The sequence below is a fragment of the Eleutherodactylus coqui genome, chromosome 3 (assembly GCF_035609145.1).
Source record: "Eleutherodactylus coqui strain aEleCoq1 chromosome 3, aEleCoq1.hap1, whole genome shotgun sequence".
NCBI classification, from domain to species: domain Eukaryota; kingdom Metazoa; phylum Chordata; class Amphibia; order Anura; family Eleutherodactylidae; genus Eleutherodactylus; species Eleutherodactylus coqui.
The window spans coordinates 32,575,065-32,647,153 of NC_089839.1; the positions used below are offsets into that span (position 1 = coordinate 32,575,065).

Consider the following 72,089-nt stretch of genomic DNA (forward strand, 5'->3'; position numbering starts at 1 on the left):
GGTAGCCAGTGTAATTAGCGATCTGGGTCCAAGCAAAGGGAATGGGGGACGAGCAGGGGGTGGGGTTAGTACAGTTAGAACTGATAGATCAGCCATAAGTACGAATAGCAACAAAACAAATTTAAAAAACAAAAAAAATGATATAAATTGTATGATCACGAATGCACGAAGTCTGATCGGTAAAGTGGGCGAGCTTGAAGCAAGAATGACTGATGAAAGTTATGATATAGTCGGAATTACTGAAACATGGCTTGATGATAAGTGCGATTGGGCGGTGAATTTGCAGGGGTACAATCTCTTCAGAAGAGACCGAAGGAACCAGAAAGGGGGAGGGGTATGTCTGTACGTCAAATCGAACTTGAAGCCGAGGCTACGGGAGGATATAGGGGTAGGAGACGAACAGGGGGAATCTCTGTGGGTAGAAATACAGGGAGGAAAAAATAACAAAATCCTGATAGGGGTCTTCTATCGACCACCAAAAGCAACAGAAGAAACTGAAGACTTACTACTAAGGCAGATAGAAGAGGTGTCAAAACGAAACGAAGTAATTATCATGGGGGACTTTAATTACCCAGATATAACATGGGAGAACGAAACCTGCAAATCTCACAGGGGTGATAAGTTCTTGAGAGTAATTAAAGACAATTACCTGAACCAACTTGTGCAGGAACCAACAAGAGGGAGGGCCATTCTGGACCTAGTACTAACTAACAAACCGAAACGTATAAGGGGGGTGCAGGTTGAGGGGCACTTGGGGAACAGCGACCACAATATAATCAACTTCCAGCTGTCATTCAATAGGAAGCCTTATCAGGGAGAGACAAAGAAACTAAACTTTAGTAAAGCAAAATTTGATGAGCTTAGAACTACTATCGGTAACATTAATTGGGACAACATCCTCAAAAATATCAGTACGGAGGAAAAATGGGAAAAGTTCAAAAGGATCCTAATCACCTCATGTGAGCAGTTCATTCCCTTTAAAAATAAAAGAAACTCAGCTAAAAGGAAACCAATGTGGCTCGACAAGATGGTACGAGGGGCAATAAACGAAAAGAAGAAAGCGTTCAAACTACTAAAGCAAGAAGGCAGCGAAGAAGCGCTAACATCATACAGGGAAAAAAACAAAATATGCAAAGATACGATCAAAACTGCCAAGGAGGAAGCAGAAAGACGGATCGCAAAAGAGAGCAGAAACAACCCGAAGCTATTTTTCAACTACATAAACAGCAAAAGGATTTGCAGGGAGAGCGCTGGCCCTTTAAAAAACAATGCAGGAGAAATCATTGATGATGACGAAGGGAAAGCAAATCTACTAAACAGCTTCTTCTCAAGTGTGTTCACCAAAGAAAAGGAAATGCCACACGAGATGCAGGGGAATAAAACGAACCCCTCACAAAATATCTCATACCTAACGCAGGAGGAGGTGCGGAAGCGTCTAAAGAAAACTAAAATTGATAAATCACCGGGCCCAGATGGATTACACCCAAGGATACTAAAGGAACTAAGTGACGAGATAGCTAGGCCGCTATACCTAATATTTCTAGACACTATCAAGACCGGAGTAGTACCATTGGACTGGCGCATTGCCAACGTGGTTCCAATTTACAAAAAAGGGAGCAAAAGTGAGCCTGGTAACTACAGGCCAGTAAGTCTCACTTCAGTAACGGGAAAAATTTTCGAGGGGATTCTGAGAGACGCCATCGATGAGTACCTCAAGGAGATTAAGGGAATAACTCCTCACCAGCATGGATTCATGAAGGGTCGCTCATGTCAGACAAATCTGATCAGTTTCTACGATGAAGTAAGCTCTAAGCTGGACCAGGGAGAATCTATTGATCTTGTATATCTGGACTTCTCTAAAGCCTTTGACACCATGCCACATAATAGGCTAATATACAAAATGAGGCAGCTCGGACTGGGCGAAAACGTGTGTAAGTGGGTAAAAAATTGGCTCAACGATAGAAAGCAGAGGGTGGTAATAAATGGTTCGTACTCTGATTGGACCACAGTCGCTAGCGGGGTGCCACAGGGTTCAGTATTAGGCCCCACTCTGTTCAACATATTTATTAATGACCTGATAGAGGGGCTGCACAGCAAAATATCAATATTTGCAGATGACACAAAATTATACAATATAATTAATGCAACGGAGGACAATGTGCGGCTACAAACGGACCTGGATAAGATGGGGGCTTGGGCAGAAAAATGGCAAATGAAGTTCAATGTTGAAAAATGTAAGACTATGCACATGGGCAGGAGGAACGGATGTCACAAATATTCACTTAATGGGGTACCGCTAGGGAAAAGTGATATGGAAAAGGATCTAGGGGTATTAGTGGATAATAGACTAAACTGGAGTAACCAATGCCAGTCAGCTGCTGCAAAGGCAAATAAAGTCTTGGGGTGCATTAAAAGAGGTATAGGGGCGAAGGACGAGAACATTATCCTTCCACTATATAAGGCACTTGTCAGGCCTCACATGGAATACTGCGTACAATTCTGGACACCGGTGCTCAGGAAAGATGTCACAGTGCTTGAGGGGTTCAAAGAAGGGCAACTAAACTAATACATGGAATGACGGGACTGGAATACCCAGAGAGGCTATCCAAATTGGGACTATTTACTCTAGAAAAAAGAAGGTTAAGAGGCGACCAAATAACCATGTATAAGTACATGAGGGGACAACACATGGATCTCTCCCGTGATCTGTTTACACCCAGGACCACAAAGGTAACAAGAGGACATCCGCTACGATTAGAGGAAAGTAGGTTTCATCACCAACATAGAAAGGGGTTCTTTACTGTAAGAGCAGTTAGACTGTGGAACTCTCTACCGGAGGAAGTGGTGATGGCAAAATCGATAGAGGAGTTTAAAAGGGGACTTGATGTCTTTCTGGAGAAGAAGTATATTACAGGATATAAATATTAGGTTAAGTGTCAATCCTGGTATACAGGCAGGTAGGAACTATTAGGGGTTGATCCAGGGAACAGTCTGATTGCCATTAGGGAGTCGGGAAGGAATTTTTCCCCCAAAAGGGCTAATTGGCTTCTGGCCTTGGGGTTTTTTTGCCTTCCTCTGGATCAACACAGTAGGATAGACAGGCTGGACTAGATGGACAATGTCTTCATTCGGCCTTACATACTATGTTACTATGTTACTATGTTACCATGCCATCAGGTCCAATTTGTCCAGAATTGAGTTGAGGAGCATTCCGGTGAGTTCCTATGAATGGTTTGGCCTACACAATCCCAAACATGAACCCAAAAGAGCATTTATGGGATGTGCCAGAGTCACAACTTCTACGGACCCTTAGCTGATCTCGCTTCATCAAATGCTATAGAGTTCTATGTCAAGAATACTCTATGACAATACGGAACTTTAAAGAAAAAAAAATTAAACTGTAAGTGAGGCCGGCATCACCCAAGACTTTAGGTGTGCACAGGGTTAGGATTATGAATAGTTAGCCAGCAGGTCTGCTGCAGGGAACAGAGATTGGACTGAGGAAATTGGACTGTTAGTGAGTTTCTGTCACCCTCGCCCTCGATTAATGTTCTGAGAAAAAGTAAAAGACGACTCAGGAGGTATGTGAACCTTGGAAAAAAGAGACACTGTGAATTATGTTTTGTAATTTGTATTTCTTTAAGACGGTATTGATATTCGTAAAGCGTCAAAGATATTGCTCAGAGGGTACTATTACAGTATGTTAGATTTCATAGATCATTGTGCCTAAAGTTTAATTGCTTACTCATTCTCTACTGTCATTTCTGGGCTCTTAACTAAATATTCTATATTTTGGTTACTCCATCAGCTGCATTGTATCCTGAAACTTGTGTCCCCCTACCTTGACCCATGAGAATCACAAGCAAAAAATAAAACACAAGAAAAATGTAGCTAACCCAAAAGGAACGATGAAAATGCTCAACATATGAATCTGGATCTCCTTCTCTTCTCTACAGGCCCCAGAACAGCCATATGTCAGCTTGGGAATGTATGTCCTGGCTGGAGACATAGATAGTATGAGCGGAACCTAAAATACCTACAAGGATATTCTGTTCCCATACAATACTCAATACTAAGAAAACAATGTCATTTCCAGGAACAACCATTTCCATGGATTAATCCTTACAAGCCAGCAATGTTTCTTGGTGTAGGTAATCATTCTGTACAGCTTAGCGGCTAATGCCAGCTATTACTCTCTGAAATTGGTTGTTTTCTTAGCTGGTCTCGCTTCATCAAATGCTATAGATTTCTATGTCAAGAATACTGATTTTTCACATTACAGAAGTGGTTTTTTTCATTTTAGAAAGTCCATTTTTTATATACCCTATTAGGGAATTCTGAGTTACTGTATAAGAGGGAGTCCTCTGTTCAGGGTCCTTGTTTCTTGGCCGGGTTGGAGAGTGCCCATTGATTTAAATAGTGGTATGTAATGCACATTTTCTCCTGTGGTGGCGCTGCAGGGAATTTGAACACTTATTACCAGGTTTCTTCACAGATTATAGCTGATCAATATGGGTCCCTCAGGGGAGGAACTTTATTCGGGTCAGTTCACATCAGCATTGGAGGTCCCGTTTGGAACCATTGTCACTGATGTCTGCTAAAAGACAGCACGGCATACCTCATACTGTAAAATGCTGGATAGCTGGACAGAAACCGAATGGACCTGATTATAGTCAATGGGGTCCATTTGGTGCCATTTGGTTTTGTCATAAAATGGAGCAGGAAAGAGCAGGACAATGGAACCCATTAGTACTGATGTGAACAAACCCTTATTTGCTTATTGTAAAGATCTTTCTAGCAAGTAGGGTTTGTCCAATGAGAACTCTTTAGTGGGGCCTAATAGAATGTCTGCAGAAATAGAATATAATGCAATACTTAAGTATTGCAGTATGCTGTATAATTGATCAAACTATTGCTAGTTCAAATCCAGTATGGGAACATTAAAAAAAAGGTTAAAATTAGATTAATAAAGCTAATTGGTCAATTTAAAAAAAATATTGAGTTAAAAAAAACCTCTTCCCAGTCAGACCATAAAAAAAAATTGCTATCACCACGTCCGTAAGCTTCCAATTTAATAAAATACCACATTACTTATCCCGTACAATGAATACCATCAGAAAAAAAACGCGATGCCAGCATTGCACTTTTTTTGTTTACCCTATTTCCAAGAAAAACTGAATCAAGCATTCAAAAAGTCATATCCTACCTCAAAATGGTACCAATAAAAACTATAGATCGCCCCACGAAAAATTAACTCTCACACAGCTGCATTGATAGAAAATGTAAAAAGATTTTGGGGTCAAAAATATCAATGGAAAGGTATTATTTTGTAGGCCTCGGTCAGACGAGCGTGTTTTGTGCACTCGCATGCGCTGAAAACACGTAAATGGGCAATCTTTCATATGTGCATCGTATGAATCGTTGCCTGTTCACTGGAGCTACTGCGCTTGGATAAGTGCAGCTGCTCCAGTCGGAGAGAGAAAAAGCCCCACAGGGCTTCTGGATTTCCCCAAAGCAGGAAGAGTGAGCGGAGCTATGGGGGTTTCCCCATAGCACGGAGAGACGGAGCGGGACGAAGTGTTAATCCCTCATTGCTCCGCTCTCTGTCCCTTGCTATCGGGAAATCCCCCATAGGTTTGCTCCCTCTCTCTGCTCTGGGGAGATCCCCATAGCTCCGCTAAATCTTGCTGCTATGGGGAAATCCCGAGGGGTATCTCCATAGCGGAAAGTGAGTGGGCAGGGCTTGAAAGAGTTGGCGGAGCTATAAGGAGTCTCACAGAGAATCCCTATAGCAAACCACAGAGGCATGGCTAGAGGGGTGGAGCTAGAGGGTGATCCATCTAGCCCCGCCTCCTCCCATGTTTTCGGGGTAAGCCCTGTAACCCCGCCCCTTCTCTTGCCCCCAATAGGGAAATCCCTTCCAGAGAGAGATGGGGGAGTCCCCTACTGCCCTCCACTGCTAGGGAATTGCCCAGCAGGGGGGCAGAAGGAATACCCCGCTGCTTACAGTGGGACATTTAAAAGGTGCTTCTGGCCAGAAGCACCTTTTAAATGCCCTGCTGTAAGCAGCGATGAAGCTATTCCGTGTGCAGGAGTTGCCATTAACTCCTGCTTCCATAGGAAGCATTGGAAACCCCTGCCGTCGCGCACCGAAGATAGTGCAGGTTCTATCTCTCTTAGGTGTGCGGTGTTTTGCGCCCCTAATTCCGCACATATAAACGCTTCTATAGGAACCCATTGGTTCTTTTAGAAGCATTCATTTTGCATGCTCGTCTGACCGAGGCCTTAAGGTGTTCTACTTTTTGAGTATAACAACATAAAAAACTAAACAAACTAAAAAACTAAGTAAAAAATGAAATCCATTTGGTATTTCCATAATTGTAATGACCCACAGAATAAAAATATGTCATTTTAGCCACATCATGAATGCTGTAAAAACAAGATACACCCAAAAGTTGTGTAATTGCATTTTTTTGCCTTTTCACCCCACTTAAATTTTTCAATACATTTTTTGGTACAAAAAATGGTATCAATGAAAACTACAACTTGTTCTGCAAAAAAAGAAGCCCTCATGTAGCTATTTGGCCTGGACAAAAAAAAAGTTATGTGTTTTTAGAGAGTGGAGAGGAAAAAGTGTATAAAAAAAGAGGGCTACAGTGCGAAAGGGGAACATTTAAATAATGGCCCACAGTAGAAAATATATACCAAAGTGTAGCTGATTAACCCCTTCAGTGGCAGGTTTAGGTAGTCTTCAGCACATTTCAGTAGAACAAGCCCCGGAGATTTTCCTGGTGCGCCACTAAAGGGGTTAAATGACATACAAAAAGTTACCGATTTCCACGTGTGGATGTTCCTTGTTGGAAGTTGTGTGTATGACAACAAATCATACATCAAATGGGCAAAGTGTTAACTTTTTGTTAGTCATTTAACCCCTTGAGTGGCACGCCCGGAATTTTTCCGGGACGACCTCCACTGCCGATAGTGATATAGCCCGGAAGATTTCCGGGCTATGTATCACTATGGGAGCTGCAGAGCACAATGCCACAAGCTGTGACAGTGTGCTCTGCCTGCACAGACCCACAGAGAACAAAACAAGGGCTTTGAAAAACCAGCAGAAGATATGCCGGCAATCTCCTGCTTCTAAGTCTCCTGCTTTGTTTAGAGGTTGCCATAGAGACCATCGGCTTGTCAGAAGCAAGCCGATGGTCTCTGTGGCAGGGAGAGCTGGTGCTTGGCTGTCAGAGGACAGATAGGTACCAGCTCTTACAGCAGAGATCAGAGAAAACCTCCGATCTCTGCTGTGTTAACCACACTTTAGATGCTGCATTCTATGTGACTGCAGCATGTAAAGGGCTGTCACTGCAGCATGTAAAGGGCTGTCACCATCGGACCCCCGGAATGTGATCAAGGGGTCCTGATGGGTCCCTGTGGAAGTCCCCTAAAGGGACAAAAAAAAAAAAGTAAAAAAAAAAAACAAAAGTAAAAAAATTATTTAAAAAAATTATAAAAACACTTGTCTCCCTTTACTTTGTAAAAAATCAAAAATAAAATCACACATGTGGTATCCCTGCGTCGTAATGACCCAGAGAAGGAAGTTAATACATTATTTAACCCCTTAATGACATGGCCCCTTTTTTTCTTTTTTCCCCATTTCTTTTTTTCCTCCCCTCTGTTTAAAAAATCACAGCTTGTCCCGCAAAAAACAAGCCCTTATATGGCCGTGTCAATGGAAAAATGAAAAAGTTATGGCTCTTGAGACGCAACTGCAAAATTAGTTGAAATTCAATGATTAGACCATTTTAAAAAACCTGCCCTGGTGGGTCTGACAGGGTGGTAGGAAACCCGCCACTCAAGGGGTTAAACCTGGCTTCACACAAGTGTATGTGTATTTGCACGCACATGAGCGCGGCGTTTTTTTGCGCACAAATCAGTGTATTTTTCAGTACTTTTCGCACGCGCAAGGCATGTGCATCCAAAAAAAAAACGCCAATGCTCCCAGTCCAATGAGTTCAAAATATGTTCTTTTGTTCTATGCAATTCCGCAGTGTTTCGTGCACCCCTAGCATATTGTGTGCGCATTTGCGCATCCCCATTGACTTCTATGGAGACTTTTGGTGTACAAAAACGCAGGAAAATAGAGATGCTGCCTTTTTTTTGTGCGACCGAAATGCATAGGAAAACGCGCATGTGAACGAGCGCATTGAAATCAATGGGTTCTATGCACTGTGTGTCACGCACGCAAATTCTGTGTGCGCAAATACGCCTGTGCGAACCGGCCTAATGGCATATAAAACAAAGCCATCCAAAGTACGGCAGCGCACAGAAACTATTTAGAAAGAATCAGTGTCACAGGTGTAAATGTTTAATGACCGGGTGAGGTGCCAGCGGCTGTAAATCTTTGTTATTTCACTGCCTGCGTTGATTAATTTGTAAATGTGCCACAAGATGGAAGGCAAAGGTTTCCGAAGGGAATTCATGTTTGTGGTGGGCAATCCGATAGCTGCAGGTCTAGGGAATGAGCAAGATATAATTACTAAAATGTATCTATCAGGCAACGTTGTCTTAAGTATTGTCTTAGGGGATTGTTGCTGACATAACGTATCCTTCTAGTCAGAGATTAAGGTTCCAATGAGACAGGTTTCCCCATCGGGCTGGTCCTTGAGTGCCTTTAATTATTAATATCTGATGAATCAATGTTCAAAACCATTAATCTATGCTGCAATTAACCTAAAATGAGTCTTGAAGGAGGGGCGCACCTACTGAGCTCTGAGGGTGTCAGCTCTAACTTTTTAGCAGCAAACTGGAATTGAGGCTTCTTTCCCACGAGCGTATATCGGCCCGCTGTTTTCACGGTCGGCTGATATACGCTGTGATCTGATGCGTTGGATTCCAATGCATCAGATCACATGGGTGTATTCCCATCATGTAAAAGCGGCCGCCCAATCCAATATAGCATTGGGCGTTTTTACGGTGGGCCCAAAAGAGGCTGCCGAGGATTCGGCATTCCCTGCTAGGCAGTGAACACTATGTCACTAATGACGTAGAGTACATTGCTCTGCAGGAAGCAAAATGCCGGTAATGTAGGCTACAAACGAGATATCTTGAATGCGTGCTAAAGCAGGCTGCCGAAGTTTCGGCATTCCCTACTAGGCAGTGAACGCTAAGTCACTCGTAGCATTCACTGTCCTGCAGGAAGTGAACTGCAGCTATTGGACGCTCCAAATCAGGAAGAAGAGGATCCAGCCAGCTGGAGGTGATGTGACCCAGGGGACTGGAGGAGCCAGGAGAAGATCGGTGAGTAGAAGATGGGGTAAGAAGACTGTCTGGGGAGAAATAGGTAAGTGTTGATTTTTTTTTTAACCCCTTTAATGGCTCAGTGATTAGCATTGTTGCCTTGCAATTGTGAGGTCCTTGGTTCAAATCTGACCAAAGACATTTACATGGAGTTTGTGCTTCCTTTTTTCCTCCTCCTCCTCCGGAGGAAGAAGGCAAAAGAAGCATGGTCGCTCAGTGGTTAGCACTGTTGCCTTACAGTACTGGGATTGTAGGTTCAAATCAGACCAAGCAGATGTTGCACTTGGTCAAACTTGAACACAGGACTACAGTGCTAACCACTGAGCCACATTTATAGAAGGAGGAGTCATTGCAGTGGGTTCAGCCAAGATGAACCACCTGGGGTTCGGGCTCGCACTGAACCAAACTCTTTCGGTTCACTCAACACTACATACCTATGACAGATCTATAAACCCCCCCTTGGAGCGAACAGATTTATAATGGAGTCTATCAAGTTTTCTGTTGTTCAGACAGTAGTAATACCGCGCATGTCACTGAACTTAAAGGGGTTGTCCCGCGAAACAAAGTTGGGGTATACACTTCTGTATGGCCATATTAATGTACTTTGTAATGTACATTGTGCATTAATTATGAGCCAAACAGAAGTTATTCACTTACCTGTTCCGTTGCTAGCGTCCCCGTCTCCATGGTGCCGTCTAATTTTCAGCGTCTAATCGCCCGATTAGACGCGCTTGCGCAGTCCGGTCTTCTTCGTGTTGAATGGGGCTGCTCGTGCTGGAGAGCTGCTCCTCGTAGCTCCGCCCCGTCACGTGTGCCGATTCCAGCCAATCAGGAGGCTGGAATCGGCAATGGACCGCACAGAAGACCTGCGGTCCACCGAGGGTGAAGATCCCGGCGGCCATCTTCGCAAGGTAAGTAAGAAGTCACCGGAGCGCGGGGATTCGGGTAAGTACTATCCGGGTTTTTTTTTCAACACATGCATCGGGTTTGTCTCGCGCTGAACGGGGGGGCTATTGAAAAAAAAAAAGCCCGTTTCGGCGCGGGACAACCCCTTTAAGAGTGAACACAGTCTAACATACAGCAGGAAACAGGGAGCAATAAATCTTACTGCATGTAGAGTGACCTTTTAAACTATTCCCATCTGCTGTAGAAAAAACATTCTTGACATGTTCATGGTGTTTTGCTTGGTTTGCACGCTCTGGAGATGATGATAAATATGGATGGCTGATATTCGTATGAGAACTTTATTACTGCACGTCGCTTCCACTTATGTACCGAAGAATGGACAATCTCCAGACGCTGAGACACACATGCTTCTTTTTTCTGTGAAACACAGACTTTTCCAAGGATTGTGAGACGGGCGTTTTCTTTTTTTGGCTTTTGCGTCTACGATGATGCAATGGCTGGAGTTTGTCTTCCCATCAGCGACCTTAATGCTTTTTACATTCCGGCTCAGTTTCTATCACATCATATATTGACTGAAAGCTAAAGTATTTACACTCTTTGGTCATCACGGTGGAAGGGACCATTGGCAGACAATTCGGGGGTTTTCCAGTTTTCTGGGTCGGGTTCCATAAGAATGAATTTTACTGGTGGGCCCTGGGAGCCCCAATGCGACACTGCTGACCGGCCTGTTACACTTTTCCCGGAGGACACTGTCTGTAGCCAATGGGTGTATCGCTTTCTCCAGGAGGGAACCATCATAGGGATTGTATCAGCGACACTGCAGTAAACCAGGAGAGATTCCTGCTTCAACCTCTGTCCTGCACCAAGCGCCTCTCTCAACTGCTTCCTGTCTCTTCTTCCTACTGAGCTGTGTTCCTTTGTTACCGCACCATCTTAAAGAGACAGTACCATCGAAAAATAACATGGCATTTAACTTGGGACGATAATAACCTGCACCCCCCTTACAACAGCATTAGTTAATAATGAAAGAACTCAAAACTGAACGAGTCAATTACAAAAACAAATAAGTAATGAGAAAAAAAGTCCTAAATAAGTGTTTGTTCACACATAGCGTATTTGCTCTGGCCTTTCCGCAGAGGAAAAGCCAAATATGATAAAAATCGGCAGTGGCCTAATCTGCTATATGTTTTAAGGCCAGTCTGCGGATGTCTGCGCATATTGCTGTACTTTTTGCACACGCAGGTCTGGTTCACACACGCATGACACACCCTTCCATGGATGAAAAGGATGACTAATAGAGATGAGCGAGCGTACTCGGAAAAGCACTACTCGCTCGAGTAATTTGCTTTATCCGAGTATCGCTGTGCTCGGGTCTGAAGATTCGGGTGCCGGCACGGAGCGGGGAGCTGCAGGGGAGAGCGGGGAGGAATGGAGGGGAGATCTTTCTCTCCCTCTCTCCCGCCCGCTCTTCCCTGCTCCCCGCTGCGACTCACCTGTCAGCCGCAGCGGCACCTGAATCTTCAGGGACGAGCACAGCGATACTCGGATAAAGCAAATTACTCGAGCGAGTAGTGCTTTTCCGAGTACGCTCGCTCATCTCTAATAACTAACCTTATGAGGTCCAGATGTGTTCCTTTTCCCTGCGTTTTGTGCAGTGTTTCACGCTTCCCCTTGCACATTTGCATAGACTTCTATGAAGCCTCCGCTGCTCAAAGCGCAGTAACATTCAGCGGGTCCTACTTTATTCCGCGTGTGCAAAACGCATCCGCAAAAAACGCTCATGAAAGCGACCCCAATGAAATAAATGGGTACTATTCTCTGTGTTTTGCATGTGCAGATCTTGCCGGCGCAAATACCCACGCAAATCGGGTTGCGTGGAGAAGCCCCAACACAGACCTCAGGGCTGTGTCACACAAGTAAATTTGCGCAATGCGCAGAGAATAAAACTCGTTGTATCCAATGGGTTCATTCTGATTTTCACTTTCACATGTACAAAAAAGAACGCAGTACGCTCTACTTTAGTGCACATTTGCAGACCAAAGGCCCCATAGGGGTCTATGGGGGTTATTTAACTCTTCACCCGTGCGATTGCCCAATTTTGCAGGGAAGAGAATAGGCTAAATAACCTTTTAACTTGGGGTGCGTCTGTGTCTGTCTTGCATGTAAACGGTCCCGGTCCACACGAAAAATACAGCGCAATGCGCAGATACGCAGACTTTTTCCACCCTTTAACGATCGCACATACACCTTTTTACGGTGAGCATTAAGGGGCTTTATTCTGATGTAACTGCCTTTTTTTCTGGCACTGGCATGAGAAGCCTGGTATGGGTCTACTATGCCTGGGGAAGCAGGTGCTCAGCATGTAAAGGGTTAAACAGTGGGGATCGTCCGTTTCTCTGGTCCCCGCTGTTTGAGCAAACACCGGACTGTCAGTGCGACTGCGACAGGTAATACGCTGTCAAGGGGAGGAGGCTCTCTATGTCACCCATGAGACCCCCACAATTGCGGGATCCTGATGGGTTGCTATGGTGCTCAGAGGCTTGGATATGACCTCAAGGTCTGCCAGCTAAGGTGGCCTCTGGCTGAACTTCATAGGCTTTATAATACAGTGATATACTGAAGTACAGCAGTGCATTTATTATAAGAATGATAAAAGATGATGATATTTAAGTCCCCTAATTGGACAAACACAAAAAGTTGAAAAAAGTACTAAAAAAAACCCCTAAAAACCCCACAAAAAATTATTTTGAAATCAGAAATCTGATATTGACACAATCATAATGACATAGAGCCCCGTGTGGTGCAGAGTGCAAAGGCAGCAGGAATGCAGTTCCAAGCTCTTACTCACAACCTGAAGGTTGCAGGTTCAATCCTCACTTGGTTCAGGTAGCCAGCTCAAGATTGACTCATCCTTCCAAGGTCGGTTAAATGAGCACCCAGCTTGGTGGGGGGTAATAAATAAATTACCTGAAAGCTCTGCAGAATAACTTGGTGCTATACAAACAACAAGATTTCTTTTATTTTTGGAAAAAAGTTAGTACATTATATAACCCACTCGGCGCGCGCCATGAAAAAATAAAAATAGGCACAAATAGCAGATCTTGCCTATCTTGCCTTACAAAAAACACAAATAGAAAGTGATTAAAATGTCATATGGATCAACCAATGGTACCATTAAAAAGTACAACTCATCCTGCCAAAAATAACCTCACGCAGCACTATTGACAAAAAAAAGAAAAATGTTAGAGGTCTAAGTCACTCGTAGCATTCACTGTCCTGCAGGAAGGGAACTGCAGCTATTGGACGCTCCAAATCAGGAAGAAGAGGATCCAGCCGGCTGGAGGTGATGTGAACCAGGAGACTGGAGGAACCAGGAGAAGATCGGTGAGGAGAAGATGTGGTAAGAAGACTGACTGGGGGGGAAATAGGTAAGTGTTGATTTTTTTTTTTTTCTAATGACAAAACCCCTTTAATGGCTCAGTGATTAGCACTGTTGCTTTGCAATTGTGAGGTCCTTGGTTGAAATCTGACCAAAGACATTTGCATGGAGTTTGTGCTTCTTCTCCTCCTCCAGAAAAATTGCAAAAAAGTTGAAATAAAGTGTGAAAAAGTTGCAAAAAAAAACTTACGTAAATTTGGTATTATTGACTTAATCGTACCACCCTGCAGAATTAATTTACCGTTTTAGTCATACTGTGCGGTGAACGTCGATAAAAATAAAAAAACATGCCAGAATTGCAGATCTTATTAATCTTGCCTCTAAAACTATGTAAAATGTTCTATGTTCCCCAAAATTTGGTGAATGATGACTTAAAGTTCATTGCAGAAAAACAAGTGTTAAAAAAAAAAAGTGTTTTTAGCGTACAAAAAAGGGAAAAGCTAAGAAAACTTTATCAACTTGATATCGCCGGAATCGTGCTGACCCAGAGAACAAGGTCATCACCTTATTTCTTTTACAGTCTGAACGCTGTAAAAATTACGGTAAATCCAAAAAACAAACGGAAGAATTCTTTTTTTCTTCAATCCCCCTTAAAAAAAATGAATAAACGTTATACAACACATTATATGTACCAAAAAAAATGATGTAATCCGAAAATACACCTTATCCCGCAAAAAACAAGCCCTCATATGGCTCTGTCGACGGAAAAATTAAAAAGGCGTGGCTCTAGGGATGCGATGATGAAAAAAACTGATAAAGGAGGCCGTGTGAAATTAGCCTGAATTGGTCATTAATATAAAACAGGTTTCGTCACTAAGGGGTTAAACAATGTCGCAGGGCATTTGGGAATAGGTTTTGGTGAAGGACATGAGCGACAAAATCCTGGATTCACAACTTCGGCGAAAAGATTTGTAGACAATTGGAATAGAAGCGTTTTCGCTGTTTTAGGGCTTCTTCACACAAGCATATGTGCAAATGCGTATGCTTCAGCGCAATGCATTTGCACTATGAACTTGGTTGATTTGCCCGTGAATCTGTGCATTTTACTATACTTCTTTGCGCAGGCACAGGCCCCCCCCTCTCCCCCCATGATTTAAAAGGCTCTTTACCCTAATGAGGTCCAGATGTGTTCTTCTTACCATTGTTTTACGCTGTATTTTGTGCGACCGTTTGCATATTGCGTGCGCCTTTGCGTACCCCCCCATAGACCTATATGGGGCCCTGTGGTGTGCAAATGCGCACAAAATTGGGCATGTTCTATGCACATGCAAAAAAAGGAAATGAGAACGAACCCACTGAAATCAATGGCGTCTATTCTCTGCGTTTTACACACACAATCATCCCAGAGAGATGTCTGTCCAGTCTTTGTTTGAACACTTCCATTGAAGGAGAGCTCACCACCTCCCGTGGCAACCTGTTCCACTCATTGATCACCCTCACCATGAGAAAGTTTTTCCTAATATCTAATCTGTGTCTCCTGCCTTTCAGTTTCATCCCATTGCTTCTAGTCTTTCCTTCTGCAAATGAGAATAGGGCTGATCCCTCTGCACTGTGACAGCCCTTCAGATATTTGTAGACCGCTAATAAGTTTCCTCTCAGCCTTCTCTACTGCAAGTTAAACATTCCCAGATCCTTTAACCGTCCCTCATAGGACATGATTTGCAGATCGCTCACCATCCTGGTAGCTTTTCACTGAACTTGCTCCAGTTTGTCGATGTCTTTTTTTAAATTGGAGTGCCCAGAACTGGACACAGTATTCCACATGAGGTCTGACTAAGGAAGAGTAGAGGGAGAAATGATCTAGGCTCTATGCTTTTCTTAATACATCCCAGAATTGTGTTTGCCTTTTTTGCTGCTGCATCACATTGTTGACTCATGTTCAGTCTATGATCTATTAATATACCCAAGTCTTTTTCACATGTGCTGCTGATTAACTCAATTCTTCCCATTCTGTATGTATTTTTTTTTTTCATTTTTCTTGCCCAGATGTAGGACTTTGCATTTCTCCTTGTTATATACCATTCTATAAGTCACCGCCCACTGTTCAAGCTTTTCTAGATCTTTCTGAATCCTCTCTCTCTTCTCCAGTTTTAGCTATCCCTCCTAGCTTTGTGTCGTTGGCAAACTTTATCATTTTCCCCTTAATTGCCTGCTCTAGATCATTTCTAAAAATTTTGAACATTGGGTCCAGGACAGAACCTTGTGGTACCCCACTTGCTGATTCTATATTTGGTCATTTCAATTAGGATGGTATGAGATACTTTTTTTCAAATGCCTTATGAAAGTCAAGATATACTATATCTACCGCATTTCCGTGATCAATCCAGTCAGTGATTCTGTCATAGAAGGAAATTAGATTTGTCTGTCATGATGACTTGTTTGCTACAAACCCATGCTGGCTCTGGTTAATTACTCCATTCTTATCCAAGTACTTGCATACATGCTGTTTAATAATTTGCTCAACAATCTTTCCCAGTATAGAAATCAGAATCACGGGCCTGTAGTTTCCTGGGTCCTCCTTCTTCCCTTTTTGAAGGTAGGGACAACATTTGCCCTTTTCCAATCTTCTGGGACTTCTCCTGTTCTCCAGGAATTTTCAAAGATTATGGTGAGTGGTTCAGCAATTACCTCTTCTGCTTCCTTTAGTATCCTAGGATGTAATTCATCTAGACCTGGAGACTTGAATTTATTTAAGTTAGCTAAGTGTTCCTTCACCATCTCTCTGCTTATAGATAGCCTGCGTTATTTTATTCCTCCAATAGTACAGGGAAGATCAATTGATGTTATATCTACTTTCTGAGAGAAAACAGATACAAAATAGGAATTTAAAAGTTCGGCCTTCTCAGCATCATTCTTAACCAATTCCCCATTTTCATCTTGTAAGCATCCAATAGAATCTTTGACTTTTCTTTTGCTTTTGACATACCTCCAAAATCCTTTTTTAATGCTTTTGGCCTCTGTTGCAAGCCTCAATTCATTAGCTTTAGCTTTTCTGACACTTGCCCTAAAGTTTCCGCAGATCGCATTTTATTCTTCTTTAGATATTCCTCCCTCCCCTGCATCCATTGATTTCAATGGAAAGCACTTGAGATCTTGTGAAATATGCATGTGAAAATTGCAATTTCGCAGAAGCAATGCAATTTTTTTTTTTTTTTAAATGCACCGTCTTGCAGGTAAAATCGCAATTTGCTAAGAGTGATATCGCGCTCGCCTGTGTGAATGTAGGCTTAAGGAGATGGCATACAGTACAGCTCTGCAATAAGCATTCCATTTGCATTCTTTCCTTCCCCAAACTATATCACAAACAGACTGTCACTTTTCGTTGACACAGTATGACAGTAAATTAACATTCATTACATCGGTATATTAAATGTCCGCACAGCAGGCGAGTTCTTGTATCTCTAGAAGACAATAGCGCGATTGTTTCATTAGCTGCATGATGTATATGTCAAACGCTCAGTATGCAGCATGGGGATATGTTGCAGCATCATCTGCTGATTTCTTGTATTAGTCTGTTAGATAATACATCATTTTTAATAAGAGCCTCCAGGAATTTGATCTCACAGTTATAGTCATAATGAAGAATGATTATAATATATCCTTAGGCAGTATATACTACAGAGTGCCATAGAGAAGAGTAAGCTCTCCCCCCAGTGTATGGACTTTGCTTATAGCTATGCATGACAGAGATTCACCTCCTTGTGCTCTGCAGCTTTTCTAGGCTGCATTCTGGAAAGAGAGCAGCAGGGGGCAGCAGCACCTCCTGTTCTGCCGCAGCTTCACTCAGGACTTACTAGGGAGGTCCTTGGAGTTTTCTCAATACACAGAAGCAGAATTTAGAAGGACACATTGTATCACTGACAAGGAAAGCAGCGAAACAAGAGAGAGAAAACACAATTATTTCTTTACAGCTGGGGATTCATCAGCGTTTATCAATGGCAAGGAAAGATTTGTCGGAGTTCTTGCCGACAACAGGTAAGGAGTCACTTCTATCAGGGAGCTGTGCTTCAAGACTGATCTCCACTTCTTTAGTCCTTTAACTTTGTTGTAGCCTCTGATGTGAAGAGTTGGATCGTGTGTTGGGTTTGTGCTTAAAACACACTTTTCTCCGACTACTAATAATAATATACAGGAGACACTCAGGAAATAATGGCTTCAACTTCTTGTTTCTGAAAGGTAATTGTTGCAGAATTGTTTTTGCGAAGTTACTGTTATTTTTCTTGATGTATAATGTAATAGAGATAGATAGATAAGCAGATATCTGATTGGTAGATATGAGATAGATAGACCAGAGATAGATAATGAATAGACAGATAGATATGTGATGGATAGATAAATGGATACATATGTGATAGATAGATAGATAGATAGATAGATAGATAGATAGATAGATAGATAGATAGATAGATATGAGATAGATAGATAGACATGTGATAGATAGATGAATAGATATGTGATGATAGATAAATAGATAGATATGTGATAGATAGATAGATAGATAGATAGATAGATAGATAGATAGATAGATAGATAGATAGATATGAGACCTATGGTGAAAAAACAGTTAATACATCATATTATCGCTAGATAGATAGGCAGATATGTGATGATAGATTAAAAAAATAGATATGTGATAGAAAATAGATAGATATGAGATTGATAGATAGATTGATAGATAGGCAGATATGTGATAGATAGATAGATATTAGATAGATAGATAGATAGATAGATATGAGATAGATAGATAGATAGACATGTGATAGATAGATAAATAGATATGTGATGATAGATAAATAGATATGTGATGATAGATAGATAGATAGATAGATAGATAGATAGATAGATAGGAGATAGATAGATATGAGATAGATAGATAGATTGATAGATAGATATGAGATAGATAGATAGATAGATTGATATGAGATAGATAGATATGAGATAGATATGTGATAGATAGATAGATAGATAGATAGATAGATAGATAGATAGATAGATAGATATGAGATAGATATGTGATAGATAGATAGATAGATAGATAGATAGATAGATAGATAGATAGATAGATAGATAGATAGATAGATAGATATGAGACCTATGGTGAAAAAACAGTTAATACATCATATTATCGCTATACATTGTGCAGATGGCAAACTTTTGGATGGGAGAATAGTGTAGTCTGCAGCATTATTTTTCTGTCTAAAGAAACGGAAACCTTTTTCCCGTCTAATATCAGTTCCTCAGAGAGACAGACCCCTGAGCTGAGCCCTAATGCAGGTGTGAGAGCAGCCTGACATCCAGGTGTGATGATAGAGTCCAGTTAGAATTACTGTTTGTCTTATATTGAATTCTGACCTGATAATATGCTGAGTGTTATCTGTGTGCAGCTTAATAGAATCCATCTGCAATACTCCCTATAGTCAGGGACATCGGTGCAGTAACAGTACTGGGTATTAATAGAATCCATCAGCAATACTCCCTATAGTCAGGGGCATCGGGGCAGTAACATTACTGGGTAAATAGAATCCATCAGCAATACTCCCTATAGTCAGGGGCATCAGAGCAGTAACATTACTGGGTATTAATAGAATCCATCTGCAATACTCCCTATAGTCAGGGACATCGGAGCAGTAACATTACTGGGTAAATAGAATCCATCAGCAATACTTCCTATAGTCAGGGACATCGGAGCAGTAACATTACTGGGTAAATAGAATCCATCTGCAATACTCCCTATAGTCAGGGACATCGGAGCAGTAACATTACTGGGTATTAATAGAATCCATCAGCAATACTTCCTATAGTCAGGGACATCGGAGCAGTAACATTACTGGTACTAATAGAATCCATCAGCAATACTCCCTATAGTCAGGGACATCGGAGCAGTAACATTACTGGGTAAATAGAATCCATCAGCAATACTTCCTATAGTCAGGGACATCAGAGCAGTAACATTACTGGGTAAATAGAATCCATCAGCAATACTTCCTATAGTCAGGGACATCGGAGCAGTAACAGTACTGGGTATTAATAGAATCCATCAGCAATACTCCCTATAGTCAGGGACATCGGAGCAGTAACATTACTGGGTAAATAGAATCCATCTGCAATACTCCCTATAGTCAGGGACATCAGAGCAGTAACATTACTGGGTAAATAGAATCCATCAGCAATACTTCCTATAGTCAGGGACATCGGAGCAGTAACAGTACTGGGTATTAATAGAATCCATCAGCAATACTCCCTATAGTCAGGGACATCGGAGCAGTAACATTACTGGGTAAATAGAATCCATCTGCAATACTCCCTATAGTCAGGGACATCAGAGCAGTAACATTACTGGGTAAATAGAATCCATCAGCAATACTTCCTATAGTCAGGGACATCGGAGCAGTAACATTACTGGGTATTAATAGAATCCATCAGCAATACTTCCTATAGTCAGGGACATCGGAGCAGTAACATTACTGGGTATTAATAGAATCCATCAGCAATACTTCCTATAGTCAGGGGCATCAGAGCAGTAACATTACTGGGTATTAATAGAATCCATCAGCAGTACTTCCTATAGTCAGGGGCATCAGAGCAGTAACATTACTGGGTATTAATAGAATCCATCAGCAATACTTCCTATAGTCAGGGACATTGGAGCAGTAACATTACTAGTATTAATAGAATCCATCAGCAATACTCCCTATAGTCAGGGGCATCAGAGCAGTAACATTACTGGGTAAATAGAATCCATCTGCAATACTTCCTATAGTCAGGGACATCGGAGCAGTAACATTACTGGGTAAATAGAATCCATCAGCAATACTCCCTATAGTCAGGGACATCGGAGCAGTAACATTACTGGGTAAATAGAATCCATCAGCAATACTCCCTATAGTCAGGGGCATCAGAGCAGTAACATTACTGGGTAAATAGAATCCATCAGCAATACTCCCTATAGTCAGGGATATCAGAGCAGTAACATTACTGGGTATTAATAGAATCCATCAGCAATACTCCCTATAGTCAGGGATATCAGAGCAGTAACATTACTGGGTATTAATAGAATCCATCAGCAATACTCCCTATAGTCAGGGATATCAGAGCAGTAACATTACTGGGTATTAATAGAATCCATCAGCAATACTCCCTATAGTCAGGGATATCAGAGCAGTAATATTACTGGGTATTAATAGAATCCATCAGCAATACTCCCTATAGTCAGGGGCATCAGAGCAGTAACATTACTGGGTAAATAGAATCCATCAGCAATACTCCCTATAGTCAGGGACATCAGAGCAGTAACATTACTGGGTATTAATAGAATCCATCAGCAATACTCCCTATAGTCAGGGGCATCAGAGCAGTAACATTACTGGGTATTAATAGAATCCATCAGCAATACTCCCTATAGTCAGGGATATCAGAGCAGTAACATTACTGGGTATTAATAGAATCCATCAGCAATACTCCCTATAGTCAGGGGCATCAGAGCAGTAACATTACTGGGTATTAATAGAATCCATCAGCAATACTCCCTATAGTCAGGGACATCAGAGCAGTAACATTACTGGGTAAATAGAATCCATCAGCAATACTCCCTATAGTCAGGGACATCAGAGCAGTAACATTACTGGGTATTAATAGAATCCATCAGCAATACTCCCTATAGTCAGGGATATCAGAGCAGTAACATTACTGGGTATTAATAGAATCCATCAGCAATACTCCCTATAGTCAGGGGCATCAGAGCAGTAACATTACTGGGTAAATAGAATCCATCAGCAATACTCCCTATAGTCAGGGACATCAGAGCAGTAACATTACTGGGTATTAATAGAATCCATCAGCAATACTCCCTATAGTCAGGGATATCAGAGCAGTAACATTACTGGGTATTAATAGAATCCATCAGCAATACTCCCTATAGTCAGGGGCATCAGAGCAGTAACATTACTGGGTAAATAGAATCCATCAGCAATACTCCCTATAGTCAGGGGCATCAGAGCAGTAACATTACTGGGTAAATAGAATCCATCAGCAATACTCCCTATAGTCAGGGATATCAGAGCAGTAACATTACTGGGTATTAATAGAATCCATCAGCAATACTCCCTATAGTCAGGGATATCAGAGCAGTAACATTACTGGGTATTAATAGAATCCATCAGCAATACTCCCTATAGTCAGGGATATCAGAGCAGTAACATTACTGGGTATTAATAGAATCCATCAGCAATACTCCCTATAGTCAGGGATATCAGAGCAGTAACATTACTGGGTATTAATAGAATCCATCAGCAATACTCCCTATAGTCAGGGATATCAGAGCAGTAACATTACTGGGTAAATAGAATCCATCTGCAATACTCCCTATAGTCAGGGACATCAGAGCAGTAACATTACTGGGTAAATAGAATCCATCAGCAATACTTCCTATAGTCAGGGACATCGGAGCAGTAACAGTACTGGGTATTAATAGAATCCATCAGCAATACTCCCTATAGTCAGGGACATCGGAGCAGTAACATTACTGGGTAAATAGAATCCATCTGCAATACTCCCTATAGTCAGGGACATCAGAGCAGTAACATTACTGGGTAAATAGAATCCATCAGCAATACTTCCTATAGTCAGGGACATCGGAGCAGTAACAGTACTGGGTATTAATAGAATCCATCAGCAATACTCCCTATAGTCAGGGACATCGGAGCAGTAACATTACTGGGTAAATAGAATCCATCTGCAATACTCCCTATAGTCAGGGACATCAGAGCAGTAACATTACTGGGTAAATAGAATCCATCAGCAATACTTCCTATAGTCTGGGACATCGGAGCAGTAACATTACTGGGTATTAATAGAATCCATCAGCAATACTTCCTATAGTCAGGGACATCGGAGCAGTAACATTACTGGGTATTAATAGAATCCATCAGCAATACTTCCTATAGTCAGGGGCATCAGAGCAGTAACATTACTGGGTATTAATAGAATCCATCAGCAGTACTTCCTATAGTCAGGGGCATCAGAGCAGTAACATTACTGGGTATTAATAGAATCCATCAGCAATACTTCCTATAGTCAGGGACATTGGAGCAGTAACATTACTAGTATTAATAGAATCCATCAGCAATACTCCCTATAGTCAGGGGCATCAGAGCAGTAACATTACTGGGTAAATAGAATCCATCTGCAATACTTCCTATAGTCAGGGACATCGGAGCAGTAACATTACTGGGTAAATAGAATCCATCAGCAATACTCCCTATAGTCAGGGACATCGGAGCAGTAACATTACTGGGTAAATAGAATCCATCAGCAATACTCCCTATAGTCAGGGGCATCAGAGCAGTAACATTACTGGGTAAATAGAATCCATCAGCAATACTCCCTATAGTCAGGGATATCAGAGCAGTAACATTACTGGGTATTAATAGAATCCATCAGCAATACTCCCTATAGTCAGGGATATCAGAGCAGTAACATTACTGGGTATTAATAGAATCCATCAGCAATACTCCCTATAGTCAGGGATATCAGAGCAGTAACATTACTGGGTATTAATAGAATCCATCAGCAATACTCCCTATAGTCAGGGATATCAGAGCAGTAACATTACTGGGTATTAATAGAATCCATCAGCAATACTCCCTATAGTCAGGGGCATCAGAGCAGTAACATTACTGGGTAAATAGAATCCATCAGCAATACTCCCTATAGTCAGGGACATCAGAGCAGTAACATTACTGGGTATTAATAGAATCCATCAGCAATACTCCCTATAGTCAGGGGCATCAGAGCAGTAACATTACTGGGTATTAATAGAATCCATCAGCAATACTCCCTATAGTCAGGGATATCAGAGCAGTAACATTACTGGGTATTAATAGAATCCATCAGCAATACTCCCTATAGTCAGGGGCATCAGAGCAGTAACATTACTGGGTATTAATAGAATCCATCAGCAATACTCCCTATAGTCAGGGACATCAGAGCAGTAACATTACTGGGTAAATAGAATCCATCAGCAATACTCCCTATAGTCAGGGACATCAGAGCAGTAACATTACTGGGTATTAATAGAATCCATCAGCAATACTCCCTATAGTCAGGGATATCAGAGCAGTAACATTACTGGGTATTAATAGAATCCATCAGCAATACTCCCTATAGTCAGGGGCATCAGAGCAGTAACATTACTGGGTAAATAGAATCCATTAGCAATACTCCCTATAGTCAGGGACATCAGAGCAGTAACATTACTGGGTATTAATAGAATCCATCAGCAATACTCCCTATAGTCAGGGATATCAGAGCAGTAACATTACTGGGTATTAATAGAATCCATCAGCAATACTCCCTATAGTCAGGGGCATCAGAGCAGTAACATTACTGGGTAAATAGAATCCATCAGCAATACTCCCTATAGTCAGGGATATCAGAGCAGTAACATTACTGGGTATTAATAGAATCCATCAGCAATACTTCCTATAGTCAGGGACATCGGAGCAGTAACAGTACTGGGTATTAATAGAATCCATCAGCAATACTCCCTATAGTCAGGGGCATCAGAGCAGTAACATTACTGGGTAAATAGAATCCATCAGCAATACTCCCTATAGTCAGGGATATCAGAGCAGTAACATTACTGGGTATTAATAGAATCCATCAGCAATACTCCCTATAGTCAGGGATATCAGAGCAGTAACATTACTGGGTATTAATAGAATCCATCAGCAATACTCCCTATAGTCAGGGATATCAGAGCAGTAACATTACTGGGTATTAATAGAATCCATCAGCAATACTCCCTATAGTCAGGGATATCAGAGCAGTAACATTACTGGGTATTAATAGAATCCATCAGCAATACTCCCTATAGTCAGGGATATCAGAGCAGTAACATTACTGGGTAAATAGAATCCATCAGCAATACTTCCTATAGTCAGGGACATCGGAGCAGTAACATTATTGGGTATTAATAGAATCCATCAGCAATACTCCCTATAGTCAGGGACATCGGAGCAGTAACATTACTGGTATTAATAGAACATGCAGCGCTCCGGTGTCCAGGACACTGCGGCCCATCCTGCGCCTATATAACACAGCGCCTGCGGGAGAAGCTGTTTACGAAGTGCTGAAATTGTATTATGTTGCCAAGAACATTACATAGGACATTGTGCCTAACACTCGCTCTATGTAATCCGAAGCCCGTTAGCATTATAATCTACAAATTATATACAGCTCGTGTACAACGTCTGCCTTCTATACCAGGAAATTATGAAGGTGCCTGCAGGGTTTATAAAGACCCTGATAGCAATATCTATCTATCTATCTATCTATCTATCTATCTATCTATCTATCTATCTATCTATCTATCTATCTATTTATCTATCTATCTATCTCATATCTATCTATCTATCTATCTCCTATCTATCTGTCTATCTATCTATCTATCTATCTATCTCTTATCTATCTATCTATCTAATATCTATCTATCTATCTATCTATCTATCTATCTATCTATCTCATATCTATCTATCTATCTCATATCTATCCATCTCAAAGCTATCTATCTCATATCTATCTATCTATCTATCTATCTCATATCTATCTATCTATCTATCTATCTATCTATCTATCTATCTATCTATCCATCTCATATCTATCTATCTATCTATGCATCTATCTATCTATGCATCCAAACTATCTCATATCTATCTCATTATCTATGCATATATCTATCTATCTATCCATCTCATATCTATGTATCTATCTATCATCTATCTGTGTCTGTCTATTTCCTATATATCTTTCTGTCTGTTGGTCAGTCCATATGTTTAAAAATGTCATGTTCAATCTATAATAACTTTATCTATAGCAGGCATGGGCTTGTAGAAAACGCAGAATCATAAAACCCATGCTTCTAAATGATTTCATTCCCATTTGTGATGTTTTCTGTCCTGTGATGTTGCAATATTTGAAAATCGCTGCCTGCCCTATCATTCTGTGTTTAGTGATTTTTTTTTCTTTTCCCCCTTGCCCATGTTACCCTATGGCGCCTACGATTTATTGCATCGCTACGCACAAACTTGGCAACAAGGCAGGGCAAGATTATTAGCTGATGCTCAAAAATCTCGTGAGCAAAAATTCGATTTTGCCGCGATTTTCCTGCGGCGATATTGCGATCGCCAGTGAGAAGAAGCCCATAGGGTGGAATTTAACAAATAAAAAGTGGCATAAAAAACTCAACATTTTTGTACGTCTTCGTAAATTGTTTGCATCGTACGCTGGCGAGGATTATATGAACACCGGTCTTAGTGAATACTCCTCATTCTGTCATTATTATCATCACACTTGCTTATTCAAGCAGAGAAAGTTTTGAGGAAATCTAGATCTCATTTCAAAGTGCTGAAGGACGATCTGTGTGATAAATCCTTGGAGTTTTTGGTACCAGAATAAGGGCTTTTTCACAGGAGCGTATATCGGCAGCCATTTTCACGTCCGGCCGATATACGCTACCATCTGAGCTGTCTTCCCCCTTCCCTCCCCCTTGCTGACTCTCTACCTTTCTCTTCCCCTTTGGCTGTTTGCAATGGGAGGGGGCGGAGCTAAGCTCCCTCCCTGCCCCCTGTCAGTAGCCAGCCATGGGAGGGGGCTGAGCTTAGCTCCGCCACATCCCACCCCTTCCCATTGCAAACAGCTGGAGTGGAGGAGAGAGTTGGTGAGGGGTATGGAAGGGGGAAGACAACTCAGATGGTAGCATATATCGGCCGGGCGTGAAAACGGCATCCGATATACGCTTGTGTGAATAAGCCCTAAAACTGTGTTTAACAGGAACCTCTAAAATATTTTTTTTACTATTAAAAGCCCCAAGGGTTAACAGTTTTTTAGAGAACATTTGTATTATTACTGTTCCATACTGTAATTTTTATATGAGTATTTTGCATTTGTTTTCATTTACTCTTTCCTGCCTTCTGCATTCCTTTCCATACATAAAGGGCAATCTGCCTGTTACATGGGAAATAATTGCAATAAAATCTTTATTTACAGTACAATATAATACTCCCCCCCCCCTCCCTATTCCCAGCTGAAAATATTATACCCTCCCCCCCCATTCTTTGCTATAAACTAGATATTAAACACCTGCCCCATCATTAGCAGCAGAGTATGTGAGACGCTGGATTTTGCAAGAAAATTGTTAAGTTGCGCTGCTGGAGTTTGTTGTTCTACAGGGTTCCAGGAGCACACCTGCACAGGTGAGGGATAATTTGGCTGCTGGGTGTGGTTAGCTCAGTGCAGCCAGTTTCCTGGGTGTGGGTGTGTATATATATATTCCTGGCCCTCTGCTAGAAGAAGCTGTATCTCCTCAGTCTTGTCTGCTTGTGTTGGTGTCTGTTCAGCTTGCAGCTTGCTGTGTGTGTAGGGTCTGGTCAGCTTGCAGCTTGCTGTGTGAGTAGTGTCTTGTCGTCTTGCTTTTCAGCTTGCTATGTGTTCTGTTGTGTTTGGGTTCCAGGCTGTGTGAACTATGTCCTCTGCTGCCTGATATGTGTCTTGATAGAGTAGGGACTGCAAGACACAAGGAGCCTTGTCGGGGCCTTGCAGCTTAAGTTCATTGGCCAATATATGAACTAATCCCTCACTTTTATATTCAGCTTTCCCACCTGCTTTAGCATGCGAGATTGTGTGGTAAGTGAGTTTGTGCATGTAGTTGTCCGTACTTGTCCTGATTCTGTGTACCAGAGAGCCAGGGTCGAAGTTCCAGCGTGGGGCCGCCTTTATTGAGGCGATCGCTCTGCTTGTTAGGTAGTATTTTGCCATCTTCCCTTCAGCACAGGGTCAGTTTCCCCTTCTGTATTTTGATATGCCAGTTCTGTTTTTTTCCCCAGTCTGTAGGTATGTCAGTTGTTCCAAATCCCTGTCCTTTGGTCTTGTTCGTGTGGGCCTGGTGCTTATTTGCCCACACGAACGTAACAATATTGAGTCCTCCAGCTTGCAGTGTATAGCTACACAATGCAAGAAGAGAAGAAAAATGGTTAAATGGCTGTAATTATTTACAAATCCATTTTTTGAACTACACAGATTTAACCAAGAAACCTGAAGGAACATGTCCATAAGCTCTGAAGCTGTTAGACAAGTTATACACTTAGGTAGTGGCTATTCCAGAATTGTATTTATTGTGTTGCACTGCAGATAATTGAATTCCATCATTTCTGCCAGAAAATGATAGAAGAAGCAATAACTTTCTGTGGAGTTTTCCACCCAAAACCTTTGATTTGTGCTAAAAGCTATGTAATTCGCAGGTTTCTCCTGTACACAATCATTTACTGCACATTCTTCTCCCATGTTTAAGGGATTTGGTCTGGGACGTTCATATTCCTTGTATATTGAATTCAGACTTAACCCCATTTATAACAAGAATCCCCTAGAATATGCTGTAGTAGAATTCATTAGAAGACTCACTGTGAGAGGCATTGGCGGACTCCAGAATACCCGCTGTAGGTTGAGTTACAGCCTTCACCTCTATTGGCATCCAATGAGGTTTCCTCATACAGGTTTGAATCCTGTTTGCGATGCCAAAAATGTTGCAAGTGGTGGTGCAACAGAGATTTCAGGCTACGAGGCAGACATCGGACATACAAACAGTGTTAGGTTGTGCATCTGGGACCTGTGGTTCTACAGGTTTCTTTGAGCACAGCTTCACGGGTGAGGGTGAATTGAGCTGGCTGGGTGTGGTATTCTCCACCAACCAATCCCGTCTCGTCTGCTGCATATAAATACCAGCATCTCTTGGTAGTAGATGCTGATCATTTTGGTGCTGTACTGTTTTACTAAGTTGTAAACCCACTCAGAGCTGGTGTTATGCATGCTTGTCTGAAGTATCTCTCTCACCTTCCCTGAGGACAGTCTGGACACTTCGTGTCCCTCCCCTCCTTGCATTCTGAGGTGCGTGTATTGCGTAGTGTGTGGTATGGTGACCAGGTTTCTCCGTATCTCTTTACAGGTGTGGCCTCCAGATGACTGATGTCTTATGTGTGTGTCAGGTGGGTGATGCATGACACTGTTCCCTGTTATGTCAGCACGGCAGCTGACTCTCTATTCCCTTGGTGTGAAGACACTTGGACTTGCTATAGTTTACTATCTGTATGCATATGAGTTCTGGGTGGGGTTTCTGTTCTGTGGGGTATGCATAACCTCAGGGGCATAACTATGGAGGGTGCAGGGGATGCGGTTGCACCCGGGCCCAGGAGCCTTAAGGGGCCCATAAGGCCTCTCTTCTCCATATAGGGAGCCCAGTACTATGAATAAAGCATTATAGTTGGGGGCCCTGTTACAGGTTTTACTTTGGTGCCCAGAAGCTTCAAGTTATGTCTCTGTGCAGCATGGTTTAGGTATGGGTACGGGTACAAATAGAGGGGGGCCCCAGTTCACCTTTTGCATCAGGGCCCCTGAGCCTTTACTTACACCCCTGCATAACCTTATGTGTTGGTGTGAACAGCAACGTGTTTTGTATGTCTGTGCAGGTGGCCAGACGTGTAGTGCATGTGTAGTCCTGTTCTGTGTGTTCACATGCATTACTAGATGTGTTCATGTGAACAGCGACTTATTCCGTATGTCTGTGCAGGTGGACAGACATAGTGTGAACTGTCGTGTTCTGTGTTTAGCGTGTGTGAACAGTGTCGTCTCCTGTGTTTTGTACTTATCACCAGGTTCTTAATCAGGAATAGCTAGTTCCCAAATGAAAACAGTGGGGCTGTCCTTATCTGGACAATCACCCTGCTTTTAGGCAGGGATTTCCCACTTTCCCTTCAATCTTTACCTGAAGTGGTGCAATTGATCTATGCAACATTATGAGAGTTGTTGCGATTTTATTAGGACATCTTCTTGCAAACGTGCTGAGGCATGGCGATTTGGTCCACTGCATGGACGTAACATGCAGCCTATCAACACAGCCCTGGTGGAGAGAATGGAGCTGCTGCAGGCAGCTGGGGGGGTGAGTATACGATTGTTTATTATTTTTATAGATGGGGAGCAGGAATGTTGAGTAACTTTCACATTTCATCCTGCAGTCCTGACTATCGATAGCCAACTATCACAAGACTTAGTATACTTGTTATGCAATACACCGTAAATGAACACAGTTAGAATAACATTCTGTGTACAACAAGCTCTATAACATTTCTGCAAGAACAACCAACTCAGAGGTGACAGTCTATATTTAACAAAGAAACACTACAAGGAATTTGTCCATAGAAGGCAAGCAGATGTTTTTTTTAGTATAAAGTTCCAGCAAAGCTCTGTGTTATCTCCAGCAAGGTATAGTAGTCATCAAATGTGCTTGTGTCCACCTCTGTAGTGTGATATGTCTCTATCTAGCAGGCCTGCTCACTACATGAAGCTGTTTACTTGTGTGCACATGCTAGGTTTTTACTGAGGAAGGTCCTCCCTTACGTCTCTAAGGGAAATGATTTCTAATGAACTTTCCTGCTTCCAGTTCAACACTGTTGCAGCACACTGCAGCACTCTTTTGATGCTCTGGTTGGGATTCTGTTGCAGAACGCCGCGTCCACACTCAGTTCAGCAGCGATAGCTTCCTTGATGCTGAGCAGCTCAGGCAGCAACAAACAACACCCACAGTCGCAAAATTGCCACTACTTAGAACAGTTCCCTCTGGCACCCCAATGACGCAATTACGAGGTGCTGATGGGCTAGTGTGGCAGACTGGAGCCTCAATGCATGGATGACTATCAAGCCCTGTCTGGCAGGATAGGCAGCATTAAAAAGCATAATACAAGTGATCAAATCATCATCTGAAGTCTTCTAATGGGACTAAGCTGAGATATAGAAAAAGGTTAAAGAATGCTTTTTTTTGTTTTTTTTAAAAGTAATAAAAAAATTAAATTTAAAAAAGCCCTTTCCCATTTTCCTATAAAAAATTGTAAACAGCGAAAAAAACACATACTTGGTATCGCCGTGTTTGTAAGAATCTGAACTATTAAAAAATATATGACAATATTTATCATTCAGGCCTCGGTGACACGGGCGATTTTTCGCGCGATTTGCGCATGCGCATGCGATCTGCGATTTTATAGAACCATTGCTTTGCAATGGTATCGGACACATGGGCGCTTTTTATGCGCTTGTCAGATAAATTATAGGACACAAGAAATCGCAGATCGTGCCTATCTGCGATCTGCGATTCCTTATGTTCTCTATATGCGCTCAATGGGGCCGGCGGCAGCAGCGCCGACCCCATTGAGAACATATACTACACAAATCATTCTCCTCTGCCACAGCTGTAACAGCTGTGGCAGAGAAGAATGATGTTTGCCCATTGAATTCAATGGAGCCGGCAATACAGCCGGCTCCATTGAAAGCAATGGACTGCCGGCGAGCGCAGGATGAATTTTCGGGAAGGGCTTAAAAATATAAGCCCTTCCCTGAAAATTATCCAAAAATGTGTAAAAATAAAAAAAATATATATACTCACCTTGTCCCTGCAGACGGAGTTCAGCCGCGGCCGGCCGGCCGGCAGTTCTCCTTAACTGCTCTGAGTAGTATTCAGCAGGCGGGGATTTAAAATCCCCGCCTGCTGAATGGGCTGCCTCTGATTGGTCACAGCCCTCACCAATCAGAGGCAGCTCATGAATTTATGAATGGGTGAGTGAGTGCTGCCTCTGATTGGCTGAGCGCAGGGACCAATCAGAGGCAGCTCTCAGCTGTCATTCAATAGCTGAGAGCTGCCCCTGATTGGTCCCTGCGCTGAGCCAATCAGAGGCAGCTCTCACTCATCCATTCATGAATGGGTGAGTGAGAGCTGCCTCTGATTGGTGAGGGCTGTGACCAATCAGAGGCAGCCCATTCAGCAGGCGGGGATTTTAAATCCCCGCCTGCTGAATACTACTCAGAGCAGTTCAGGAGAACTGCCGATCGGCCGCGGCTGAACTCCATCTGCAGGGACAAGGTGAGTATATATATTTTTTTATTTTTACACATTTTTGGATGATTTTCAGGGAAGGGCTTATATTTTTAAGCCCTTCCCGAAAATTCATCCTGCGCTCGCCGGCAGCCCATTGCTTTCAATGGAACTGGCTGTATTGCCGGCTCCATTGAATTCCTGTGATCGGGCCCGTTTCAACGAAAACGCGGCTAGGAGCAGATTTTTCCGGCGATTTTTCGGCTCCGGTCACGCGATTTGTGGATGCCCATCCGTCATGCGATCCGCAAATCGCGGCAAAAAACGCCCCTCTGACCGAGGCCTTACAGTGAACACTGTAAAAAAATACAGAAAGACAGAATTGCTGTTTTTTTTAATGTATTAACCACTTAAGTGATGCAATTTTTCATTACTTACGGGTTAAAAATGACACTTTTTTATTAGCAATTTAAATCCTATGATTTTTTCTGTACTTGGGAGTGTAACGTTTTTAAAAATATTTACTGTAGTTTGGGAGATATGATGGGATATCCATTCTATGAATGGATTGAGCGCTGCCTGTGATTGGCTGAGCGCTGTGACCAATCACAGGCAGCACTCAGCTGTCACTCAAGGAATGGCTGATGGCTGCCTGTGATTGGCTGAGCGCTCAGCCAATCAGTGACAGCTCATTCAGCTGGCAGGGATTTTTAAATCCCCGCCGGCTGAAAGATCTTCAGTACAGAGCTGGCGAGACATGCGCCAAGACCCGCCGGACCCCAACAGTGGCGGACAGGTATACATGTTTCTTTATTTTTTACAGACTTTTGGGGTGATTTTCGGGGAAGGGCTTATATTTCAAGCCCCCCCCCCCCTTGAAAATCATCACCGTGGGCTGTCCCCTTTTCAGTGAACACTGTGACAGCACTGTCACAGTGTTCAGCGATGAAAGGACTGTGGCGGGGATGAAGGAATCCTCTGCCACTGCTATTACAGCAGTGGCAGTGGATAACGATCATCGCCCAATGGTTTCAATATGGCCTGAACCGCTCTTGTGCGTCGTTAGGCACGCGTCGGAGACAAATTAAAAAATTTTTTCTCCCAAACGCATGCCTGATGACGGAGTCAGGCAATGGGCTAAAAACTATAGCTCATCCTATGAAAAATGAGCCCCTACACAGCAAAAGCAAAACCCCCAAAAATAAGAACATTTTTGAGAGGTTTTTCAGTCTCCCGCCCAAAAAAGTTAGTAAAAATTATACAATACATTATATGTACCCCAGAGTGGGGCTATTAATGTATACTACTTGTCCAAAAAAAATAAACCCCCCTACAGTTATGTCAACCGGTTATGGCTCTTATAATGCAACAATGAAAATCGTTTGGTCCTTAAGGCAAAATATAGGCTGGTCACTAAGTATTTAGATGGAAGCATAAACAATTCTCACATATTTTTTGTCTCCCTGGCAGTTTAGAAGACCGGAGGGGTTGTAATAGCGGTAAAGAATTCTTCAGCCTTTTCTTCCCTGCATACTGTTATTGCTCTACTAGCATTGGCGTAACTATAGGGAATGCAGAGGATGCAATTGCACCAGGGCCCAGGAGCCTTAGGGGGCCCATAAGGCCTCTCTTCTCCATATAGAGAGCCCAGTACTATGAATAAAGCATTATAGTTGGGGGCCCTGTTACAGGTTTTGCATTGGGGCCCAGAAGCTTCAAGCCACGCCTCTGTCTACTAAGTTTATGCCCCTAATAAGAAGCAACCTAGCTTTTATCATAAAATTTTCAAGATCCTTAATCAACACAAGCAAGTGTCTGTACTAGCTGTAGGAGATTATAATAAGGTATGTGGATGTCCTTAGATTCCACTGCCCAAATACGTTGGGTAAGCCCATGGACTTCTATCAAATATTTCAAAAGAAAAATCTGCTTGATATGTGGAGATCACATCTGATGGAAAAAGATTATACATTTCTCTCACACCCACATAAAACTTATTAGCACATTGAGACGTTCTCCACCAACCAATTGTTGTTCCAACATGTTAAATCGTCGATCAGAATGATTACATGGTCTGATCATGCCCCTATCTCCTTGATTACATCTGAATTATATAATAACCATCCAACAGTCCCTTGGAAACTGAACTATTTTTTTCTTCGTCCACCCAAATACTGAACTATAATATCTTCTGCACTTTCCAACTTCTTTAAAGACAACTGTACGGAGGATGTACATAACTCTACTATTTGGTGTGCTCATGAAGCCTATATCAGAGGCTATTCGGAAGTTTAGCCACAGCGTTGAAAAACGAAAGACTTCTATAAATACGATCAAGCTCTCTATAGATTCTGTTCCCAATTTTATGGATACGGTAATAAAACATTACTTGCATCTGGTCTTAAATCCCACTCAGCTAATTCCAAAATTGGGTACATACTTAATGACCAAAATAAACCAACTCAACTCTGAAACCATAGTCGAGTAGCACTTACTTCAATAGTGAATTTTTCTGCCCCATTGTATAAGTTATGTGATAACCCTCAATCATCTGAAGAAGACATTTTTAATTTTTTGAATTACGTCTCCCTCCCTCAGGTTAGCCAACAACAGTTGGAGACTCTATCAGATGCCATCTTCTTAGTTGAACTCTTCTGTGTAATTAAATTGCTTAAGCCAAACAAAGTTCTGGGCCTGGATGGCTTTAGTAATGATTACTATAGACAGACCTACTAGGTCATATTCTCCCTTAGTTTAATGATATAAAAACCTCTGGTAGGATCCTAAGGAAATGTTACGGGCGACTATTGTGACATTGCCTGAACCAGGTAAACCCCCTCACCAATGGGAAACTTCTACCCTATTTTATTACATAATATGGATTTGAAATTATATTCTAAAATCCTTGCATCTGGACGGACTAATATCCTTCCAATTTTGACCCATCAAGATCAAGTTGGACTTGTAAAGGGTAGATATTCATTCGATGGTACTTGTAGATTTGTAAACATTTTAAACTATGGGGAGGAGCTTAGACGCCCTTTCTGCGTCTTTCTTTGAATGTGGAGAAGGCATTTGATTCCATACATTGGGAATTACTTCTCAAATTTGGAATTACAGGAGTAGCACTCACTTCCCTTCAGCTGTGGTGTTGGTGTCAGTCTATTCTTCCAAGAATTTCGATATAAGTAACGGCACTCGCCAGGACTGCCCACTTTCGCCCATTATTTTCACTTTAGGCCTCAGTCACACGGGCGCATTGGCACCCGTACACCGGCACCAATGCGCCCATGTGACTGACAGTTATAAGACGGCCGTACCTGAAGACGGACGTCTCTCTCCAGCGCTGATCATAGAACACATGACCGGCAATGGAGCCGGTCACATGTTCTTCCTCCCGGAGCTGCAGAGAGACGGTCGTCTTCAGGTATGTCCATCTGCTGGTGTCAGTCACACGGGCGCATCGGCGCCGGTGTACGGGTGCCGATGCGCCCGTGTGACTGAGACCTGAGTCATGGAACCACTCACAGATCAGATAAGAGTCATGATGCAAGTGAACGGCACAATTAGTGGTAATACGGAACATAAGATGTCATTATTGCTTTAACTCATCCAGACATTTCTCTTCCAAATACTGTTGACATTCTTAACAAGTTCAGTAATATGTTAAAAGATAATAAACCCCAAATTCTTGGTATGTATATCTTGGATCAAGTCAAGAATAACTTAACATGTTCATTTCCTTTTCTATGAGTTACAGATTGCCTTTAGTATTTAGACATTAAACTTTCTTTTCCATCTCGTACCCTTTTTTTCCTCCTCTTCCCAGGATATTAAAGAAGACTTAAAGGGGTTGTCTCGCGGCAAACATCAAAATTTTACATTACCTCATTCCCCCTGTCACCCCCCTGGCATAAAATAGCAATTTAAAGCGGTTTTTAAGCCGCTTGCTACTCACCGATCCGACGAAATATGAAGTTTAAAAAATCTTCTGCCTAAGATGGCCGCCGGTCCTTTCCCAGGGATGCACTGCTGTTTTCTCCCATGGTGCACCGCGGGTCTTCTCCCATGGTGCACCATGGGCTCTGTGCGTTCCATGGCCGATTCCAGCCTCCTGATTGGCTGGAATCGGCACACGTGACGGGGCAGAGCTACGCGATGATGCGTAGAAGGGGCGGAGCCAGAACGCCGCTTGTGCCAGACCGAACAGAAGCCAGAAGACCCTTCTGCGCAAGCGCGTCTAAAAATGCCAGAAGACATCAGAATTAGACGGATCCATGGAGACGGGGACGCTAGCAACGGAGCAGGTAAGTGAATAACTTCTGTATGGCTCATATTTAATGCGCGATGTATATTACAAAGTGCATTATTTTTGGCCATACAGAAGTGTATAACCCCACTTGCTGCCGCGAGACAACCCCTTTAACTAAATTACTTCATGTTGAGGCCCTCGTGGATCGGTAGAATAGCTTCTCTTAAAATGTTCATACTCCCTAAGATATTGTCCTCCCCATTCCTGTATTAGTAAAATATCTCCATAGCTTACAAAGAATCCTAAATAGGCTTGTCTAGAAAAGGTAATAGCCTTAGGTGGCAGCTAATATTCTATATCTCCCAGTTCATAAGGGGGCCTAAGTCTCCCACAGGTCTCCTACTATTATTACGCTTCTATAATTGATCTGCTTAGGCAGTGGAAAAATGTAGCAGCTATGAAACACTTGGTAGTGCTGGAAAAATCATTTCCCAACTCACTGCCAGCAGATGTTCTTTCATGGCTGATTACTTTGGGACACACTGTTGCTACTTCTCCTTATTTAACCATCCAAGCAGGTATGAAGTACTTAGTTGTTTCTAAAGCTCTTGTTCCATTTAGAATTCTTAACTTTCCAATCTAGGTGATACCATGTATAATATTGGATATTGTATTTTATAATCGTCTTTCTGCTGGCATAACCCATATTTCAGATGTATAAGAGGGGCTCATTTAATGTATTTTAGTAATAGAACCACCAAGTTTCTTAACCGGTTTTAGGACTTTTTAAAAATATCTTAAGATTTGACATTTCATAACCCAGGCTCCTGGGCCTTGCACTACTCCCAAAAGCAATTTTGAACTGACTTTTTCTAACTTTAACTATTTCAAGGTATTTCTAGAATAAAGAGCTATTTGTAATGCTTTATTAGTGGAACAATCAATATGCTTGATGCACTTTGAGAAGGACTTAGAGACTTTGTTTAGTAAAGAAGAGTGGAATAAGAGACTCACACTTGCTAGTAGTCTTTCTCGTTGTGCATGTCACCTTGAGGCCTCATGCAAACTGCTATGTTGGTTTTTAGGCAGCGTCAGCTGTCATTGGTGGGCTACACTGGGGTCGGAAGCTGTTCCACCCCATGTGTAGTGGATGGCACTCATAATGACAGGCGCAGCTCTCATTGAAATCAATGGGAGTTGTGCTTGTTATTGCAAGTGCAGCAAGCATTGAATTCAATGACAGTTGAACATGCAATTATGAGCACCGGCCACTACACAGGGTCGGAACAGTGGCTTCCACTCCAACCCTGGTGCAGCCCGGCACTGACAGTCAGTGCTGTCTAGACTACCCCTCCCTCCCTTAGACTACATATATCCCCTTTCTTCTGATGGATGCTTCACCTGTAAAGCTACTCTTAAACATATTTTTGGTGCTATTTTTTAATTGATTCCTTTTGGAAACATATTTCCTTTCTTATTGAAGTCAGCTTTAAAATTACATAAGACCGGAGTTGTTCATTAGCTTTTCTACATATTGGTGTCGCAGACTGTAAGGAGAAGTAATGTGTTTACCAAGGAGAAGACAATCCCAGATCTCGTGTAGAAGTTTGGGCCCCTAGTAGAAATACAAATCACACCAGCCTTGTTGCGGTATCAAATGATTTCTAATGTATTCAAACTTGCATGTGGTTTATATACCATAAATGACATCACAGGAAAAGTACATACCTCCAAGATTAATAAGAATACATGATAGGGTACAACAAAAATGTTTAACCTAAGTTACACCTTTTAAGGTGTAACTATAACATACAAAGAAACAGTTATTATGTCAGTTAGAAGGTATGCAAGGGGGCCAGGGAAACTGTCTTATCTTCTGTCTGTCTTTATTCCGTACCATTCACTGGTATATAGAAAAGGTTTTGTTTAACCCCTTTACCACTTATACTAGCAGGATGCTATATTTTCCTAGTCTACAATCTAATAGCAGAACAATTAACTGATACATTGATCTACAATTTTCTTAACACAGACTTACCACTGGCAGATAAAACATTAGTTTTCCATTTTCTTATATCTGCTAAAACTCTGATTGCAAAATACTCGAAATCAACACGAGCACCAAATTATCAGAGGTCATTTATTATGTTAATCATAATTGCAGAATGGAAAGTACTCTAGTGGTCATCTACAGCACTTATGGAAAATTTGAAAGGGAGAAATGGTTAGATTCGTCATTGTATATGTCTGTCCTGGAGTAACCCAGGTATATATTATGTTTCTTTGCAGCCTTCTGATGTGGTCTTTTTTTTTGTTTCTTTTGTGCCTCCCGTTTATGCAAGCCATAAAGTCTCTTGTTTTCCTGGTTTGTTGATATCGATTGGGATTTTTATCACAACTATTAAGTTAATTGTACATGCTATTACTTATACTGACATATTGCTCAAAAAGTGTAATAAATGCTCAATAAAAAAAAATATGTTTTAAAAGGAAAAAAAAATCTATGGTCTTAAAGAGGTTAAGCTAATATAAATTAGCTATATCTGCTAGCCAGGCTACATCTATAGCCTTCAATTTCCTTTTAACCCTTTGCAATCCAATTTTAGATTCAGGGTTTCCTAGGGGGCTTTCTCTTTCTTCCATTATACAATGGCGCCATCTGCTGGCTAGAAACAGTACTTCAGTATGGAACATGCTGGAGAAACCCCCGACAACAGTGTGGCCAGTAATATACAGTAAGAATACCTTCCGACATCGGAACTGTAAAGGTTTCAATCAGAATATTGGAAGATGTCAGACAGTGGATTGGAAAGGGTTAAATACGAACAATAAAATAAACTGATCACTTTTTTATTTATTGGTTACAGATCAATATCGGACCAGAAGTCATCTGCCTTGTATCTCACATGACATTCACTAAAGGAGTTACTACTTCTGTGACCTCGTCATCTAATTCTCCGTATCTTAAGTAACACTCTCGGGATGTCTCTAATTATGGACTACAACAAAAATTTAACCTCTCTACCAGACTACAACTACAGCGACTATGAACTGGATGATGATGATGTCACCAAAACCAGGACTTTTTACGCGGCAAAGATAGTCATTGGAGTGGCTCTTGTCTGCATTATGCTGATTTGTGGCATTGGGAACTTCATATTTATAGCTGCACTAGCGAGATACAAGAAGCTTAGAAATTTAACTAACCTCCTGATAGCCAACTTGGCCATTTCTGATTTCATCGTAGCCATAGTTTGTTGCCCTTTTGAAATGGACTACTACGTTATAAAGCAACTTTCTTGGGAGCACGGTCACATCCTATGTGCCTCTGTCAATTACCTACGGACTGTTTCACTCTATGTCTCCACCAACGCTCTGTTGGCAATAGCTGTTGACAGGTAGGTCCTGCCTGACTTTTCTACAATCTGCAAGCTTTACCCCGGTAAAACTGTTAAATTGTTATAAAATAATTAGTCATTAATTATTGCTACAAAACATTCATCCATTCTTGTTGTACAATATATGCAAGATTGACATTAGGGCTTTTATGTCTGAATCAGGCTCTTCATTAAACTTACATTTTATTGGTAGCAACTAGAGATGAGCGAGTATACTCGCTAAAGGCAATTGCTCGAGCGAGCATTGCCTTTATCGAGTACCTGCCCGCTCGAGACCAAAGGTTTGGGTGTCGGCGTGGGGGAGCGGTGAGTAGCAGCAGTCAGCAAGAGGGAGCAGGGGGAAGAGAGGGAGAGAGATATCTCCCCTCCGTTCCGCCCCGCTCTCCCCCGCAGCTCCCTGCCCGCCGCCGGCACCCAAACCTTTGGTCTCGAGCGGGCAGGTACTCACTAAAGGCAATGCTCGCTCGAGCAATTGCCTTTAGTGAGTATACTCGCTCATCTCTAGTAGCAACGCTCACATCGCACAAGGGGGAAGTAGCCATGAGCTGTGGGGCAAGCCTTGTCCACCCCCACCCTGCAGCCACTGATTGACAGCTTTCTCCTTATTACTGTGTATATAGAGAAATCTGTCAATCAGTGGCCAGTAGTTACTAAAGGTACTGAATCATTTGTTCTCTATCTTGTATCTTTGCCCTCTGCTCAATAATGTATGTCTATTGACTACCAATGGTTGTATCTTTCTAGTAATCGCTTGCTGTCTCCTACACTATTGGTCACTAGGTGTGTGTATTTTTTTAGCCATCTGTTCAGTATTAATTTGAGATGATTATTGTGGTCTCCATACTGTGGACGCACATACTGTACAAATATACTACATGACCAAGAGTATATGGACACCGGATCATCAGATAAATTTTGCCCACCGTTTAATTCTTATAATATCCTTTACTTTTTCGCTAAGCCACACTCTTCTTTATCCTGTAATACTGCCCTTCCATGACCCCCCCTCAACCGAGAATAGGACTTGCAATGTACGGTGTCTTCCCCTCTGACTGCTGCAGCCAATCACTGGTCTCAGTTGTGTTACCACAGCAGTTCATGATCGGCTGCAGGAAGATCAGTGGAATCTGAAGGAATGGCGAGCAGAGCACAGAGGCAGCGGAGAAGGTGAATATTATGGGGTTTTTTTACATATCGGACCTGGGGGGGGAGTCTCAAATTTTGGACTGCCGAACAAAATCTGGCACAGTTGCCGGAAATCTATATATGTGGCCCCTCCATAATAGTCATACATGTCATGTCTTCAGTGTGGATGCACTGTGCAAATTGTCTTGTATCTAGTTATGTGTATTGCACAGCTGCAGCATGTAAGAGGTTAAAGGGGTTGTCCCGCGCCGAAACGGGTTTTTTTTTTTTTTAACCCCCCCCCCCGTTTGGCGCGAGACAACCCCGATGCAGGGGTTAAAAAAACAAACCGGGTAGTACTTACCCGAATCCCGGCGGTCCGGCGTCTTCATACTCACCTGCTGAAGATGGCCGCCGGGATCCTCTCTCTCTGTGGACCGCAGGGCTTCTGTGCGGTCCATTGCCGATTCCAGCCTCCTGATTGGCTGGAATCGGCACGTGACGGGGCGGAGCTACACGGAGCCGGCATTCTGCACGAGCGGCCCCATTGAAGACAGCAGAAGACCCGGACTGCGCAAGCGCGGCTAATTTGGCCATTAGAGGCCGAAAATTAGTCGGCACCATGGGAACGAGGACGCTAGCAACGGAGCAGGTAAGTATAAAACTTTTGATAACTTCTGTATGGCTCATAATTAATGCACAATGTACATTACAAAGTGCATTAATATGGCCATACAGAAGTGTATAGACCCACTTGCTGCCGCGGGACAACCCCTTTAATGTCTGAAAGTGTCGGGGATATGTCTGGAAATGTAACAAGTTTGTCTACTCACGTGATGATTGTATGAGATAAAAATGAGTGCAAGGTGTGTTTAGAAAAGTCTCTCGGGAGATCCATCTTCTTCAACGGTTGAGAGTGGAGTGAGAGTGCCGGCCACATGGGGGTACTTTCAACCTTCATGTGGTGAAGGGATGGAAGCTGAGGAGAGGTATCCTGATGTTCCCAATTTCAGGAACCGCCTTTGAGGAGTGAGAGAAGAGAAGGAGTCCGCCGTGCAGCACTTAAGCTACTAATTCTCAAGTGAGTGTCTGCGGGGTGTTGTGTCCTCCTCTGGAGTTATTCTGCATCCCGGAGTGTGTGAGTCCAGGAGTGGAGAATTACAGATAACTAGACTGTAGGCCCAGATATAATCCTGTGTCCTCCTCCCTGACCATCTGCTAAAACTGTTTTTTCTGAACTGGTGTGTAAAGCTGTACTCTGCAAGCGAGAAGTAAAGTTTTCCAGTCACTGTCCGTTCCCAGTGATTGAGTTAACTGTGTGTGGACTCTATTATTTCTACCACCGGAGAATCAATGGTGTGAAGAAATGGTGGCGTTACGAGTGACAACTTCTTCAGTCCATTACACATATGCAGGTAACCGCTGCCCAGCGTTGCCTGGAAGAGGCCTAGCGGTGCCTTGGCCGAGGTTGCATGTGTCCCTCTGGGGAGGAGTTTGGTAGAGCCACCATGACAAGTGCCATCTCTACCCCCGCCAGCTCCTCAGTGTGGGCCTCGTGTCACAGTCGCAGCACATGCTTATATTTTCTACTAGATTTTAGAGCATGGTAGTTAGCATCTATGCAGCCGTAAGACTTGGTGAGGTCGCCTGTGATGATGGGCAATAAGGTCTGGCCTACAATTAAATTTAGACTGACTTGTGAGAACATTAGTATCCAATAATAGTTACATCCTGAAAGAAGCTAAACCCCTCAACATACTGAATTACATAACTGCTTGTTCAGTTTTAGGCAGGGGCGTAACTATAGAGGATGCAGGGGATGCGGTTGCACCCGGGCCCAGGAGCCTTAGGGGGCCTATAAGGCCTCTCTTCTCCATATAGGAAGCCCAGTACTATGAATAAAGCATTATAGTTGGGGGCCCGTTCCAGGTTTTGCATTGGGGCCCGGGAGCTTCAAGTTATGCCTCTGGTTTTAGGCACCGTTTTTCAATAGTGCTTGTAACCAATGTAAGAAGAGGTTCCAGACTATTTTTTTGTCAATGTTGCATTCAACTGCATCCAGCTTGTTAATAAAGTCCCTCAAAAATGTAACAGACAGATGATTGAAGTCTGACACTGCTATCGGTAGGTGTCGGAGCATCTTACATGAAATACATTATCAGTGAGCATCACACTTAGACAATCAATTTGAAGAGAGAATAGAACAATGCTGTGACCGCCCAGACGAACATAACTTTAATGAGAATCCAGACAGAGCCACTGGAACTGCTGGAGCTCTGTAGTGAATTTAAAGGGGAAATGTTATCAGAAAATGACCTATTATATAAATCTGATTTTTGTGTAAAACATATTTTTAGAATTTTTGGTGATTATTTTAAAACTTTTGATGACAATCTATATATATTTTTTTCCTAAAATCCTGCATTTTTCACACTGACCACAGGGCCTATTACCAGTCTGTCACCCCTGATCTGTAGAGAAAGCTTTGCAACAGTTGTCTCTCTAACGTCACAGGCAGGATTAATACCAGGGGCGTAACTATAGGGGATGCAGTTGCACCCGGGCCCAGGGGTCTACAGATTTTGCATTGGGGCCCTGAAGCTTCAAGTTACACCTCTGAGTAATACCTATATGTAGATGACATATAATCCACCATTAACTATAGGTATAAACTGTGACCATCTACTCCCCTCCCTGCAAAATTACCTCAACACAGGTCACAGAGCATGTCTAGAACAGTTACCCATACAAGTCAATGGGTCCCTTCCTGTCCACTGTGTGAATGGCCCAGTAGGCAAAGCACTTCATAGCTGCTAAACAGCGCTAAAATATCATGTACAAGAACATGGTGTGTACAGATACAATGGCTCTGTACGACGGTGACTAGTGATGAGTGAATATTTGGGAAGTTCGGTTCAGCTGGTTTGCTGAATTTTGGCAAAAGGTTTTGTTTGGTCCAAATTAATTCAAACCAAACAATAACTTAACCAAAACTGGCGTGTAAGACTAAGGGCTCTTTCCCACGAACGCATATCAGCCGGCCGTTTTCACGGCCGGGCGATACGCGCTGTGATCTGATGCATTGGATTCCAAAAACACCCGGCCAAGCCAATATAGCCCCGGCCTTTTTTACGTTGGGCCCAAAAGATAGTCCTGGAAATATGTTTTGGGCCGCAATATGTCGTCCGCTGCATGGGCTCCTATGTCATCTCTGATTTGGTCTACAGCAGTGCTTCTTCTATCACTTTATACCCAGTTTCCCTGAAAATAAGACCTACTCTGAAAATAAACCCTACACTGATTTTTCTGAGAAGCTTTAAATATAAATTGTATTCTGAAAATAAGCCCTAGCTGCATTACATAAAAAAAGGAATACATTAGCTAGCATGCTCAGTCCAGGTCCCTCCCACTGCTCTATGGAGCTCCGACGCGCTTCATGCAGTCTTCGGCCCACAGAAGATCACTTCCTGGTTACGGGATTCATAAATCCCACCTCCAGGAAGTGATAGCTCTGATTGGTTCTCGAGCACTGCTCAGCCAATCAATGCAGCGCTCAATAAACCAATGTGATGTCAGTGATTGGTTCATTTAGCACTGCATTGATTGAGCAGAGGTCAAAGAACCAATCACAGACATCGCATTGTGGAGGTGGGATTTATGAATTGACCAATCTAGGTAAGTATAATAAAACATCCCCTGAAAATAAGACATAGCGCCTTTTTGGGGCAAAAATTAATAAAAAACAGGGTCTTATTTTTGGGGAAACACAGTAGGGTAATTAAGTACATTAAAGTACATAAAAGTATTATTGAGGACGTTAGGCAATACGATGAACACGGCTTACCGGCTTAACTAATAGCAGTATAGAATTTACTAGCACTACTGGGTGTCATTTACAAAATAGTTTTACTTTTGAACCATAAAAATACATTTACGACATTCAGTCAAATTATACCAGTTATGTCCAGCCCGCCGGCGGCATGAATGCATCTTGAAGGGGAGCCCGCATAGGCTGGATCTGGAGGGTGCGAGGCCACAGGCAGTACCCGGCAGCGGCAGATGAGGAGGCAGTAGGCGCTCTGTGAGTCAATCAGTCACTCCAGGTCCAGCATGTGGCAGCGATTCTCCTTCCTGTCCCCCCGAGTCCTAACCACTCCTATCCAGTAGCGAGGAAGAAAGATGGTGGTCTCATCTTGGTCATTTGACACTGTGTGTCCCTCTCCTGGGATCAGAAACTGCCTGAGGCCGTGAACTGCATGTGAAGCTGGGCAGGTTTCTGTGTCCAGACTTTCTTACTGAAGCAGGCACTGACTCCAGTCTGCGGTCCATATGGCCTGTCAGCAGCGGCGGGCGTTGTTTGGAGGATGATGGATGAGTTTGGGGCCACAGTGGAGGACAATAGGGATTATTTGGAGGACTGTGGAGGATGATGGGAATTGTTTGGGGCCATAGTGGAGGGCGATGGGAGATTACTTGGAAAACTGTGGAGAACAACGGGAGATTGTAAAATTGTGAAGGACGATGGGAGTTGCCTAGAGAACAATGGGGGTTGTCTGGAGGCACAGTGGAGGATGATGGGAGTAGTTTGGAAGATTGTGGAGAATGATGGGAGATTGTTTGGAGGACAATGAGGGATTGTTTGGAGGGCTGCAGGGGACAATAGGGGTTGTGTGGAGTATATTTGAAGTTGTCTGGAGGATGATAGAGGTTGTTTGGAGGACTGTGGATGACGATGGGAGATTGGAGAACTGTGGAGGATGATGAGGGTTGTGTAGAGGGCTGTGGAGGACGATGCCCTGCATTGTTAATGTTTGTGCATTAAATGTGTTACTGATCATTCAGTTTGGGATACTTATTAAAATGATTAAAGTTTGAAATAATGGTGATTTGTATCAATATCATTGCATAAAAAGTAAAAGCCAGAACTAAAGAATGGCAGTTCCCGTAGTGCACCTAGTAAAGCCAAATTAATTTAGCTCTATTGCTGTTTACATTGGTTTTACCACTGGGCCTCACGCATATGACAAAACCTTTAGCATTCATTTGATATGGTGGTCCACAGAGTCCCTTTCAGTTCCATGTATGTCAATATTCCGTGTGCCACCAAATGCTGCTTCTGCATGACACCATATTCACCCCCTCAATAACCTAGCATCTGAAGGAACATACCCCCCTATGTACAAACAAGACACGGAAAAACAGGTCAAATCTATTCAGAGATCACAGAAATCATAGTTAATGATACACTGATATAGAGATAGGAGAGAAGTGCAAAGATAAAATGGAGCTCTTCTGAGAAAATGTATTTGAGGACCCAGCATTTCTGAGGAAGTGGTTCCGTCTCCGAAACGTGTGATTTGCTAGTTTTAAACCAATAAAACTAGTAGCCATGGGTGTAGTAGCCGTTCAGATCTGGAGAGGTAATAAGGGACGAGCCAGGAGTCAGCAACAGTGGTCTCAGTATGCAGTACAGAAGGATGGGGTGGGTAATGTGGTTCGGTGGAAAGCCAGAAGATAGCAATGGGTGTTCTCAGTATGCAGTACAGAAGGATGAGGTGGTTAACGTAGTCCGATGGAAAGCCAGAAGTCAGCAACGGACGGTCTCGGTATGCAGGACAGAAGGATGAGGTGGGTAACGTAGTCCGATGGAAAGCCCGAAGTCAGCAACAGGCGGTCTCGGTATGCAGTACAGAAGGATGAGGTGGGTAATGTAGTTCGATGGAAAGCCAAAAGTCAGCAACGGGCGGTCTCAGTATGCAGTACAGAAGGATGAGGTGGGTAACATAGTCCGATGGAAAGCCAGAAGTCAGCAACAGGCGGTCTCGGTATGCAGTACAGAAGGATGAGGTGGGTATTGTAGTCTGATGAAAAGCCAGAAGTCGGCAATGGGTGGATTTTGTGTGCAGGACAGAAGAATGAGGTGGGTAGCGTTGTCAGGAGGGAAGCTAGGAGTCATTATCAGGAAGTCTTCAAGTCACTTGTAGTGGAGAAGGAGGAGAGACACTAGATCAAGGCTGTGAAGCCCAATGATCTGGTACTGAGGGAGTGGAGGGCTAGGTTTTTGTAGGAAGTGCTAATTAGCAGTAGGGCAGGGTCAGGACAGAGAAACAGGAACTAGATCAGGAGCCAGATCAATACTATGATCAACAAAGGAGCTTGTCCAGGAGGTTGGATAGCTCACCAGGGAGAGAGCCTGTCCATAGCACAGGAGCTCCCAGGTTCAAACCCTGACAACAAGTTAGATTTATGCCAGACACTATGCTCATTTCCGCAAAAAGGTTGCACCATATCCAAACATTTTTGCACCTATTCTCACATACAGAGATACAAGGGCAGGCATAACCATAATGTCCAAGCAAGAAGAACAGGCTAAATGCTATATGGAAGGAAGTGTGTTTGTAACTGCCCTTGTATCTTTGTATTAGTATATCAGTGCATACAATATGTCATGCACAACACGACTCTGTCATATAACCATGTACAGTATGCTTGTACAAGAGCAAGTAGAAAACAAACTTAATTTTGTTCATTTAGGCACTGACATGTAATATATTATATGGTCCAATGAGAGAAGATGACTATAGGTCATTTGAACAGCCAGCATCGAATGCTACATGTCTCCTTCAGTAGCCAAGTGCACCATTTCCCAAAAAGGGGGGCTGATTGTGTGGGGTTAGAAAAGTCAGACCTGCTGAGACCAGAAAGTTTCCAAACTAGGTTTTGTTTAAAGGGGCTTTCTGGGACGACACTAGTCATCAATAGTTGATTGGCGGGGGTCTGCCACTCAAAATCCCCACCGATCAGCTAATTGAAGAGACCACGGCACAACTGTGAGCAATTTCACATTCACTAGTCACATGGCCTGGGAGCAACTCAGTCCCATTAAAAGTGAATGGAACTGTGCTGCAATACCAGGTACAGCCACTATTCAATGTACATTGCTGTGCCTGGTATGGACTGAAGTAACAGCAGAGCCCACCCAAGCACTAATGTCACTTCAATCAGCTGATTGGTGGAGAATGCAAGTGGCAGACACTCATTGATCAACTATTGATGGCCTATACTAAGGATAGGTCATCAAAAATGTAGTCCCAGAAAACCCCTTTAAGTACAAGATTCGTCCCTTCAGTCATACTCACAGAGTCCTGGAAGCTCAGATCTATAGTGCTGTTTGTAAGTCCTTGCATTGGAATTTAGATGGAACTTTCTCTGTGCTTGGACATGGAAGGATCATTGTGTGATGGTTATAACATATTTATCATGTTGTCCATTTGACTTGGCCTACAATATTTCAGACCTTTTTTTTTTTTAATTGCAGGTACCTGGCTATAGTACATCCTCTGAAACCTCGAATGAATTACCAAACTGCCTCATTGCTGATTGCGTTGGTCTGGATTATCTCGTTACTCATAGCCATCCCATCGGCATATTACACTACAGAAACTGTACTCTTCATTGTGGACGATCAAGAGAAGATATTTTGTGGTCAGATTTGGCCGGTTGACCAACAGTTCTATTATAAGTCTTATTTTCTTTTAATTTTTGCCGTTGAGTTTGTGGGTCCAGTTTTAACAATGACTCTGTGCTACGCCAGGATTTCCAGAGAACTTTGGTTTAAAACTGTCCCCGGGTTCCAAACAGAGCAAATCCGCAAACGTCTTCGATGCCGAAGAAAAACTGTTTTGGTGCTGATGTGCATCCTCACAGCTTATGTCCTGTGTTGGGCACCGTTTTATGGATTTACCATCGTTCGTGATTTTTTCCCAACTGTTTTTCTTAAAGAGAAGCATTTTCTTTCGGCTTTCTACATCGTGGAGTGCATTGCAATGAGTAACAGCATGATCAATACCATGTGCTTTGTGACTGTCAAAAACAATACCATGAAGTATTTCAAAAAGATCATGCTTCTGAAATGGAGGTCCACCTACAATGGAAGTAAAAGTAGTGCCGAGATCGATATGAAGACGAGCGCTCTGCCAATCACCGAAGAGGTCGATTGTATCAAGCTAAAGTAATTTATTTGTAACGGTAGATTCATTGAAAGAGTAGCGCAGAAGTAGTTGGTTCCATTCACTTTGATATGATAAGATATAATGCTCTTAATTAATGGCCGCTTTCATCCTTTTATTGGTGAGACTTTTCGAAGATGGGATATGCATTCAGGGGTCTGAATGAGCAATAAAGTCCAGAACTGAATTGCTCGACCATATCTGATTGGTTGTGCTTTTCGAGCCAAAAAGGTCAAATCGTATGAATAGAATGGTGTTAAGCTTAAAAAAGACCATGGAAAAACCATCACCAATGTCGATACTTGATGGAACCGTACAGAGCAAGCTTCTAACACCAGTAGATGTGTCCAAACATATTTATGGAGCCATATAGTGGTATATAGTATAGTGCATACAGTGATATTAGGAACGTCCAGTTTACGGTTCCATTGAGCAGCACCACTGGTAATGTTTTTTCCATTGTACCTTGTAATGGATTTGAGGTGTCCTGGACAATGCCTCCCCATTCTCATGATGGCTTGAAGCTTGCAGCACCAAAAAAGAGTTACGTCTACAGAGCAATTGGTGTTTTTTAGAGTTGTGCCCAAAGCAGCATAACTCCTTCAAGTGAGAGTCTTGTGCATTGGAATATACAGGGTTGTTCCAAAAGAAGAAACAGATTTGGGGATTTAATTACAAACAAACTACAAAAGAGAGGTCCACAATCCGCACATCACTGAAAAAAGGAAGGTTCAACATTTTTTATGACATACCGTAACGGTGTGCGATCTGTAGCAGGTTAAGGAACAAGGGTGGCATTATTACGTCAGCCTGGTCCAAGTGGCTATGCCTTCAACTCTGTTCTTTGTCTTTTTCCTGTCACTGCAAAAGGTCCCTGTGACATTGTCTGTTAAATAGACCTCACTGGGGCCTTCCTCTCCACTCTGCTGTAATATATTCTATGGTGTAGGCATTGATTGGTGAGCAGGGAGGTGTGTCCCCTGATTGTCCAATCCTCTATGATGTGAATATGTTTAACCCAGTCACACCCATTCCTGGGGATGGGTCATTCAGTAGTCTAGCTGGTTGTGTGCTGTGCCGCTCTCTGTTTGGTGAGTCAAGCTCTATGTTGTGTCAAATGGGTGTAGTCAGCCTATTGGTATTTGAGTCTAGATTCTATGTTCTGTTGATGTATGCCTGGATCCAGATTGAAATTCACATTGGTGTTGTTTTTGCCCCTCCGTCCTTTGGTGTGCAGACGCCTGAATCCCCTCCATCCATAGGTGTGCGGATGCCTGAATCCATGTCTTGTTTGGTATGTAGGGTGTGCATGCGATATCTGTGTTGAATACCTATAGGATTTATCTTATATCTGTCTAGTTCTGTCCTCTTCCCTACTTTCCATCTAGGGACAGACTAGGCCTTTGGGTATGAGTTGCAGCGCTGTTTCTTGTCAGGACAATCGCCCTGCTTGTGGTTAGGGTCCACACACCTACCACTACCCCCCTATGTTTGCTTGTGTGTCCATCTTCGCCCATTATGTCTTGGTGTGAATCCCCTTCTTAGTTTGTTCGTGCCGGCAAGGTGGATAAGCCCTCCATGAACGTAACACATAACGGTAAGTTATATTTTCTGCCACATCGGAGCACTGTTTCTTGTTGTTCATAGGAAAATGGCGACACCACTGGGGAAATAGTTTTTTGTGCTTGAGTATGCTAAGTGTGAATCCATTGTTTAAGTGCAGAGTGAATTCCGGTGTTGATTCCAAAAACAGCCTCCTCGTCACAAGCAAAGCAAAAGCAAGAACACAAAATGATTTCTCCTGTGGTGTCTCCATTTTTCTATAAACTGTAAACAACAATAAACAGCTCTGCGATTTGGGAGAAAATGGAACCTAATGATAGGTCATAAAAAAACTTTGACCCTTCCTCTTCTCAGTGATGTGTGGATTGTGTTCCTCTTTTTTGTAGTTTGTAATTAAATCCCCAAATCTGCTCCTTCTTTTCGAATAACCCTGTATTTTCAGAGCATTTCATTGTCCTTTAGTACTACATTTAGATCTGCTTCCTTTTCTCTCCTGTTTTTTTTTCATTTGTTGAAGTCCAAAGATATTATGTAAAACTACCTATACACATTGGACATATCAACCAACCTCGGAAAATTTGGTGGGATCGGCCAATCATCTAATGTGTTGGGGACTTTGAAATAACACATCTCACACAACTCTCCTGCAATCCTAAATGCTGGGAGAACTAAGGATTATGCAGTTAGATTTCGATTTGCCCAATCTTTATGTTCTCAGGGAGATGAACCATCACCATAGGTGTTTGGCAGCGGCGTACATCCCTCTTCCCATTCAGTACACATGAGCTCCTGTGTATCAGGAAAAAAGGTGGGAGAGAGAGTTTGTTCATCGACTGTTATCTCATGAGTAAGATGTCAGCTGCAAGTAACAGAGATGATTGGGTGCAATCCATGAACCACTACAGAAGGAAACTCATAAATTATTCATTTGGTGACTTTGAAATAACACGTTTCCTTTCTGTACAGGACCCTTCATCAGCTTATACAGTGAACACACATCAGTGTAAACTGACAAAGGGCCCGATACACATCCAAAACATCTGGTTTCATTGTTACCAAATGTCTATGATTTAGCTCTTGGAGTGGTCCTTGGATTGCACCCAATAGACCCCGTTACTTGCAGTTGACATCTAATAGTTCATCCCACTCTGCGTTGCACAATGCAAGTGGAAGCCACGGAAAGTGTTCTTCTAGTGATTAAAGTGCTGTGAGAATGACAGCAACATAAGCTCAATGTTTCAGCTTGACCTAATTTAATTCTGCCAAGGAGGTGCTTTTTTCTTTCGGTTTTTCATATCTAATGTGTAAGGCCAGTCTAAAAGTCCAAGTGTGGATGTGTTCTGAGGAAAGCCCAACAATTGCTAACAGGGTGAATCAAGACTGCCCCATACACATTAGATGATCGCTAAAACTCACCAAGACAGAGTATTTGGCAGACGCACATCTAAGTTGTATTCCTATCTAACTTGTTGAGGTTTCAATGTAATGGCGAATTAAGAAAATCATCAGCATAACCTAATCATTAAATCTTGTTATTTGTATAGCGCCAACTTATTCTGCAGCGCTTTCAGGTAATTTATTTTTTTTTACCCCCCACCAAGCTGGGTACTTATTTTACCGACCTCAGAAGGATGAGTCAACCTTGAGCCGGCTACCTGATCCAAGCGTAGATTGAACTTGCAACCTTCAGGTCGTGAGCGAGAGCTTAGGACTGCATTTCTGCTGCCAAGCTGGAGGGTTTTTATTTTTTTTTACCTTAGTGGATTTCACAAAAAGTAGACTTCTTGTTTGGATGTGGATGTGCTAAATGTGAAAAAAAAAAAACACAATTTTCCCGCTCTCAGTATGTATTGAATGTGTATATGTAATTTGTACTGTGTAAATATGGTGGTTAAACTGCAGATTTATTCACAAAAATGTATGCTTTTCACAAGCCATGTTTTTAAGTAAATGTGTTCTCATGAATTCCTTTGTGTGTTGAGATTTCTTACATCCTAAATGTCACTGTTTCACTGTATTTGTAACTTGCATACTGGAACTTGTTTAAAGGGGTTGTCCCACGCCGAAACGTTTTTTTTTTTTTTTCAATAGCCCCCCCGTTCGGCGCGAGACAAACCCGATGCAGGGGTTAAAAATAAAAACCGGACAGTGCTTACCTGAATCCCCACGCTCCGGTGACTTCTTACTTACCTGGTGAAGATGGCCGCCGGGATCTTCTTCCTCGGTGGACCGCAGGTCTTCTGTGCAGTCCATTGCCGATTCCAGCCTCCTGATTGGCTGGAATCGGCACGTGACGGGGCGGAGCTACGAGGAGCCGCTCTCCGTCACGAGCGGCCCCATTGAGAAAAGAAGAAGACCGGACTGCGCAAGCGCATCTAATCGGGCGATTAGACGCTGAAAATTAGACGGCACCATGGAGACGGGGACGCTAGCAACGGAGCAGGTAAGTGAATAACTTCTGTTTGGCTCATATTTAATGCACGATGTATATTACAAAGTGCATTAATATGGCCATACAGAAGTGTATAGACCCACTTGCTTTTGCGGGACAACCCCTTTAAGTGAATGGAGCACTTGAACTGGTTTCTTAAATAGGACTTGTCACTAGGACAGTTTTAATACCTGAGTGGGTCCAGTAAATGAATATTCAAACACCCGCCCCCCCCCCCCCCTCCTTTTGGCAAAAAAAATGCGCTCATACCTTGCCCTGACCCTGCAGACTGCAGGCTTTCCCACAGTCTCCACTCCTCTCTGATCTCTGATTTCATCAGTCACATGCCCATCTAAGCACCTAACTGCTGTGGCCAACCTGCTTCAACAGGTACTGAGACCGGGGGTCACATGCTCCAACAAGCTGGACCTGGAAATGAGTGTAGACCGCAGCAGCAGAGACTCACAGTAGATGAGCATTGTTTTTTTTAAATAATTTTTTGACATCCTCAATATTTTTCAACTGTATCTAAACATCCTGAGGAAACAATTGAAATCTGACCAACATCTGTATGGAGTTGTTCATCTCTCTTTGTGTTTATTCTTCTTTTCCTTCTCCTCCTCTAGAGAAGGAAGCACAAGCTTGTTGGCTTAGTCCTTAAAGGAGATGTCTCATGAAAGCAAGTGGGGTTATATACTTCTGTATGGCCATATTAATGCACTTTGTAATGTACATTGTGCATTAATTATGAGCCATACAGAAGTTATTTCACTTATCTGCTCCGTTGCTGGCGTCCTGGTCTCCATGGATCCATCTAAAATCGCCTCTTCTGGCGATTTTAGACGCGCTTGCGCAGTCCGGTCTTCTTGTTTTCTCAATGGGGCCGCTCGTGCAGGATGCCGGCTCCGTGTAGCTCCGCCCCGTCACGTGCCGATTCCAGCCAATCAGGAGGCTGGAATCGGCAATGGACCGCACAGAAGCCCTGCGGTCCACCGAGGGTGAAGATCCCGGCGGCCATCTTCACAAGGTGAGTATGAAGACGCCGGACCGCGGGGATTCGGGTAAGTACTATATGTTTTTTTTTTAAACGTCTGCATCGGGTTTGTCTCGCGGCGAACGGGGGGGCTATTAAAAAAAAAAAAAAAAACGTTTCGGCGTGAGACATCTCCTTTAACACTGCTACCTTTCAGTGCTGGAGTTCTAGGTTAAAATCTGATCAAGGACAACAACTGTATGGAGTTTTTTATGTTGTCCTTGTATTTAATCTTCTTGTTCTTCTGCTCTAGAGAAGGAGGAACAAAAAACAAGTGAGGCGGCTCATTTATTAGGATTGTTGCCTAGCCATGCTGGTGTCCTAGGATCAAATCTGACCAAGGGTGACATCTGCATTGAGTTTCTATGTTCTTTGTGTTTATTCCTCTTGTTTTTATTCTCCTCTGGAGAAGAAAGGACAAGCATGATGGCTTGATTGCTAGAAGCTGTTGTCTTGCAGTGGTGGAGTTCTAGGTTCAAACCTGGCCAAGGGCAACATCTGTATGAAGTTTTTCAAAGTTGATTTTGTCCTTGATGAGATTTTGAACCTAGGACCCCAGAATTACAAGGCAACAGTGCTAACCGTTGAGCCACATTCATTTAACCACCACCACCGGGGCTGATCTTCTGTCACTGCCAGCCTCATCAGGTAGGTGGTTCTCCACATGACGCCTGAACATCTGTTCTAAGCTGCATCACTGGTTAGGGTGGGACTTAGCAGATGTAGCTGTTGGAGCTGCGATAGACCGCATACCCCAGTTGAGGAGTAAGGGAGCGCTCCCTCCACCAATCTACAATATTGTGGTATGTATTTGGTCTAAATTGTAAGTTAGAGGAAGAACTGTATGTGTTCATCACAAGTAGGCTGCTAGTCAGTATGGGGCAATAGAAGTAACCATGTGAGAGATAGATAACTATAAGGAGAATGTTCCTTATTCACATGCCCTCTAGAAACCATTTATTGGGCTGGTATGACCTCTGCTGTTGTAACATCATGTGAAGGCTGGTCACTATGGTGGACAATGCCCGTATCTTTGAGCTCACGTCAACTTATATCTAGTGTTCAGTTAGTTCTGTCTACGTAGCTTTTTCCAGGGGCTTCTTTTTAGGGGGAGTACATTATAGGATATTACAGGATGGTCACCAATACATTGATCCAGGGATTATTCTGACTGCCCTTGTGGAGTCGGGAAGGAATTTTTTCCCCCAAATGGGCTAATTGGCTTCTACCTCATTGTTTTTTTTTTGCCTTCCTCTAGATTAACAAGAAGGTAGAAAGAGGCTGAACTAGATGGACATTGTCTCCCTTCAGCCTAACTTACTATGTTATAAATGCCGCTATGGAGAGGATATTCTCTAGAACATTAAAGGGGTTGTGTCCATAATTAGACAAACATGATTGCTTTCTTCCAGAATCGGCACTACACTAGTCAATCAGTTGGGTCTGCTATTTCAGCTTTGCCCCATTGACGTGAATGAGGCTGAGGTGCAATACCACATACAACCTGTGGACTGTAGAGGTGCTGTTTTGGAAAAAGTCATTTTTGCTAACCCTGGACAACTCATAAAATACAACATTGGGAAGCAGAATTTTTTACTCATAAATGTAATAAACTAGTAACGCATAACAGGTAACATTATACCTTTAAGTTAATGATCTGCTCCGGCATTCAAGTCTGAGGTAACTGCTTACTGGATAGTATTCAAAATGTCATCTAATTTATTTTTAATGTCAATCGTAATCAGCTATGTTGTTGACACACAACAGAAAGCAACTTGTGTGTATACTGACAGAGTAATCTCCTTTTGGCCATCGTCCCGGATTTTAGCCTTAATAGAAAACAGTTAACCTCTTGACAGTTCCAGAATGAATTAGCTTTAACTATAGTTCTGCATGCCATTGAAAATAGTCACTAAATTAAAAGCCATTTAGTGGCTGGAGTCACGGTCTACACAGGACCGGCATTCAAGAGAACTCATTCCAAGTTCCACGAACTTGCTGACATGCTAATTTTAAAGTTGTGTTATCCACTATTTCCCTTCTATTGTAATTCTTCGAACTCATCACTTCCTGATTTATGGATGGCACCAGGGGCGTAACTATAGAGGATGCAGGGGATGCGGTTGCACCCGGGCCCAGGAGCCTTAGGGGGCCCATAAGGCCTCTCTTCTCCATATAGGGAGCCCAGTACTATGAATAAAGCATTACAGTTGGGGGCCCTTTTACAGGTCTTGCACTGGGGCCCAGAAGCTTCCAGTTATGTCTCTGTGCAGCATGGTTTAGGTATGGGTACAGATACAGATAGAGGAGAAGGGGGGGGGGGCAGCTCACGTTTTGCATCAGGGCCCCTGAGCCTTTAGTTACGCCTGTAGACCAGTATAAAGAAATGTTTTCATAGCATGTGGGCATTTCGCCCCATCATGACAGTTTTCAGTGTAAAGTAGATTGAATACAAGGTGTCCACAGAAACCCCTAACCAGGGGCAAAATAGATATTTCCACCATGGCAGGAGGGGAAGTGTGTGGAGTCGCTTGTTCCAGCGTTAACATAACCAAAAGGGAACCTGTTTGAGATGAACTGGCGAAACAATCTACTTCTTCATTGGTGGCAATTACAAAATGCCATAAATGGTGAAAAAGAAAGAAAAAAACTTCCTTTGCGCTCGCAGGGGTTCCTTTTGAATGCGGGGTATAAATCAGACAGTCTAGATGGAATAGGGGGTTTAGGAGAGTACAATCTCCTCGTTATCCCAAGTGAAAGAAAGGTAACAAACCCCCAAAATAATTGGAATGGGGTCGTTTTTTTTATTTTTCAAAGTAGCAAAGGTCGAATGCATACAACGCGTTTCGGCGCTCTAAGGGCGCCCTTTTCAAGTATACATAACATACAAAATGCGGAAACCCCTGCGGCGCAAAGGACGTTTTCTCTTTTTTTCTCACCATTATTTTAACCATTGCCCTTTGGACTTTTGGGCTTTTTGCCCGCTGCCCTCCACATATCCGGATATCCTTTTGGATGAAGGGATCTATTTAAAGAAACCCACCGAGCAGTCTTGGAGGGACCCCCACTTACGCAAGGTAAGTCTTATTCTTTCACACACATATTGCATGTTCTAGTTTGAACATTTCCTAACAGGCGCTATCCCACAGTTATATTGATAAATAAATTAATGTAATCGGTGAAACAAAAAGGAGATATTTTACCCCGGGACAGGTGTTCCTGTGGATACATGCTCTGTTCCTTGGTCACCACATTTCCTAGACTTACCCTTTTCTGTGGGATCACCTTAAGATGTGTTTACCAACGGCGGAAATGCTGCGGAATGTCCCACAGCATTTCTGCATCCAAAGCAGAATCGAAATCCGCACCATTCACCATTGATTTTGACTCAAAACCAGCTGCGTACTCACAGGTAATTACAAAGCATATAGCGCTTGCTTCTGAAGTCATCGGGTGTTAGCGCTCCCTTCACCCGGTACCTGGCGGCCTCTAGTAAGTGTAGCAACTTTAGACCAGTGATGCAGAAGTGCGATCACCTGACCAGTGCTGCTGCACTCAGTACAGGCTGTTGGATCCCACATGCAGGAAGTGTTGACAGCCAAACATTTTAGAGGGGGGGAAGCACTGTATCCTCTGAAATCAGCTATGGGTACGCAGCTGTTTTGACTCTGTTTTGGATGCAGAAATTTGCCATGGACGTTCCGCAGCAATGTGTAAACGCACCCTTAAGGCAGCTGTCTATGACAGATACCCAGCAGCACCTCATGAAGTTGGCCAACTGGAGAGACAAATACGAGTGTTCTGTGAAACGGTGACCCCAGGAATGCCACAGTAAGTGCCGTCCCTTCCGCCGCACTCAGCTGTGCCCATCTCTGTATAGCCGCTGACGGCGGTCGTTCTGAACATTTTCTGTAAGATAATAAAACTTACATTTTTGTTTCCAGTCCGGCATTTGTCTTTATCCTTCACAGTCAGTAATTCTGAGTTTGTTATGCTGGTTCGTCTTAAACTGATTGCCTTCGGTTATTTTAGCGCTGAAACAAGCCGCTCCACTCATATACCCTCGTGCAATGCTGGGGAAACCTCTTCTGCCCCTGGATAAAGTCAAGAACACAATCAAGATGATAACCCCAATAGCACTTCCTATAAAAGCCTGGCACTGCCACTCCATCAGTGCATGATTATTCTGCTCCCCAGCATTGATTAATCAAGCTCCACTTCTGCCTGCTCCTCTGCTATTGTGACAAGACCTCCTGATACTGACTTCTGGCTTTCCATCTGACTACGTTACCCGCTTCATCCATTTGTACTGCAGACCAAGACATCCCGTTGCATGAGAAGTCTACCCAAACCATGACAGATCTATCACTATGCTGGACTGTGGAAAGCAGACAGGTGGGATGCTGCTTTACTGTTGATTTGCATGGGCACTGCATAATGGGGTAACAACACATTTGGGGTTGTCAGGGCCTAAGTGCGCAATATAACTGCATGCATTACCAAGAGCATTATCAATCCAATCTGTTTCCATTATTTTCATGAACCCCTGTATATGCTGGAAGTATAGAGCACAGATGGATTTGCAATCTATTTTTTTTCTTCTGTTTTCCCATGCTGATGGTATCAATAATCAAGTATTTTACAAATGATTCTAAAGATGGTCATAATCGTTACAATCCACTTTAGACGGATACAAAGATCACCTTGATTTTAGACCGTAGAGCCGTATTGATGATTGCTTCTATGTTAGTCACAGTCTCTCGTTTGCTGCTAGAAAAAGGTTTGTTCTGTTATCTCCTTGCGTGACAACGCACCTTCTAGAACAAGATGTTCTGTAACTAACCCATAAAACAACATTTGCCGCAGGGATAAGTGAAGCATATCTGAAAATTTGAGGTTGACCCTATTTAATGTCAGTGAGATTAGAAAAATTTTGAATATGGCCGTAAACAGAAATAGCTGGCTCACTGTTAACCTCTGAAGAACTGGAAAGAGAGCTCCAACAAATGAAGACAACTCTCCGATGGAAGGTGGCTCCAATGGTTCAAGAGTAAATGCCGAGCATGCTGTATGGAACAGACTAACGTCTTGTTTCAGGATGTGTTATCTGAATGCTCAGTCTTTGGGCCACAGTGGTCCACAAAATGATGTGAAAAACTTGCTAGGTGTAATAAATCTAGTTTCAAATTTCCCACTTGCATTAGTCTCTTAGCAAAGATTTTCTTGGACCCGGCTATACATTTTGTAAGCACTTGGATCCCCTCAGCAGTCAAAGTTAACATATCTTGAGATGGTTTTATGTTGACGCTTAATGGAGCTCAAATCCTGCAAACCTCTTCACCTCAACGCCAATCATTTTGGACACATATACTGTACCTTGTGATGTACATCATGTCTGAGGTTCTACAGCTCACAAAATGTTGAATATGATCATTTGTGTTGTCTACAGGATTAACCCCTTCAGTGGTAGGTTTATTATTACTGTGTCAGCGCAGCAAGTCCCGGAGATTTTCCAGAGGTAATTCGAAGTGGCAAACGTATACAGTGGCACAATAACTGTGTCCTGGCCAGCATTTCAGCACTAGAGCTGTCCACAGAAATCTTCCAGGGTTTAACTGCATGGTCAGTGCAGCAAGCCCCAGAGATTTTCCGGGCGTGCCACTAAAGGGGTTAATGGACTATTCATTTTGTCAAATCTTTGCCACAAAATATATATTAGAACCAAAAGTAGAGTATGTGAATACTACTGCTAATTATTGAGTTTTTCTAATGCACCAATTACACACAGGTGCAAACACACAGCTATCGAGATAGACAAACACTAATAGTACTGTAGTATAAGTTGTACTGAAGGGCTTGGAGAATTTAATCCCTTCCCATCATACATATGTCTATATGCATCCTAATGGCATATACCTATTTAGGACATCTATAGCCATCCACAGCATATGCTGTGCATGGAGCAGGCTAAGGAGCTAAAGCCACTACATACACGGCAGTTAAATGCTGCCGTCAGTCCTGACAGCGGCATTTCAATGTTCCGGGGCTGCCATGGTCATCTACCTACTAGGGATGTTCCTGTGGTCCATAGCCTGTATTTAATAGGCAGCTTGTTAAAATAAAGTATAATGCAATACCATAGTATTGCATTATACTGTATAAGTGATCAAACTATCGTGCATTCAAGTGCACCATGGGGATTAATAAAAAGAGTAAAAATAAGTGAAATAAAGATTTTTTACATATAATAACAAATATCAAAAATAGAAAAAAACCTTTTCGCAGTCATTGCATGAAAAAAAAGTTCCAAAGAGCCTTCGTAAATTAGGAACTGCTCGAAGAACATGCCCAATGAGCGGTACCAACCAGAATAGACAGTGCTTGCTGCAAAATTTGATAGAGGAGGGATAATTATATGATGTGAGGCTTTTCAGGGTTTGGGTCAGACTTCTTATGTCAAGTGAAGAGTAATGTTAAAGGGGTATTCCCACCCTGGAAGATTATCCCCTATCCATAGAATAGGTGATAACTTGCCGATCAGTGGGGGGTCAGATCCCTGGGATCTCAGCAATCCAGAGAAATTGCCCCCAGTGCATCTCTGAAGTTTGACAGCAGTGGCTGCATATGTGCGCCTCATGTCATTCACTGCAATGAGAATTGCCAGAGATGCCTTAATTTAAGTGCTCTGCAATCTGTGGCGGTCCCATTTACTACAGTGGCACTGCTGGATATTGGCAAGTGCTTGAACTCGGCTATCTCTGGTGACTCCATTGAAGTGAATGGCACAGTTCCATTGGGACAGAACATGGCCATTTTTCTGGATCAATGTAGCTGCTGGACTTCTACCAATCAGAAAGTGGATAGGAGATAACTCGCCAAGATGGGAATAGCCTTTTAAGACCTCAGCATAATAAGACATTTTTTGCTCAATTGTATGCTTACAAGTTTATGGCAGCAGTTAAGGGACAGTGGCACAGTGCAGTGATGTTATCATGCCATTTGCATTGGGACAATAAGAACCTCACCCTTTCCCATAAATGCTTGAATGGGTGCATGCTGGGGGAATGTGCAGGTCACACCATTCATAGAAATTTCTAGAATGCCCCTTGAACCAACTGTGGAACAACTTGAGCCTCATGGCATGGTGTATCATCCTACTGGCGTATCCCATCGCTGTAGGGGGGCATGAAATCCATGAAGAGCTGCACATGGTCAAAAAGCAGTGAGATGTAGCAGGCACTAGTCAGTGGCATATTTAGGTGGACCAGTAGACCCAACCCATGCCATGAGAATACACCCAACACCAGTATGGAACGACCATCAGCCTGCACAGTGCCTTGTTGACAACTGGGATCCATGTCTTCATAGGGTCTGTGCCACATACGAACCCTACCATCATCCCAAAACAATTGACATTGACTCATCGGACCATGCCACACATTGCCAGTCCTCTATGGTCCAGTTAGTAACCTCACGAACCCAGATGAGGCACAGTGTCCAGTGTTATGGTGCTAACAGAGGCAATGGAAAAAGAAAAAAAGGGGCTCACCTCTCCAGGAGTACCTCGATATAACAGGGAAGAAAAGATGGAGCTGAATGCTCTTGATGCCGTCGGCTAGTGGCTGTGATATAGTCCAAAGTGTATGTGATAGGAGGACGGCTTCAACAGCTTTAAATCTTCTTTATTGTTTTAAGAGAGCATATAGCTCACTTACAATGTACAAGGAGTGCTCGATGCGTTTCGGCTGCGGGACCTTTGTCAACAGCTTACAGCTCTTTTAAAACAATAAAGAAGATTTAAAGCTGCTGAAGTCATCCTCTTATCACATACATTGTCAACAGAGGCCTCTGATGGGTCTTCTCCTCCCATGGAAGCTAAAGAACGCTGCACTGGCCTTCGGGATATACATGTGGGGCCTCCTGAATTGAATGTAGATGTGATTTCTGCCACAGTCGCTTGTCTGTTCACACAGGGAATTCTAGCCAGATGCGACGGATAATGATCATTAAGCACCCGTGGGCAACCAATGCGTGGTCTACACAGGTGGTAATACCTTCTATGACATATTTCCAGTACACATGCGACATTATGAATCAAGGAATGTTAAATATCCGCAGAACGTCTGAAATGGAATGTCCCATCCCTCTAGAACCCACCATCATGCTTCATTCGAACTCTTAATATTCACGTCACCTTGCCATGAGCACGCTGGCCAGTGTTCAACCTGCCCAGATAACATCTCACAACTTATAGAAATATGGGTGCTCTCAAGCCGTCGTCTGAAGTAACGTCACTTCATAATCGGTTTACATACTGCTATCCCATGACTTTTGACATGTCAGTATAAGCTACTGTATATTGAGTTTTATAAACCTGAACTATAGAGACCTTGCAAAAGTCAATATCGTATATGCAAATTGAGGTGTAAAGCCTCATTAACACAGGGGTAATAGTGGTACAGCACTTAAAGGGCTTTTCCAGCCTAGTAAATTTTGCCTTATTACCAGACACTGGCGTAACTATTGGGGATGCAGGGGATGCGGTTGCACCCAAGCCCAGGTGCCTTAGGGAGCCCATATGGCCTTTGTTCTCCATATAGCATTATGCTGCGTCCTCCGGAAATGCAACCTCAAAAACACAAACAAAAAGGCACAACTGTGCAAAAGGAAACAAAAACCAAAGGGGAATGCTCTCCCTATCGTCCCCTAACCCGGGAGGGGGCCCTGCCTACTCGGCGGACCGACCGCTCTGACAAGTGCGAGCCTGCACGCCTGCCTGGGCCACTGACCAGTCCCTATAGGGGAGCCCTAGCATGACAGAAAGTCAAAACCGAAAATGAAACAAAGCATAAAAGAACTTAGCTAGGAGCTTCAGCCAAGGTGTGTTCCTCCATCGCTGTCCACAGAGATCCTGCTGGCACTGTTTAAGTAGGAGCCAAGCTACTCAGCACCAGGTGCTGACTGACGTTACTCCTGCAACTATCACGCCTCTCAGCTCCAGGAGAAGCAAGGGCACACCCAAAACCTGGTCTGGCCTGCAGGCCCGGTGCAGGCCTCAGAACGGCTGCAATACATTATAGTTGGGGGCCCTGTTACAGGTTTTGCTTTGGAGCCCTGGAGCTTCAAGTTATGCCTCTGCGTTAAGGGGTTAAGAGAAGTTGGGGGGGCCCTAAGATAAACATTTGCACCCGGGCCCATGAGCCTTCAGCTACGCCCCTGTTACCAGGTATAAACTACTGATTGAGGGGGGTCTCACACATAAATGGCAAAATTGTACCATACATAGAACATGCTCTGGATAAAACAAATGCAGCATGCTGTAAACTGCCCCCAAACCACAAAGGTCAATCATACAGGTTGGTTCAAGAGTTCTACCGACCCTTGAGTGAAAGAATCACGATCGTCCCCTCTATGTACCAGTCTGTTCACCTGCCAAGTATACTGGTGCCAATGGCACTAAGTGCATCTTTTAAAGTGCTGCTTTTGTGCCAGATGAGGAGATGTCAAAAATCCTACATCATCTCTCTGCACTAAGTAAAGGTTAATATTTGCATCACTGAAATATAACTGGTGTCTCCTGAGGTTAATGCGAAGCTCCTGAATCACATTCTGAGTTAATGATATGCATTAATGAAAAAAGTTACCAGAAATGACTGCATTGTTTCTGTGATGGAAGCAGCTAATTAGTGTCTATGGTCATAATAAAAATATGTTGCGAACGTTAGCAGCGCTTGACTTTATTATAACATGTTAATTAGGTGACTTATTATTATGCAAATTATTTTTTTGCATCAGGAACGGCAAATACAAAAAGGAAGAATGTATCAAAGCACAGATCGCGTCCGTATGACACTTCTAAATTGGTTTATAATGGATATTTACTTTTAAAAGCATTCAAATAAATTGGTAGAGAACTGTGTAAATATTAATTACCCAACATGTTATGAAAATTGCTTCTTCATCACTTAAAGTAACAATAAATGTAATACATATGCAAAACAAATCTAAGGAATTATTCCTTTTTTGACGGGGAAATGGTGGGGGTGGGGGGGATCGATCACAATATCAGCGATCTTTGCTGTGAAGAGCCTACCCCGTTTCCCTGAAAATAAGACCTCCCCTGAAAATAAGCCCTAGCGTGATTTTAAAGTAGTGTCCAGGCATCTATATATGTAAAAAATAAATATTTTGGAGCAAAAATTAATATAAGACCCTGTCTTATTTTCGGGAAAACGCGGTAGTTTTATAGTTCATACCCCAATGCTTTGTATTCTGCACTTTACTTCCGGCCCCAAGGTCACATGACCAGCGCTCTGCTCTGTGTCCTGCACTTAAGGAGGCAGATTTAGGATACTGCCTAAAAGAAAAACTATCTTTGTTGCCCATAGCAACCAATCACAGTGCAGCTTTCATTTTTCATGAGCAGAATACAAGATGAAAGCTGAACTGTGATCAGTTGCTATAGGCAAGTAAAGCAAGTTTAATTTCTCCACCCTCTAATGATAAGGAGATGACTCTGCTGACTTTGTCCCAATCTACATAGCAAAACTGAAAAGGAAATATCAGCTTATTATGTGTGCTCTAATGTAAAAACTGATATGTTTTTTTTAGAATATTACTCATATAAACAATAATTAAAGGGGTTGTCCCGCGCCGAAACGGGTTTGTTTTTTTTTCAATAGCCCCCCCGTTCGGCGCGAGACAAACCCGATGCAGGCATAAAAAAAAAAAACCGTCCAGTACTTACCCGAATCCCCGCGCTCCGGCGACTTCTGACTTACCTTGTGAAGATGGCCGCCGGGATCTTCACCCTCGGTGGACCGCAGGTCTTCTGTGCGGTCCATTGCCGATTCCAGCCTCCTGATTGGCTGGAATCGGCACACGTGACGGGGCGGAGCTACGAGGAGCCGCTCTCCGGCACGAGCGGCCCCATTCAGAAGGGAAAAGACCGGACTGCGCAAGCGCGTCTAATCAGGCGATTAGACGCTGCAGATTAGACGGCACCATGGAGACGGGGACGCTAGCAACGGAACAGGTAAGTGAATAACTTCTGTATGGCTCATAATTAATGCACAATGTACATTACAAAGTGCATTAATATGGCCATACAGAAGTGTATACCCCAACTTTGTTTCGCGGGACAACCCCTTTAAGTAAAATTAAAGAATATGCTTAGACTGAAAAGCTGATTTATATGTAATGTCATCTATGGATTATACAGAAATAGCTCTTCTTCAGAAAAAGGAATACTGTCAGTCTAGTTGCACCTAGAGGTGGCTCCTCAAAGAACAACTATTGTTTAAATAGTTGCTTGATAGAACTAATATAAGTGACATTAGTTCCATGTATACATGACCACCAGCTGGGTGATAAGTGAGGATTTGTTCACTAGTTGCTTTGTTTCAGCTCACCTAAAGATAGTCACAGGCTAATTATCATCTGGTGTAAGCAGGTAATCATTGTTCTTCAATGACTACAACTTTGCAGGGAGGTGGGCGCTTGTTCGGCATGCCCCTCCCACCAAACATTGATTGGCTCTTGACTTTTGTTGAACATTTCATCCTCCCACTTAAAGCTCATTGGTTCCTAAAAACACACAAATACATGCGAGTGATCCTCGACAGAACAGTCCCTGCTGGTCTTCACAAGAACACTGATTGAGTGGTCACCATCTTGTCTAGATCTTCGAAGATACACTTGCTGTTTCTGAGTAGTCAGAATGGAGCAGTTTTCTAGCCTGCGACATTGCAAGACTACAAAATCGTGGCATGCTCTAGACAGCCGCGGTTTGTGGGGTTTTTTTGTAGCCCATGTTTCCCTATGGAGCCTTCCTTTCTGTTGCATCACACGGAAATGCGAAATCCTATAGTAAAAGCCCTAAACTAAAGCCATAGTGGCAGAAAAACAAACAAAAAAATAATACATCACCTAAGATGCATGTCATCTCCGGCGTGTGTCTCCTCTTCACCTCCGTCACTTGTCTTTAGCCTTCTGCCAGCCCTTCCTGGATTGGAGGATCAAAATCCCTGCCTCCAGGAAGGGCTGGCTGTCATTGGTTCTCAAGCGCTGTGGCTCAGCCAATCAGAGCCAGGGCTCGATGAAACAGTCACAGCCATTCATTGACCACCAATGTGATGTCGCTTAGATTTTCTTACAGCGATATCGCTTTGCCCATGTGGTGGCTCTGATTCTGCTGAGATCTTGAGTCTTGTTTCAAGGCTCTTTAAAAGGTTGGACATGGACTTAGGCAGCAGTAAACAGAGTTTTCTTCCGTTTGAGGAGAGTTATTTTGTTTACTTTTTTCTGAAGGAACATTGCCTTAAAGACCAGCTGGATTTCCACAGATGTTCTCACTGCTAATGATAGCGAGTCTGATAATAACACTATGTTAGACCATTGCTATTTATGTTATGTAACATGTGCGGAACATGACGCCGGTGATGGAGAGGCTTTACACCAGTTCGGTTGAACAAACAATGCTTTACTGAATGTACGACAAAGAATAATATGGCAAAAACATACAGAAGTATTATCTGGATACAATGCAAACAGCTTACAAATGTTTAATTAATGCTATAACTCTGAACTCTGTCCGTACTCATATATATATATATATATATGTGTGTGTGTGTGTTCTGGGTTTTTTCCTAGCTCAGGCCTAGTCACGGTGATGGCTACTCTGCTTAACAGCAGCAGACAGATTACACAGGAGTGACTGATAATAGCAGTGGTAACAATTGAACGTGACGCCAGTGCCTCTGAGTATGATGTAATCGATGAAATAAAGAGTCCAGACCAAAAAGCTTTTGTAAAACCTGAGGAACACAGTTTTTTGCTGACTCTTGCAACTTGACAGATTAACTGAGTAGTGCTAGCAGACAGTAGAACACTTCACCAATTCTTCTTATAGGCATGAAACAACACTTTATAATTCCTGAACTCACTCTCTCTTTCTTTCTTTTTCATGGAAGATAAGTCTACCAGGCTAACGTATCTGGGTACTGAACTGAGCGGCTGTTTGTGGTGGAATGGAGAAGGTAGCGTGGGCTTGACAAAGGGCACACTGACTGTTCACTGTGCTTGGGCTGATTAAACTCACGATTGGATTGACTATTCTCCGTCCTTCTTCCGCGAGGTCTGCCCTGTCTCTGGTTCCTTCTAGCAGGATTGAAATAGACTCTGCTCTCCTTAGGAGCTGTCGGGTTCCATTGCTTCCTGACTAACCACTGTAACCCAGCGCGGCTCTGTCTTGCCCCCCTCCTCGCACACATGCACCTTCCTATCTTTATTACATTTCTCCTCCTCCTTACTTTTTCTTTCTCCTTCTCTTTCCACCCCCGAGCTGTCTTATATATTCCCACTCCAACAACTAATCCCGAGCTCAGCTAATCACAATTAGAGCTACCAGCAGGCGGGGATTTTAAATCCCCGGCTGCTGATAGCTCAGCAGCGCTACAGAGCCGGGGACAGCAGCAGAAGTCGCCGCTGAGCCTCGGCAGGTGAGTATTTTTATTTTTTTTTCCACTATTTTAAAGGGCTTTTTTAGGGAAGGGCTTATGAAGCCCTTCCCTGCAAAGCCATTGACAGCTGCCGGGGCTCAGCGTCGACTTCTGCCGCTGTCCCCAGCTCTGTAGCGCTGCTGAGCTATCAGCAACCGGGGATTTAAAATCCCCACCTGCTGGTGGCTCTGATTGTGATTGGCTGAAGCACTTCACCCAACCACAATCAGAGCTACCAGCAGGCGGGGATTTTAAATACCCGGCTGCTGATAGCTCAGTACTACAAAGCCGGGGACAGCGGCAGAAGCCCCGGCTAAGCCCTGGCAGTTGAGTATTTTTTTTTGCTGTTTTTGGACACTATTTAACAGGCTTTTCAGAGAAGGGCTTATGAAGCCCTTTCCTAAAAAAGGCATTAACGGCTGCCGGGGCTCAGCAGCGACTTCTGCCGCTGTCCCCGACTCTGTACTGCTGTTTTAAGCTATCAGCAGCCGGGGATTTAAAATCCCCGCCTGCTGGTAGCTCTGTTGTGGTTGGGTGAAGTGCTTCAGCCAATCACAATCAGAGCTACCAGCCGGTAGGGAGGTGAGTATTGTTTTGTTTTTAAATACACTTTTTTAAATGGCTTTTCAGGGAAGGGCTTATGAAGCTCTTCCCTGAAAAGCCATTGACAGGATGCCAGCAGCAGGATTCTCTACCGCAGCTGTCGTGTGACAGCTGGGGTTGAGAATTGAAAAATTCCTTTTGCTGCATCTGCCACAGATGTGGCAGATGTAGCAGCAGGGAATTCTTTTAACTAGCAGGGGTGGAGGAAACATATGCCGCATGCGGCAGATGTGTTCTTCATGCCCGTGGGGGGTCACAGCAGCGGCGGAGAGGTAAGTTTTTTGGGGTTTTTCTTGCTTTGCACTAAAATGTTTCTTTTTCAGGGAAGGACTTATATGTAAAGCCCTTCCCTGAAAAAGAATGCAGAGGGCCGGCAGAACATTGTTTTCAATGGAGCCGCCGGCAGCAGCTGCGGCTCCATTGACAACAAGCACGCAGCTGTGCTCACACGTGTTTTTGCCCGTACCTAGGTGTGGATGTATGTACGCACCTAAGTACGCAAAAAAACACGCTCGTGTGAACGCACCCTTAAAAAGAGAACCTCAGAATACAACACAGTAGTCCAGCAGTACTCTTACGAAAAATCCCATTCAAGGAGAGGAATAATGAGCCTTGCAAAGCAACTTTCAGGGAGCCATGGACCTATTGCTCCCAACAAAGTCCACCAGAAAGGAGAATAGCGGCAGCAACAACGGTGTAGAAAATGAAAAAAAACTTTATTGCTCCATGTACAGAAGCAGGCAAGGTTTCAATCCGAAGGTTTTTCTCAAGCCAGGCTTCAGAAATGCAATGCTGTGAGTGCACATTTGGTTCAAAACATGTGCGCCCATACATCACGTCTATTCAAACCTTATTGGATGTCTTCATAAGATTATAGCCAGCTCTCTTTGGGCAAAAAGCCTCCAAATGAATGGAAAAGCTGGATACCTTGCTATGTACTCGCACTGAAGCACCTTGGACATTGGTTCAATGGAGTGCAAGATAACTGAAGGCAGCTACTCCCATTCAAATGCACATGCACATAAATGCAGAGGCGCACATCAACCATGGCTGCAACAAATACAGTAACTGAAACACAGGCCTCAGCACTCATCCACGTTCAATATCTGAATAAAATTGCAACATTAGTGTTTATACTAACTACATAAAAAATACAAGGTTCTTAGCATAGATATTGATCAAAACACGTGGGCTCATCTGCCGCATCCAGGCCGATGGGCACAGTTAACGTCACCACTGCAGCCTACTAAACAGAGACCATCAGGCTGCACCAAAGTAGCGACACCAGAAAGATGGGGAACTAACAGGTAATTACTAGAGATGAGCGAACGTGTTCGTCCGAGCTTGATATTCGTGCGAATATTAGGGTGTTCGGGATGTTCGTTATTCGTAACGAACACCATGCGGTGTTCTGGTTACTTTCACTTCCTTCCCTGAGATGTTTGCGCGCTTTTCTGGATAATTGAAAGACAGGGAAGGCATTACAACTTCCCCCTGCAACGTTTAAGCCCTATACCACCCCCCTGCTGTGAGTGGCTGGGGAGATCAGGTGTCCGCCTAATATAAAAGTCGGCCCCTCCCGCGGCTCGCCTCAGATGCCTGGTGAGTTAGATGAGGGACAGTGCTGTTTGTACCGGAGCTGCTGTAGGGAAAGAATTGGTAGTTAGTGTAGGCTTCAAGACCCCCAAAGGTCCTTATTAGGGCCACTGATAGCTGTGTGTTGGCTGCTGTTAGCAGTGGCAATTATTTTTTTTCCTCAAAATCGCCTCTGCAGAGCGTTGCACCCGGCATTAGGGACAGAAGTGTTGGATAGGCAGGGAGAGTGTTAGGAGTGAGTGTAGCCTTCAAGAACCTCAACGGTCCTTTCTAGGGCCATATTTAACTGTGTGCAGTACTGTGCTGGCTGCTGTTAGCTGTGCTGCATTTTTTTTTCTTCTCAAAATCGCCTCTGCAGAGCATTGCACCCTCCATTGATACTGCAGGGAAAGAATTGTATAGGCAGGGCCACAACACAGTTATTATTCATTGAATATACACAGTGCGGCCTTTTGCTTGTAAAACAACTGAAAACAAATCTATTTGTCCAGCCTCTGTCCGTCCTAAGGGCTGTGGACACGTGTGAGCTGCGTGAACAACGTTGAAAAATCAGACGCACCCAGCTACGCTTTACTGCTGGCTTCGCCATTTGCTTTCCTTAATTGGGAAAAAAATACCTGCTCTGCCAGAGTTATAATAACTCTGCTACCCTCACGTTCTGTGACACATTAGCAGGGACACAGCACAGTTATTAAACTTCTCATGTTCATTGAATATACGCAGTGCTGCCTTTTGGTTGAAAAAAACTGAAAACAAATCTATTTGTCCAGCCTCTGTCCGTCCTAAGGGCTGTGGACACGTGTGAGCTGCGTGAACAACGTTGAAAAATCAGACGCACCCAGCTACGCTTTACTGCTGGCTTCGCCATTTGCTTTCCTTAATTGGGAAAAAAATACCTGCTCTGCCAGAGTTATAATAACTCTGCTACCCTCACGTTCTGTGACACATTAGCAGGGACACAGCACAGTTATTAAACTTAGATTATTCATTCACTAGAGGCAGTGGGGCCTTTCGTTTTCCAAAAAGGGAAAAAATTATATTTGGCCTGCAGTCTTGCGCCAATTTATTTCCTGCCTGTGAAATCAAATCACTGGTAATACAGCATGCTGAGGGGTAGGGGTAGGCCTAGAGGACGTGGACGCGGCCGAGGACGCGGAGGGCCAAGTCAGGGTGTGGGCACAGGCCGAGCTCCTGATCCCGGTGTGTCGCAGCCGACTGCTGCGCGATTAGGAGAGAGGCACGTTTCTGGCGTCCCCACATTCATCGCCCAATTAATGGGTCCACGCGGGAGACGGTTATTAGAAAATGAGCAGTGTGAGCAGGTCCTGTCCTGGATGGCAGAAAGTGCTTCGAGCAACCTATCGTCAACACGCAGTTCTGCGCCGTCCACTGCTGCAAATCCGAATCCTCTGTCTGCTGCTCCTCCTTCCTCCCAGCCTCCTCACTCCACTACAATGACACCTGCTCAGGAGCGGGAAGACTCCCAGGAACTGTTCTCGGGCCCCTGCTCAGATTGGGCAGCAGCGGTTCCTCTCCCACCAGAGGAGTTTATCGTCACTGATGCCCAACCATTCGAAAGTTCCCGGGGTCCGGGGGAAGAGGCTGGGGACTTCCGCCAACTGTCTCAACAACTTTCTGTGGGTGAGGAGGACGATGACGATCAGACACAGTTGTCTTGCAGTGAGGTAGTAGTAAGGGCAGTAAGTCCGAGGGAGCAGCGCACAGAGGATTCGGAGGAAGAGCAGCAGGACGATGAGGTGACTGACCCCACCTGGTGTGCAACGCTTACTCAGGAGGACAGGTCTTCAGAGGGGGAGTCAAGGGCATCAGCAGGGCAGGTTGCAAGAGGCAGTGCGGTGGCCAGGGGTAGAGGCAGGGCCAGACCGAATAATCCACCAAGTGTTTCCCAAAGCGCCCCCTCGCGCCATGCCACCCTGCAGAGGCCGAGGTGCTCTAAGGTCTGGCAGTTTTTCACAGAGACGCCTGACGACCGACGAACAGTGGTGTGCAACCTTTGTTGCGCAAAGCTCAGCCGGGGAGCCAACACCAACAGCCTCACCACCACCACCATGCGCAGGCATATGATGGCCAAGCACCCCACAAGGTGGGACGAAGGCCGTTCAGCGCCTCCGGTTTGCACCCCTGCCTCTCCCCCTGTGCCCTAACCTGCCACTGAGATGCAACCCCCCTCTCAGGACACAGGCACTACCGCCTCATGGCCTGCACCCACACCCTCATCTCCGCTGTCCTCGGCCCCATCCAGCAGTGTAGTTCAGCGCACCGTCCAGCCGTCGCTTGCGCAAGTGTTCGAGCTCAAGCGCAAGTACGCCGCCACGCACCCGCACGCTCAAACGTTAACCGTCCGCATAGCAAAATTCATCAGCCTTGAGATGCTGCCGTATAGGGTTGTGGAAACTGAGTCCTTCAAAAGTATCATGGAGGCGGCGGCCCCGCGCTACTCAGTTCCCAGTCGCCACTACTTTTCCCGATGTGCCGTCCCAGCCCTGCACGACCACGTCTCCCGCAACATTGTACGCGCCCTCACCAACGCGGTTACTGCCACGGTCCACTTAACTACGGACACGTGGACAAGCACAGGCGGGCAGGGCCACTACATCTCCCTGACGGCACATTGGGTGAATTTAGTGGAGGCTGGGACAGAGTCAGAGCCTGGGACCGCTCACGTCCTACCTACCCCCAGAATTGCGGGCCCCAGCTCGGTGCTGGTATCTGCGGAGGTGTATGCTTCCTCCACTAAAGCACCCTCCTCCTCCTCCTCCTCCTCTGTCTCGCAATCAAGATGTGTTAGCAGCAGCATGTCGCCAGCAGTCGGTGTCGCGCGGTGTGGCAGCACAGCGGTGGGCAAGCGTCAGCAGGCCGTGCTGAAACTACTCAGCTTAGGCGATAAGAGGCACACGGCCCACGAACTGCTGCAGGGTCTGACACAGCAGACCGACCGCTGGCTTGCGCCGCTGAGCCTCCAACCGGGCATGGTCGTGTGTGACAACGGCCGTAACCTGGTGGCGGCTCTGC

The 72,089-nt window shown here is 43.5% G+C and overlaps 1 protein-coding gene across 2 annotated transcripts; it reads left to right on the forward strand.

Annotated features, from left to right (window-relative positions):
• Positions 1-17,483: 17,483 nt before the first annotated feature.
• Positions 17,484-51,859, forward strand: PROKR1 (prokineticin receptor 1). Of its 2 annotated transcripts, XM_066595465.1 has the most exons (4): positions 17,484-17,614; positions 28,635-28,674; positions 38,667-39,197; positions 47,641-51,859. In XM_066595465.1, the coding sequence occupies exons 3-4, from the start codon at positions 38,782-38,784 to the stop codon at positions 48,335-48,337; spliced, it is 1,113 nt and encodes a 370-aa protein (XP_066451562.1). In that variant the 5' UTR covers positions 17,484-17,614; positions 28,635-28,674; positions 38,667-38,781; the 3' UTR covers positions 48,338-51,859. The 2 variants fall into 2 exon arrangements, with proteins under 2 accessions (XP_066451562.1, XP_066451561.1); XM_066595464.1 differs by lacking the exon at positions 28,635-28,674.
• Positions 51,860-72,089: the final 20,230 nt, after the last annotated feature.

What these genes read in the sequence shown, in the direction of transcription:
- PROKR1 (XM_066595465.1), top strand. Translation starts at nt 38,782, where the DNA reads ATGTCTCTAATTATGGACTACAACAAAAATTTAACCTCTCTACCAGAC. An exon ending in TTGGCAATAGCTGTTGACAG is followed by an intron (nt 39,198 to 47,640) that starts GTAGGTCCTGCC and finishes TTTTAATTGCAG; the next exon opens with GTACCTGGCTATAGTACATC.